Source organism: Myxocyprinus asiaticus, chromosome 5, assembly GCF_019703515.2.
Source record: "Myxocyprinus asiaticus isolate MX2 ecotype Aquarium Trade chromosome 5, UBuf_Myxa_2, whole genome shotgun sequence".
Taxonomy (NCBI): Eukaryota; Metazoa; Chordata; class Actinopteri; order Cypriniformes; family Catostomidae; genus Myxocyprinus; species Myxocyprinus asiaticus.
The window spans coordinates 39193593-39248043 of NC_059348.1; the positions used below are offsets into that span (position 1 = coordinate 39193593).

At 38.0% G+C, this 54451-nt stretch overlaps 3 gene segments (V, D, J or C); all 3 read right to left on the reverse strand.

The window, feature by feature from the left end:
* Positions 1–14667: 14667 nt before the first annotated feature.
* LOC127440366 (T cell receptor alpha variable 18-like) lies at positions 14668–15350 on the reverse strand. The segment is given in 2 exon segments: positions 14668–15150; positions 15246–15350. Coding segments are annotated over 2 exon segments (420 nt in total).
* A 4330-nt stretch (positions 15351–19680) lies between these two features.
* Positions 19681–20291, reverse strand: LOC127441188 (T-cell receptor alpha chain V region CTL-F3-like). The segment is given in 2 exon segments: positions 19681–20084; positions 20249–20291. Coding segments are annotated over 2 exon segments (447 nt in total).
* A 2334-nt stretch (positions 20292–22625) lies between these two features.
* On the reverse strand, positions 22626–35897 carry LOC127441190 (T cell receptor alpha variable 40-like). The segment is given in 4 exon segments: positions 22626–22791; positions 22908–22972; positions 35395–35696; positions 35858–35897. Coding segments are annotated over 4 exon segments (573 nt in total).
* Between the last annotated feature and the right edge of the window lie 18554 nt (positions 35898–54451).

The following is a 54451-nucleotide window of genomic DNA, read 5'->3' on the forward strand; positions in this document are numbered from 1 at the left end:
TAGAAACATGAGGTCGGTCCAAGGTCTGAAGAGATGGTGACAGACCGGCATGATAGCCACGCGATGTGTCCCGCGGCGCCATGCCCATCTCGGGACTCGAGTCTGAAGCCAGTGCTGAATCAGTCTCATATGCATCAGCCCGAGCGGGGTGGCCACCGCTGAGGATGCCATATGCCCCAGGAGCCTCTGAAAGAGTTTCAGTGGAACCGCTGTTTTCTGTTTGAATGCCTTCAAACAGGTCAGCACCGACTGTGCGCGCTCATTCGTGAGGCACGCTGTCAATGAGACTGAGTCCAAATCCAAACTGAGAAAAGAGATGCTCTGAACCGGGAGGAGCTTGCTCTTTTCCCAGTTGACCCGAAGCCCTAATTGGCTGAGGTGTGAGAGCACCAAGTCCCTGTGTGCAAACAACATGTCCCGAGAGTGAGCTAGGATTAGCCAATTGTCGAGACAGTTGAGAATGCGAATGCCACTTCCCTTAACGGTGCAAGAGCTGCCTCTGTGACCTTCTTGAAGATGTGAGGGGACAAGGACAGGCCGAAAGGGAGGACCTTGTACTTATACGCCTGACCCACGAATGCAAACTGCAGGAGTGGTCTGTGTCGAGGTAGAATCGAGACGTGAAAGTACGTATCCTTCAGGTCTACCGCCGTGAACCAATCTTGATGCCGGACGCTCTCCAGAATGCGTTTTTGTGTCAGCATCTTGAAAGAGAGTCTGTGTAAAGCCCGGTTCAGTACTCGGAGGTCCAAGATTGGCCGCAACCCACCGCCTTTTTTCGGTACAATGAAGTAGGGGCTGTAAAACCTCTTCTTCATCTCGGCCGGAGGGACAGGTTCTAGCGCACCCTTCTGTAGGAGGGTGGTGATCTCCGTGCGCAAGGTAGCAGCGTTTTGTCCTTCACCAAGGTGAAGTGGATACGGCTGAACCTGGGCGGATGCCTGGCGAACTGAATCGCATAGCCATGTCGGACGGTCTGGACCAACCATCGTGACGGATTGGAAAGCGCAAGCCACGCATCCAAGTTCCGCATGAGGGGGACCAAAGGGACAATGCCGTTGGACGTACCGGCAGGTGGGGCCTCACGGCGGGGCGGACCTCGAGGTGCCACACCATGTCGTGGCCATGCTGAGACTAGGGACATCGAAGCACTTACCTGGCTCCTTGTGACCACCCCCGGAACAGCCTGGGACAGGGGAGGAAGAGGCCTGTCCTCGCAACCCGTGGAGACTGTCACATCGGGGGCGGATGTGTGCCACAGCTGGGCACGCAGGGGCGGGGAGACCGCTGCTGGAGCGCCAAACCTGCAAGGGAAAAAAGGTGGACGGTGGTCATGATGACGACTGTGCACACCGGGTATGTGACCCAGGGAAGGAGGAAACCGCTCTTTTGCTGAACTGTTGGGTACCGCAGCCATTTAGGCATGCGGAAAAATCAAATGAAAAGGCAACAAAAGATTCTCCAACTGGCCCTTCACCGGGGGATGGAGTGGTCTTACTACCAGCTCCAGTGCGATGGGTTCCGTCGACCCTGGGTTGCCTGTCTCAGGGGCGCTTTGACAACCTTCGTGGGTTCTTGGCGGCCGGCCTTGAGACGGGTGGCATCGGCTTCCTGCAGTGGGCTCCACGCCGGGGCCGGGCTGAAGGGGCGGGCTGCGGTGGAGCCGGTGCAGTCACTGCAGGGGGATGCCCTTTGCGATGAGCAGACGGGGTGCAGGATCTTGAGCCGTGACGGGGCAGGATATGCCGGATAGCCTCCGTCTGCTGCTTCACCGTCGAGAACTGCTGGGCAAAGTCCTCGGCGGTGTCGCCGAATAGGCCAGCCTGGGAGATGGGGGCAGCAATGAACAGTGTCTTGTTGGCCTCACCCATCTCGACCAGGTTGAGCCAAAGGTGGTGCTCCTGGACCACTAATGTGGAAATCGTCCACCCGAGAGACCGCGCCATGACCTTCGTCGCTCGGAGGGTGAGGTCGGTTGCCGAGCGCAGTTCCTGCATCAGATCTGGGGCGGAACTACCCTCATGCAGTTATTTTAGCGCCTTGGCTTGGTGGACCTGCAGGAGAGCCATGGCGTGGAGGGCAGAGGCGGCCACCGGAGGAATCACTGTATAGCCCCTGGCTGCCCCGCCATCAAGGGTAATGAGGGCGGGAGAACTGATAAATTGGGACCGGGCAGTAAAAGGTTCCTCCCACGATTTTGTCAGCTCCTTGTGCACTTCCGGGAAGAAAGGCACTGGAGTGGGCCACGGCTGCTTTGAGCGGTGCCGTGAGCCCAGGAACCAATCATTGAGCTGAAGGGTTCAGGGGAGAGCAGAGGGTTCCACGAACTCGCCATGAGACGAGCCGGCGGACTCATCCAGAAGCCCGATCGGGGCAGATGAGCATGCTGGGGAATGGGAGGTCCACAGGGGGATACCCGGCGAAGGCGGTCCCATTGGGGTCACCAAATCGCCCCCAGTGCTAGCCGCGCTGGCCTCAAACCCGTAAGCAGAAGGACCGAGGCGGGGAGCCGCTGGGGTGGCTTGCTTTCTTATGAAAGCAAGCCACGAACACAACGCTGCCTCCGTGTGGGTCATGCCCAGACACAAAAGACAGCGATCGTGACCTTATAAAGTTGAGAGGTAACGAACGCAACCAGGAATAACACACAATCGGAAAGGCATCTTTAAAAAGACGCGTCTTTAAAAAGACGTTCCCTGTGTGCCGCTCTTTTAGAGAAATATACTCTTTCAGGAAAATATACTCCCTTTCTGCTGAAGGGCCCAGGGGCGTTCTCTGCAGTGCATCAGTGCAGAGGAGGGAGAAGCCGCTGAAATGCGCCATCAGATCCAGCAGAGTTGAATGAACAGTCAGCTCAGTAGACCTCAACCGTTCAGCTCCGAAGAGAAAATCTGAATGAGTGGTTGCATACCAGCTCCTTTTATACCCATATGTCCGGGGGAGTGGCATGCAAATACCACTCGCCAATTTTCATTGGCCTTTTATCAAAGACCAGAGGTGTTTCGGGCTCCCCAAGAGTGACCCCTAGTGTCACTACATCGACACAATGTCGAGAGAGTGACAGATAGGGAATAATATTTTATCAGCTTATTTTTAGAGGTTTTTGGTCCAATAATTATTACCTCTTTTTTTGTCAGAATTGAGTAGAGGGAAATTTCTGGCCATCTAATATTTGATTTAATTGATGCACTCTACTAATTTAGAGAATTGTTAAGTTTCTATCTAATGATCTTAGATCTAATGTTTAGTTGCCCTACCTTTATATGTTGTTTATCTTCATTTTTAAAAAAAAAATTTTTTCAAGTTTGACCGTAATACATTTTTTTCTAAATCATTTAGTGAGGGGTTTGTGTTTGGTAGTTCGGGGAACAGACACAGACTCTATATGATATCTAGGTGATACATAAACTACAACACATAGAGACTGTATCACCTAGATATCATATAGAGTCTGTGTCTGTTCCCCGAACTACTCAATGCAGCTAGCAGACGTTCAGATTAACCAGTATGTCTGCATCCTGACCTGGGCCCCACTTAGTGAAATACTATAACTATTAAAACTATGAACAAATTATTAGAGAGGAGAATGGCACCTTACCTGGAGGGATGGAGTCCGTCTCTCTTTAGCAGGTCAGGTCTACCCCAAAAATTCTTCCAATTGTCTATAAATCCTATGCTATTCTCCGGACACCACTCAGACATCCAGCCATTCAGTGACACTAATCTACTATAAACCTTGTCACCACGACGAGCAGGGAGGGGGCCAGAGCACATCAGAGTTTTTGCAAGTTCACACACCTCTTTAACATTATCTTTAGTGATCTCCAACTGGCGAAGCCGGTCATCGTTATTGCCGACATGCATAACAATTTTAGAAAATCTACATTTAGCATTAGCCAGCACTTGTAAATTTGATCTGATGTCAGATGCCCGAGCTCCCGAAATGCATTTAACAATAGTGGCTGGAGTCTCTATTTCCACTTTCCTTACAATAGAATCACCTATTACTAAGGCAATTTTAACATGATTCTCAGTGGGAGCATCACTGACTGGGGAGAATCGATTGGAAACCCTAACAGGAATGGGAGAGTTGTATCGCTTTACTGAGCGAGTATGCTGCCGAGACGTCACCCAAACGCCCTGCTGCGGGGGCTATACAGCCACAACCAGAGTGTGTGTGTTGCTCGCTGTACTACCTGCATCCAAAACAGTATCTACCGACTTCTCTTTCTCACTGACCTCCACTAGTGTTCGGATGTGTGTCTCTAACTCATTAACCTTCTCTGTCAGCCTGACTAATTCCTTACATTTATCACATGTAAATCCCTCACTGCTGATGGAAGAAGCTATAGGAAACATGTGCCATGCAATTCAGGAAGAAATAACATGAGTGGATGCCACGACTTACCGCAATTGTTTGTTGTTGTTATGGTTGTTCTTGAGTAGCGAGGGTTTTAGATCGATGTGGTTAGATGTTTGACGTTTGACATTGATGCAATAATCCGTGTAAAACATAGAGGAGAAAATTAATGTGCGCAGTCGAAATGTGAGATGTAGACAAGCAGAGAAAAAGCAAAGAAAAAAGACAGAAATATGTGCGTGCAGTAAAATACATGCAGTTGAAACAGCAGAAAAGCGGGAAAAAAACGAAGCGTGCAGTAAAATGGCAAAGGATAAAACAATGAATGTATAAGAATAAGCAATGCTAAGCAGGCTAGCAAGCTACAAACACAGATTTATGCAGCGTGCCCAAAAGGTCTGAATATTTATGTCAATGTGATATTTTAGTTTTTTTATTTTTAATACATTTGCCAAGTTATCAAAAATCTTGTTTTTGCTTTGTCATTATGGGGTGTGGAGTGTAGATTGATGTGAACAAAATTAAATAATTTAAAGCATTTTAACATAAGGCTGCAACATAACAAAATGTGAAAAAAATTAAGAGGTCTGAATACTTTCTGAATGTACTGTATGTTAATTGCCATATAACAGATTTCTGTACGGGAAGGCATATGAAACACCTTTTAACCTACACTGTAAATAAGCATGAAATACGTATATTTTGGATGTTCATATTAATAACTGTTTATTAAATCAAGTCACACCAAAGACTCATCATGTGTATGGCTTCAATTATAATTATTATTTTTACATTGCTTCATACAAGAGTACAGCAACATGCATATTTCATGAACATTTGATCTGTTTGCCTATTATTTTTATAGTCATCATATTTTGGATAATTTGTCATCTACTCCTCTGTAAACACTGCAGGTTTCATGAAGGCACGAACTGCCACATTTAAGAGCAGGTGCTCAAGCAGTTCACTAGCAAACCATTTCATGTTTCAAATAATTTCAAGTTCATTGTGATTTGGACGTGACCAAAAGTGCTGTTTTCCGTGTCGGTTAGTTGTTTACTGTGCAAATAGTTTCTCTACTTACCTCATTTCGTCCCGTTCAGTGTGATCTGTGGAGACCTGCTTGGAGGACGAGCAAGAGAAGCAGGGATTATCGCATTGATTAATTGACAGCATATTGAACGATTCAGCGCTAAAAGGAGCCAATATCTCCCCTCACATGATTTTTGCCTATATTCGCCAGTTACCCCCCAACACACACACACACACACACACGCACACACACACACACATATTCATGCCACGCTTTAGGAGCTCAATGATATTGCAATGAGCTGAAGAGTGGCTTGAGAGATGCTGCCTCCCTCTGAAACTATCAGCTAGTGTTGCTTTTTGACAGATTAACTTTAGAAAGATGACTGCTATACACATTATTTTTGCTCACATTTCGTAATATTTTTGTACAGTCTTTATTTTTCTCACCTGAATTTCCTCTGAGATATCGGTACTGGTATACACAAACAGAATTCAGTAGGCTTACAAATCACAATTGCAACTGTAGGGAGCCTCCAAAAAGGCTGGTGCCCTTGGGCCTTGCAGGTCCATCTGTCCCTGTGCTATGAATACTACAATAAAAGCAGCTCCAGGTTAATCTTGAACTTCAGATTGATTCAGGGTTTAATGCTCTATAATGGTCCTCTGCAAAGAGTTCTTAATTTTTATTTTATTTTATTTTTTATTGCATATAAACAATTTTAATTCAAATAACTTAATGTTTTATTTTTTTGTTGGTACAGTTGCAGGGGTATTGTTTATTTCAGAGTAGCATGTTTTTGTGTGGGTGCATGATGTGTTTAGTCACTGTGGACTTCAGAGCACAGTAGTACACAGCAGAATCAGACACACACAGATCCTGGATTGTCAGTTGAACTGTTCTTAATGTGGAGTCCAGTGTTGCAGAAAATCTCTTCTTAAATTCAGGCTCAGTTGTTCCTTCACCAAAAGCATGTTTGCTCAGCATGAATGTTGGTGATCTGTTCGGTAGCTTTTTGTACCAGAAGAGATATACATTTGTATTAGTGCTGGTATAATTACACGTTAAAGTCACTTGAGCGCCATCATTTCCAGTAATTTCACTTGAAAGCTGTTCAATCAGGTCTTGCCCCCAGCACACTGAAAATATAAATTTAACCATTAATAATTTACATATATTGAGTAACTCAAACACATACTAAAGTGTAAACAATGAAAGAATGTTCTTACCAAAATCATGTGCTGTTAAGATTAGAGCAATGATCACACATTTTGCCATTATTGAGTTAAAGAGGCAGAATATTTTCTAACTTTACTAATATATGTATATTCTTTGTTATCTAACTAACTATTCGGCCATATGTATTCTAACTAATGTGCCTCTCTGTCTTTACTGTAGCTGTCTGTTTTCTTTTCACACTTGTGACCATATTTTCAAGCCCTTAAGTGGTACACCCTGGCATTATGGATTTGGGATATGCTGACACCCTGTGGTGAATTCATGTATTTCGTGACAATGTCATTTTTAAAGATCAGCAAACTTGTTGAGCAGACTGAGCAGTGTCAGTTGAGGGATTGTGTCATCTGTGCCAGATGAATAGCTTATCTTTATGCGACATGGATGACACAGCCAGAGGTGTCACAGTTTACAATCTGAACAGAAGTCACATGTCTGGTCCACAGTCACCATATCAGCAATGAAATTGGTTACTTTTAATTCTTATTGGTGACAGTTATAAGTGAAGTAACTTATGGTTTATTCTTTTACTTTGGTTTTTATCAAATTGTATTGAAACAGTATTGAATGCACATTCACACACACACATTTGGCTGTGAAATATCTATCAAACAGAAGAACTTATTTCACACTGTTATTAATGTGCTGTATATTGAAAAACGTTGGGCTTCTTGGGATTGTTAAACACATTAACACAGTAGTGAATTATTTGTCTAAGGCCAGAACACTTACTTTCCCACTTTCATTACCAACTTTCATTTTATAGCTCTTTTTAACCTAATCGTATCCACACACAGGTGTTGTCACATTAATTGCCTGCCTTTTGTTTTCTCTGTTGTTTTGTTACTTTGTTTTACTATTTACACTGTTATTAGAACTGCATATGGATCTTAACACTCCTGCCGCGGTGTCCTCACTACAGAAGACTTCGCCAGACTTAGATCCAGCAGCTTTCCAACAGTTACACGTGCTTGTTTCAGCACAAGCAGCCATGCTTAATCACCATCAGCAGCTGTGCAAGCTCACCTCAATCACGGAAGAACTCTTTAAATCTGTGCTGCCAAACCCGCAAGTATCTGGAAAGGGGGTTTCCACTAACAACTCTGCCTGCAGCACAATGCACTCTGCAACCGTTGTTTATCCTCGACTCTTGCTACTCTTGTAAGTGTCAAGGATTTCTCTTACAATGTGAGCTTATTCTGTCTCAACTACCTCTAATGTATCCCAATGATGAAGCTCGTGTTTCCTTCATTGTATCATTGCTGTCAGGAAAAGCACTAGACTGGGCTATGGCAGTTTGGAGTCATGAAAGCATTTTAAAGTGTTCCTTGTTTCACTTCCTAACTCGTTTACGGGAGGTTATTGAGCATTCTGAGGGTGGGAAGGACCTGGGTGGACTTCTATTGAGTTTAAAACGGGGGAAGAAGTCTGTTGCTGAATTTGCCTTATCCTTCCGCACGTTAACACTTTGAAGCTGTTGTTCCGTCAGGGGTTAAATCCTGATTCAATCAATCTGAGCTAGCATGTCGTGATGAGGGGAGATCTCTCAATGAATTCATCAAACTAGCCATTCGCCTGGATAATCTGATCAAAGCCTGTCGTCCAGTCAGTTCTCCACAGTCACTTCACTCTAACATTGCTGCAACCAGTCATCACGAGCCCATGCAAGTGGGTCTTTCTTCTCTCTCCTCTGAGGAACGATGACACCATCTCCGAGAGAGATTATGTATCTACTGCAGACAGTCGGGACATTTATTGGCTGCCTGCCCAACTCGCGGCAGTGAGTTCAGAACTTCCAAATTTAATTCTTATTCTCGTTTGAACTTTCTGTCATGTTGCATGTTCAAAACAGTGAACATCAGTTGTCTGCCATTTTAGATTCAGGGGCTGCAGATAACGTCATTGACCTGGCTCTTGCCATGAGTCTTAATGTCTTTTGTCCCATGTGTCCCACCTTTACATGTCTCAGTGCTAGATGGACGACCCCTGGGCTCTGGCAAGATTCAACAAATCAGCCAACCCTTTCATCTTCAAGTTGGACTCTTTCATCATGAGGAAATTCAGTTCCTCGTCACTCATTCTCCTAAGAACCAGATGGTTCTTGGCCTGCCATGGCTGAGACTTCACAACCCTGAGATCTCCTGGAGAGATGGACAAATCACTCATTGGAGTGCTTCCTGTTTCCAGTCTTGCCTCAACCTTCCTGAACCCATCTCTCTCCCTCCTGTTAGCACCATGACAATCCTCCCTGAAAAGGAGAGTTCGATCCTACCACATTGTTATTCGGATCTCCAGGAGGCATTCAGCAAAGCCAAGGCTACTCAGCTTCCTCCTCACCGTTCCTGCGATTGTGCCATTGACCTTCTGCCAGGCTCCTCTCCTCCACGCAGATGGATGTACCCCTTATCTGAACCTGAGACTAAAGCCATGGAGGAGTACATTTTGGAATCTCTTGAAAAAGGATTCATTCAACCATCCACTTCTCCTGTTTCTGCTGCTTTCTTCTTCATAGAAAAGAAGGATGGGGGTCTTCATCCATGCATTGACTATCGAGGCCTGAACTCAGTCACCATCAAATATCGCTATCCTATCCCTCTGGTACCAGCAGCGTTAAGATCTACACCAAATTGGATCTTCGTAATGCCTACAATTTAATCCTCATCTGGGAGGGGGATGAATGGAAGACTGCCTTTTCTACACAAACTGGCCACTATGAATACCAGGTAATGCCTTTTGCACTTTCCAATAGTCCATCTGTCTTCCAAGCCTTTGTAAATGACATATTTTGTGATCTCATTGGCAAATGGGTTATAGTATATATAGATGACATTCTTATATACTCTTCTTCCCTCGACGAGCACATTCAACATGTCAGAGAGGTGCTCAACCGCAACATCAACTCTATGCCAAGATAGAGAAATGTGAGTTTCATCAGCCTACCATCTCTTTTCTGGGATCTGTCATCTCTCCTGAGGGGGTCATCATGGACTCTTAGAAGCTACAAGCCATGCTGCAGTGGCCACTACCTGTGTCAGTCAAAGAACTGCGCTTCCTTTTTTTTGCCAACTTCTACAGATGATTCATTCGAGGTTTCAGCTCAGTGGCTGCTCCACTCACCTCACTGCTCTGTGGTAAAGCCCAGAAACTTAACTGGACACCCCCTGCTCGTCAAGCCTTCGATAACCTCAAACGTTTCTTCACTACTGCCCCCATTCTCCATCATTCAGACCCCACTCGACCCTTTGTGCTGGAAGTGGATGCCTCTGACTCAGGAGTTGGTGCACTACTCTCCCAACGACAAGGATCTCCCACCAAACTTCATCCCTGTGCCTTCTACTCATGCAAGTTATCTGCTGCGGAGAGAAACTACGATGTCGGCAACCGAGAACTTTTAGCCATGAAGGTGGATTTCGAGGAGTGGAGACATTGGCTAGAGGGAGCTCATCATCCTTTTCTGGTAATCACAGATCATCGCAACCTGGAATAAATTCAGTCTGCTAAATGCTTAAATCCTCGTCAGGCTCGATGGTCCCTCTTCATCTCCAGGTTCAATTTCACCATCACCTTTCGACCTGGCACCAAAGCCGAAGCCCTGTCTCGTATTTATGGGTCCACTACTGGCAACAACCCTGTGACTTCCATTATCCCACCTACTCTCATTGTCACTCCCGTACAATGGGACATAATGGCAGACATCACCCAAGCTCAGAACCAAGAACCCACTCCCGCTGACTGCCCTCCAGATAAGGTCTTTGTTCCCAACTCCTTACGCAACAGAGTACTACAGTGGGTTCATGACTCGGCCTGCTCGGGACACTCAAGCTACTTGCAGGTTAGTGCAAAACTGGTTTTGGTGGGAGAACCTAGCGACTGAGGTTGCTGACTATGTAAAAACTGCAATGTGTGTGCCACCTCTAAATCTATTCGACAGCTCCCATCTGGTCTCCTTCAGCCTCTACCTGCCCCTCGACATCCTTGGTCCCATATCGCTGTAGATTTCGTCACAGATCTACCCAACTCTCAAGGTTTTACTACCATCTTAACCGTGGTGGACCGCTTCTCTAAGGCCTGTAGATTCATCCCTCTGCCCAAGCTCCCCTCATCTATGGAATGTGCTGAGAACCTGTTTCAGTACGTCTTCCACTTGTATGGCCTACCCGAAGACATTGTCTCCGACCGTGGTCCCCAATTCACCTCCTGAGTCTGGTCTGCATTCTTCAAATTGCTCAACGTCAATGTGAGTCTAACCTCTGGTTACCATCCTCAATCCAATGGTCAAGCCGAACGTCTAAATCAGGACCTTGGTAAATTCCTCTGGGCCTACTGTCAAGTCAACCAGCATGACTGGAGCCGTTTCCTGCCCTGGGCAGAATATGCTCAGAACTCACTGTTCAAATCAGCTACCGGAACCACGCCTTTCAAGTGCATCCTAGGTTTTCAACCCCCACTCTTTCCCTGGTCCGTGGAGCCATCCGATGTACTGCAGTCGACGACTGGATGCAGCGCAGTGAGGCTATCTGGGATCAAGCTCACATCCACTTACAGCATGCCATTTGCCGACAGAGTGAACAGGCCAATCTCCATCGGCGCCCTGGCCCTAACTATGCTCCTGGACAATGGGTTTGGCTATCTACCTGAGATCTTCGTCTGCGACTCCCGTGCAAGAAACTAAGTCCCAGGTATGTTTGTCCTTTCAAGATTCTTCGTCAAATAAATCCTGTATCATTCAAACACCAGCTCCCTGCTAATTACAATGTTTCCCCCACCTTTCATGTTTCCCGCTCAAACCCACGACGGCTCCGAGAGAGGAGGGCCCTCAAGACCCCCAGAGACCCCTTCCATTCCTCATTGATGGAGAGGAAGCTTTTCGGGTACACAAGCTCCTAGACTCTCAACGCCGTGGTCGGACGCTTCAATACCTGGTTGACTGGGAGGGCTACGGCCCTGAGGAGCATTCCTGGACGAACTCGGAGGACATTCTAGACCCTGCTCTCATCACTGAATTCCATCACAATTTTCCTAATCGTCCCGCTCCCAGAGGTCGAGGTAGACCCCAACGCAGACAACCTCCTCACGTCAGGAGCCGTTCGCGCGCGGGTGGGGGGGGGTGCCTGCTACCTCTCCTGTAAGCCGTCAGAGGTCACCATCCCCGGAGTATTAACATCTCATGAACTACATTTCCCATAATCCTCCGCTCGGACTGATTACTCTCACACTTGTTTCACATTAACTCTGGTTATTTAAGTTCCCTATTTTCTCGCATTCAGTGCGAAGTCTTGTTTGCCTTGTCAACATTTCTGAGCGTTATTTACCCATCCTGTTTTCCCTGTGTTTTAACTCCTGCCTGTTTCTCATATTTCCCAGCCTGCTTGTGAGTTTTGTGGATTTATTGCCTGTTTACTGGATTACCCTTCTGCCTATCGGATTTACTTGGTTTGCCTTTCTGGACTGTTTGCCTGTGTACCGAACCACTGCCTGCCTTTTGTTTTCTCTGTTTTGTTACTTTGTTTTATTATTTATACTGTTATTAAAACTGCATATGGATCTTAACACCCCTGCCTCGGCGTCCTCGCTACAGGATGAATGTCATGTAGTTTATTGAAACCGAGGATCAGAGGGGGTCCCAGTACCACTCCATATCAGGGCATCTTTCCAAATTAAATACTGAGTTTCTACTTTAAGATACTGTCTATACCATGCAGTGAAGTACATAATTAAGTAATACAAACAGCAATTGTTACTTCGTAACATAACTGCTGTTTGTATTATATGAGCAGTTCAGTGTCACAGGCTCTCCTTTTCTACTGATGACATTTGCAGCACTGGTCCACAGCCATCACACCTGCAAACAGTAGTTTTTGGAGCTTCTCCACTAGAACAAATCACATTTTCTCTTGAATGTTTCGCTCAGTAAATTCAAAACCATATCTTCTAATCATTCTGTAAAACATAAAGCATTTTATGATGCAAAATATTTACAAAAGATGTTGGTAGGGTCATACTGCAAGGAGGACATTATTCAAAATGTTGATATTAAGAATCCAAGAAAGTATAATGTCTATAGGCACAATATTTCTGCATATAACAAGTCTCATTTTCTTTTCCTCTGCCACTCCATAAAATATTAGCCTGTTTTTTACTAGCACTATTTTGATCACAAAGGTCTAAAAAAATACTTTTCTTATCTAAAACATGCATTGGCTAAATGTATGCTATACATTGTGTGCAGAAAATATGAAATATTAGTAAACATTTTTAACATCTATGCACTGACACTGCAGACTGACTCATTTTGATGAGCTACCTGCTCGACTCTCTCACACACCCACCTATGTCGTCATAGAAACACACATACTAGATGCATGCCTAAAATTTTCTGCTCACTGTATCTTTATAAACTTTACAGATGAATGCATTAAAATCATATACTGCAAATTAATTTGTATACCGGAAAATATATATATATATATATATATATATATATATCGTGCAGCCCCACTGGCTGTCTGTGCAGTTATACTAGCATTTTAAAATCCTGCTCATCTAATCCACTCTCTTACCTGGCATAGTCACTCAAATTCAAATGTGTCTTCCTCAAGAGGGCACTTACTTCCAGTAAAGCAGAATCTTCCATTAGGCCGCATACAAAACTCAGGCCCTTTTTTGACTTAGTCTTTGAAAGGAAACAATTGTACATTAAAAGTATGCTGGTTTAAATCTACTAGTTCAAAGGATTGGACCAAAGATACAAATGGAAATACACCGTAATCACAAACGACTGTGATTGGTGTATCCTGAACAGGGCTGAGAAAAGTAACAGGTGTCACGTGACTACACCTTTATGCGACAGAAGCTGTCAGACAATAATTTACACATGAATAATGATACTGAGAATTTTTAATAGTCATTAAAATGGAAATAAAAAGCATTTTATAAATTTTAAGTGTTTCCTAAGTGGTAAAACTGCCCAAAAGTTAGTCAAGACATTTTTGATTTTCTGAAAGTTGATAGGAACATGTCCCTATCATCCCTACCTAAATCTATGCCTGTGCTGTTTGGAATTGCTCTTTGTACCAGAATAGATATGCATTTGCTGCACAAAGTGTATAAAAAGTGTATCTGCACAGTAAAGTCATTTGATCTCCCAGAATTATTTCTCTTAAAGGCTGTTCAACACTGTCTTGAACCCTGCACACAGAAAATACATTGAGCAATCAATAAATTAAGTAACTGACACAGATATATAAGAGGAAATTGTTGAGAGGGAATAGTTTAAAGGAAGAGTTCACCCAAACATAATTCTCTTATCGTTTACTTGCCCTTATGCCGCCTCAAACTCACTCACACTTTCTTTCTTCTACAGAACACAAACAAAGATTTTTTGAAATATTTGATTTGTTTCTCACCCAAAGCTATCATTTCGCTCCAGAAGACATTAATTAAGCCACTCAGATCATATGGATTACCTTTATACTTTAAGTTTTGGACCCCATTGATTTACATTGTATGGACTAAAAACACCTCAAACATCCTTCAAAAAATCTTTGTTTGTGTTCAACAGAATATGTGGTGCATCTAACCATCTTCTGGTTTCCTAAAAGCATTACAATTTATATTACATTTAAAAATCATTTTTAGTTTATTTTGTTTTATTTTATATTAACTGTAAGAGTATTGTTTTTTAAATCATCCCTTAAATTAGGATCATTATTTCCTCTAAAAATTAATTTAGAAGGCTATAAGAATGTGCTATTTAATAACTGCTTTTGAAAACAAATAGTTTGAAAAGTGCACTAGAGAGGTAGTTTATTGCATACATATGTATGGGTGTTTGTTGTTAGTGACATAACCATCCTGTCTGTCACATATTCACAAAACAAATTTACACTTAGTCCAATAAATATGATATACAAATGCTGGTTACAAAATTAAAACATTTTAAAGAAGTTTCACACAAGAATACAAAGATAACTTAGTGCACTTAGACATTTATTACAAGAAATTTCAGTCAATCAAATTCACTCTGCATACTGTACCACTACAAGAATTAAGAAAATGTTTTTAATTGCTTAATTTAAAGGTTTCTCTAAATAATATGTATGTTCTTGTCATGTGAGCTAACAGAAGTCAATGGAATGTGGATTTACACCATGTCATAAGATTAGGTGCTTCCTCTGTTTTTGAATGAGTGCTGAATATGCTGTGATCACTGTGGGCTTCATAGCACAGTAGTACACAGCAGAATCAGACACACGCAGATCCTTGATTGTTAGTGGAACTGATTCTGATGACTTTATCGCTTCAGAGTGAAATCTCTCTTGGAACTCTGTGCCATTCTCTCCTGCTCCATATGTATTTCTCATCAGGATGTACTTAGGAAAATCATTTGCTCTCTGGATGTACCAGAAGAACTCTGTTTGTCCAGCAGCTGTTTTGTATTTACATTGTAACGTTACTGATCCTCCTTCAAACTCAGTGATTTGTTTTTCTGGCTGATCAACTTTCTCTTCTCCATGACACTCTGTAAAGGCATAAGAAAACAATTTTAACTTGGCCTCTAATTGTGCTAAGAAACTGTTTAAAATAATTAGGAAATGATACATTTGTCCTACTTACCACAACAGATTGATGCAAAAATGAACAACTTCAACAACCAAAGTGTCATCATTTTTATGTGGTGTCTGAAACAAGAGGAACAGAAAAATAAGACAGTCAGTTCTGTCAGTGAGCAATGGGGTGTTTAAAATCATGGGAGAGGAGTTTGAAGCAATTCCAGAGAGTATTGTCAACGTGTTTACAGTGCCCTCTTCAGGACTTTTTTTTTGTATTTTTTGTATTTTTTTTTTTTTTACTGTCATTTCTTTCTTTCTGTTTCAAAACATACATTATGTCATACAGGGTTGGGAGGGTTACTTTTGAAATGTATTCCACTACAGATTAAAGAATACATGCTGTAAAATGTAATTTGTAACATATTTCGTTAGATTACTCAAGGTCAGTAACGTATTCTAAATACTTTGGATTACTTCTTCAGCAATGGTAGATTTTTTAATTTGTTTTGACTATAAAAACTCTGCCAGTACAGTAAGACAAAATACACATGTTAAAAATACATTCTCTGAAAAACCTAAATATCTTATGCAGTGTTGTTTCTTAAACAAGATAAATCAAATTGATCTTTTTTTTTTTTAAGGACTTTTAGATATTTTTACAGGAAAACAGCACAAAAATTATTATCAAGAATACGATTTTTGCCCTAATATCAAAGGTCTTACTAGAAAGAAAGAAATTATGATCCAACATGAATTTTCTTGATAAAAAATATATTATTGTGCCTGGTAACATGCGCATGTAAAATGGCTAGAAATAGCATTTTAGCTTAGCGTAAAGCTGACAATTTACACAAGGTTTATTTCTACTTCTGCTCCAGACTTACTTCAAACTTACTTCTCTGTCTGCTCGTATGAATGTAACACATCATAAGAAAGTGTTTCAGCGCTGTTCAAATGCACTTTGGATGGCATCATTAATATGTATAAATATTTTCCATCTGAAAGAAATGAAACAAATGACAATAAAATGCAAAGTAATCTCTTCAGTAATCAAAATACGTTTTGAATGTAACTGTATTCTAATTACCAATGATTTAAATTGTAACTGTAGTGGAATACAAATACTAATATTTTGTATTTTAAAATATGTAATCCGTTACATATATTCTGTTACTCCCCAACCCTGGTCATAGATATTCAGTCAGTGTTCCTTATTATAGGCTACCTATCCCTTTTGGGCCTAAGCTGGTCAGCCTATGTTGGTCTACCAGCCTGATCAGACTGGTCTGTTGGCTGGTTTTAGAGAGTTTTGGGGCACTTTTCCGCTGGTCAGTCTGAAAGACCAGCCTTAACCAGCTAAGACCACCAAACCATGTTGGGTTTTTTTTCTGCAGGGATGACAAAACATCCATACCACACTCAGAACAAGATTTAACATGTGTCCAGTGCCAAAAATGTTACATTAGATAGAATACACTTTCAACACTTAAACACAAATGATCATACATACTGGTACCGTACATTCACATTCTATTCATGTGTATACAGTGACAGGAAAATGTTTATTTTACCCTTCAATATTTATGACATACAGTATAGCTGTCCTTCCTTGCTCAAAATATAAGAAACAGAAAGTTTACATATGCCAGATTTAGAGGAATGTTTGAATGTGAACTCCACAGACATCGAGAATCATTCACATTGTATCAGATGACAGAGCAGACTACTAATCCACTGTGAAGCACATATTACATGTAGATTATTTATTTATATAATTAAATCACAGCATTTGCGCTTTAATCTCAACTCAACTTTATTTATATAGCATTTAAAACAACAGAGCTGACAAAAGTGCTTCACAGTTATAAAATGTAAAACAAAACATCATAACAACATTTCAAAATTACCACATACACAAACACCAGTAATCTAAAATTAATTTGTCAGACTCAAAGGCCAGTGTAAAGAGATGAGCTTTCAGACGTGACTTAAAATTCACTGATCACACTGTGGTGACGTGAACTGTTTATCTGGAAAAGTGAAGCTTCCGGCAAAAAAACACACATCATTATAAAAGCACGATTTATAATAATGGTGCATTCACGTCATGTAGGAATTACTGTAATTACAAGATGGGAACTCAGAGGTTCTACTCGGAGCCGTTCACGTCCTCAGATCTTGTAAGTTATTAGTTTCCATAGAAACACTTATAACGGCAACACGGCTTTGTATTTGATAACAGTAAAATGTTTATCACGTCAGTTATTCACCTCTATATGCTTTAAGAACAAAAAGAAATGCTCCAGGCATCAACGGCACAATAATATAATAGCATATTAAACAGAAATATATTCACTACCTTTAATTGTTTCAGCCATTGCATTTTACCACTTTTCAACCATAGGGCCGAATGGTTCTGAATATGGAACGTAACGGTTACAGTAGCATTTCCACTGGAGCACGGTTTGGCACAGCACGATTATAAACCCTTCTTGGCCCGGAATTCTCAGCACGGTTAGCTAACTGAACTCAACCGTGCTGGTAGAGTGGGTTTAGTACTTGGCGACTCGTTTAGTGTATCTTCATAATTTTATTACGATGGTTTAACTAGTATTGTAGCCTACATTTATTTTTCTACATATCTTTTTCATCAGGGAAGTAGATTACTAGCTCATTTAAACTTAAAATACATCAATATATTCTCATATACTATGTTCATATAATACTTATATAATACTTTGTCAATAAACATCCTTTAAGCTAGTCTGGGAACTTTTACACTTCTGCATGTTTGTTTACAGTGGCAAACACAAGCCCTGCACAAATAATGGTAAACCTCAATTTACTTTACTTTTTGCGACATGGTCCGTGTCTTTGTTGTTTGTTAGCAGAGTAAAACCAGGGAAAAAACAGTCCTAAAAACTGGAATATGCGATCATCCTCCATAGTGCGCAGCACTCGCTCCAATGTTTACCTCTTACGCAGATCTGTTACGTACATTCTACTGATTTCATGGCACCACAGTGGAAAAAGAAAGCGTAACCAAGCCAACTGGCCCGAATCGGCACAGAACGGTACAGTTTTGTGACAAGAACTGTTCGGCCCTATGGTGGAAAAGTGGCTATTGGTTCTTTTCACATGACATCATGACTGTCAAGTTGGAGCTTTCATAAGCCGCTTTCCACCATCCAGCCGAAAAGTTCTTGTTGCAAAACCGTACCTTTCCATGCAGATCTGGGCTCTTGTTGAGTACAGTTAACTAATGGTGCAGAGAATTCCGGGCCAAGAACTATAATCATGCCGTGCCGAACCGTGCTCCAGTGGAAATGCTGGTGTTACCGTTCTGTACCGCGCTTAGAACCATTCAGCCTGATTGTGGAAAAGTGGCTATACAATTCCGAGTTTACAACTTGTAATTTTAAATAATAATACTTAAGCAATATATCACAAGCAAGACTACTAAATGAAAATGTAAAATATGGAGTTCTGGAAAATAATAATTATTAAACTATAATTATTAAAATAACTATTAAATGATTAAAAATAACTAAACTGGTGTGTTCAATAGCACATTATCATATTAGCATATTTTTGCTGTGGTATCGAAATTGGTATTGAGAACTGTGAAATTTCACTGGTATTGGTACCGACTACTGAAATTTTGGTACCCTGACAAAACTAACCATATAAATACACTTTAATATCCTGATGTGAATATTTTTTTTTATGTTCTGAATAACATTTTATTTTATCTCCACATTTATGATTTAATTTTATTTTTATTGATGAGTACAGACGAAGTACTTGATGTAGTCAAATGAAAATGAGGATCAAAGGGGTCTTAATTCCAATCCTTGATCATTCAGATTTATATTAAATTGTGAGTTTTTTATTAGTTTGCTGCCTGTACTAATAAAGCCAAACAAAATCACTATTTGCCTCATGTGAGCAATTCAGTTTTACATGGTCTCCTTCATTATTAATGAGAGTGATTTCTTTGTCTGGTCTAATCTTGTCCAAAGATAACACACCTAAAAAAAATAGCATAAAAACTGTCAGTGGAACAAATTAAGACAAATATCTCTGATCTGAAATTGAGACATGGCCAAATGTGGCATTATGATTTTTGAACAATCTTTGAGGTAAAAATAAATAAACACACACAGTGTCATAATGAGAATCAGCAGCAGATAACTGTCCATGCTGGGTCAGTACCAGATCAGTGCTGTGTTAATGTTTTCAGCACTCTAATCTGTTAGTATTCTCCATCTCTGTGTGCTAATGCAGGAAATCATTGAAGGATTTCCTGTTCTCTGTTGTATGCTTGTTGGATGTCTTCTGTTCTAATGACAATTATTTCTTACACTCTTGGTCTGATTCTATCACTGTTAAATATAACTGCAGTTTGTAATATATTGCTAAATAAACTTCTCTTTGATTGTCAACCTCCAATATTGATTAACCTGGTGTAATTTAATTACATCAAGTGGTTTATAGCACTAAAGAAAAAGAACTTGAAGAAGGGGGTTTGGGTGTTTCCATAAACTTGTATGAGGAGTTTTATTGCTCAGGAGGTTTTTGTACAGTGTAGATGAGATTTCTGTCATTGTGGGCTTCAGTGCGCAGTAGTACAGTGCAGAGTCTTTTACTTCAGCAGGAAAGATCTCCAGGTGCACAAGATTGTTGCCTTTATCAACTTTCGGCTGAAGACGGGGAACAGGGTCACTTGTGCTTCCCTGTAGATAAATCCAAACCAGGAATTCAGGTTTGGATCTCGGATAATGGCGGTACCATTGCAGGTTATTTACAACTCCTTCATATTTACATGAAAGAGTGACCTTTTCTCCCTCATATGCAATTGCCTTGTTCTCCAGTGGTGTTATTGTCTCTGCAAATGTGTCCCCTGCAAATCATAATAGAAAAGAATTTAAAACAACCTGTTCTTAAACAATGTACAGCAAAAGTAAATTAAAATATACAGTAAAAGTATATATCCAGACATAATGCAAAACTACTTCTTGGACATTGTTTGTCCGAATAACTAAAAGACAAATTTCACTGACTTACTTTGAATCAACAATAGCAGAAGCAGAGCACAAAGAATCCTCATGTTTGCGCTTTGAGAGGTAAATTAATTTGAGTGAGTAGTTTGCTCTTTTTCAAATCTCAGCAGACTCCTCCTCTCTGTCAGTGCAACTGCAGTGAATGAGAATCCAGCATTCAAATCATTACAGCTCTGGATGATCAACATCTTCTTAATATGATAAAAAGAAAGCTGTAGCAGTACATTTCTTTTCTTGTGGCATTTTATTAAGCATGATATAAAGCCCATAAAATATCCATTATGTTGGTAATTGGGCTACTGTATTATCCCATGTCAGAATCATCTAAATTCGAAGGGGATTATTTATAACTGTCAATAGCTGTAATCAGTGTGTAATATAAACTTAGTGATTTACCAGTTTTCATATTCATGTTTATACAGTATATTCATGCTAGTTATTAGTTGTTCCATAATTGGTAATGTGTCTCCATGAGCTCCACTTTATTTGTATGAGTGTTGAAGGTGCTTTGATCACTGTGGGCTTCAGAGCACAGTAGTACACAGCAGAATCAGACAGATATTGATCCTGGATTGCCAGTGGAACTGTTCTTAATGTGGAGTCCAGTGTTGCAGAAAATCTCTCTTAAAATCAGGCTCAGTTGTTCCTTTACTAAAAGTATATTCACTCAAAATAATTATTGGTGATCGGTTTGGCAGCTATTTGTACCAGAAGAGATATGCATCTTTTGTAGTGCTAGTATAATTACACTTTAGAAAAACGTGATCTACTTCACTTGCAGTCATTTCCCTTGTAGGTTGCTCAACCATTCTGTCCCCAGCACACTGGAAAAAATATTGTAAAAATTAATCATTAACATTAATTATTTGGAAAGTAAATCTAAACAGGCATTAACAGAAACAGAAAATGCTCTTACCATAAAAATGTGTTGTGAAAAACAGAAATCAAAGCCCATCTAAACATAGTTACTCTGTGGGGTAACAGAACAGAAGATTTCATTCATCTGTGCTTATCTCACAGAGCTCTACTTTAAACATTCAAATACTTGAAACATTTAAATCATCTTACTTACACAACCTACTCTTACATGAAGAGATCAATGCTGTCACCTTGCGGATGAAGTGTGAAAGTTCCAAACTGGTGTTATTTTGGAAACCCTGAGCAATTCTTTACTAAATTAATGTTAGCCTAAAATGTTTCTTTGTTTTTAAAGTTAATGCTTTCTTCTTTCTAAACTAAACATCTCTCTCTCTCTCTCTCTCTCTCTCTCTCTCTCTCTCTCTCTCTCTCTCTCTCTCTCTCTCTCTCTCTCTCTCTCTCTCTCTCTGTTTGTGTGTACATGGGGAACCCATTTACTCTGAATATACCAAAAGAGGTCTGGGTATAATTTAACAGGTAGCCTGATTCAGTTTCTCTGAGATTTCGATTCAGTTTCTCTGATTCTTTTAACAGGTATGTGTAGTTATCGGTCATCACTCCACTATTAATGATCATATTTTTGATTTATATACATTTTCTCCTGCACTGGTCTCTTTAACATGCTTACCTAATTCAAGTAGAAATGGCAATTGTAGTTTTAAGACTGTGAAATAATGAAGATTATGATATCTATACAGAATGAATACAATAAAGCTTTACATTCTTCAAAAGGAGACAATAATATTAGAAGTGCTGCAAAAAGTTATATAGTTGGCCAGAAAGTACAATACGAGATAGCTCAGAGATGAACAACAGTATACAGTAGGGCAGGGGTTTACAAACTGGGGTTTGGGGACCCTCAGGGGGCCTCAAGGGGGTCTGCGTAAAATTTTAGAGAAAAAAACAATAAAAATGAAAAAGTTTGACATTACTGTTTCATTCTGGTTTCTATGGACTACAAATAGATTTCAGTTTAACTGAAAATATATTTATTTATGTTTATAAATGTAACATTCTCTAAAAACAAAAAACAAAACAAAATTTAATACAAAGTACATTTCCAAATAGCCTAATATTTTAATCCTTCATTTTGTCTTTACTACAATGACAATATGAAAGCCAATTATAATTTTTTTGCAGATAACATCTCTTATAATAACAGTAATATCACACTTTCTATTTTTCTAGCACGTACATAAATGGCCCTTTAAAAATATACAGCTGCCTTTATATTTTTGGAAGGGGGTCCTTGCAAAAATTATCATATTTGGAGGTCCTTTGAATCAAAAAAGTTTGAACAGCCCTGCAGTACGGTGTAGAATGGAATTTTGTATATGGGATCAGTTTAAGGGAGGACTATTAAACGTTTCTCAATGTAGATGGTTTTGGATTAAGTATTCAAGTGTTCATGAAAGAGTTAAGTCTTCAGATGTTTTGTAAAGAAAATTTACTCTGAAACATTTTCAGGGTTTTTGTATGAGTGCTGAATGTGGTTTAGTCACAGTGGGCTGCAGAGCGCAGTAGTACACAGCAGAGTCAGACACACGCAGGTCCTGGATTGTCAGTGGAACCGACAATGAAGATGCATTGAGTTCAGCATTAAATCTCCCCTTGAATGCTTCATCATCGCTGCGAGATCCAGAAAATCTTATCAGCATGTATTTGGGGATTCCATTTACTTTTTGCTGGTACCATAATAGAGTTGGGTTTGAATAAGAAGTTTTGTATGTGCAGTTGATAGTTACAGCTTCACCTTCAAGAGCTGTTTGAACTCTGATATTCTGATCAACTTTGTCCTCAGAATTACATCCTGGAATAGAAATAAAAAATGTCAATAAACATATTACTTGTTGGATGGGGAAAAATATAATCATTCACAAGGACATATTCATTTTAAATATATCTAAAAAAGACATGTGATAGTGCTACTTACCCCAAAAATATGTGACTAGGATGAAAACAACTCTTTTCCAGTGTGTCATTATACATATATGTTGAGCTTTGCAACTGAAAATCAAAAAGTCAAATGTTGGCTACAGTTGAAAATTGAACATTCTACTTTACACATCTCTGTGATACAACAGCTGTAACATCAAATCACTTTGTCTGACATCTGGGAGGAGCCTGTGCTATTGTTAGAGTCATAAAATTCTGTTGCATTGTTTTCAACCTACATACTGTATTTTATTTAACTGTTTTATATTTAATGTTGGGCTTAATGTATATTTAAGTACAGTATGTATGTTTTTCCTTATTAGCATATAACTTATTTGCTATTTTCTTAAACTATTTTATGCTGGAATGATTATATATTGCGTTATTACTTCTGTTGTGTGGTAACACTTCCAGTAGATAAGAGACTACACAGTAATCATTCCAATGAATAACTACATAACATTCCTCTGAAGCCTATCAAACATTCAAACTCTTTATGAACCTTCTCTTTTATTCTCTGAATTTATGCAATTGTATCACTTCTTTAGAGTTGCATTTCAAATTCAGATCTGAAAACAATTTATAAGATGCAGTTTAAGATTATTATTGTCCGAATTATACTGTATACTATTACAGTGTCAAATTTATACATTAAGGCAATACACATTTTTCTTTGGTTTTTGTACAGTTTAGTTGGATTTCCTGTCACTGTGGGCTGCAGGGCGCAGTAGTACACAGCAGAGTCTGTTAGAGCAGCAGAATAGAGCTACAGATCCAAACGTTTGTCTCCATTTGCAGCTTTTGATGACAGATGAAGAGCAGGCTCAAATTTGCCTTCATATTCTAAGCTATACTCCAGAATAAATTACACCAAATCTCTGTTCCCATGTCTATCTGTCAGTGGATTACCAGCTTTCTGACGGACAGGCAGCAGCTTGTGAGACAGGGGAAACTCACTTCCAGCACCTGTACAATCAGCACTGGTGCCCCCAGGGATATATGCTTTCCCCACTACTTCTTCTCCCACTTCACCAATGACCGCATCGCCAAGGACCCCTCTGTCAATCTCCTGAAGTTTGCAGATGACATCACTGTCATCGGCCTCATCCGAGATGACGATGAGTCTGCATACAGAAGGGAGGTTGAACAGCTGGCTGTCTGGTGCAGTCAAAACAACCTTGAGCTGAACACGCTCAAAACGGTGGAGATGATTGTGGACTTTAGGAGGAACACCCCAACACTGACCCCCCTCACCATTCTAAACAGCACTGTGACAGCAGTGGAGCCATTCAGGTTCCTGGGCACTACCATCTCACAGGACCTGAAGTGGGAGACACACATTGACTCCACTGTGAAAAAGTCCCAGCAGAGGTTGTACTTCCTTCGCCAGCTGAGGATATTCAACCTGCCACAGGTGCTGCTGATACAGTTTTACTCAGCAGTCATTGAGTCTGTCCTCTGCACTTGAATAACTGTCTGGTTTGGTTCAGCGACGAAATCAGACATCAGAAGACTACAAAGGACAGTTCGGACTGCTGAGAGGATTATTAGTTGCCCCCTGCTCCCCCCCCCCCCCCCCCTTCAAGAACTGTACACTTCCAGAGTGAGGAAAAAGTCACTCTGGACCCCACTCACCCTGCCCACTATCTTTTTGAACTGTTGCCATCTGGCCGACGCTTCTGAGCTCTGAGCAACAGAACTATCAGGCACAGGAACAGTTTTTCCCTCAGGCTATCCATCTCATGAACAGTTAATTGCGCCATTGAGCAATAACTATGTGCAATACACAGTTTAGTCTTATATTTATTCAACACATCCAACCTCTTCTGCCATTTCATTCCTCTAAAAAAAAAAAAGAAAAAAATACAAAAAAAAAAAAAAAAAAAACATTTGCACTGTACATAACAGATTGTATTAGATTTGCTCTACCTATGTGTATGTGTGTATGTACGTATGTGTCTGTACGTATGTGTATAATTAGTTTTATTTTTTATTTTTTATTATTATCTATTGCTGCTGTTTTTGTATTGTTTTTGTATTGTTGTACACTGGAAGCTCCTGTCACCAAGACAAATTCCTGATTCTGATTCTGATTCTGATTCTGATATTCAGTGACAAGGAACAGAAACTTTGGAGCTGATCTGAGATACTGTCGATACCACTGGAGTGAGGTCACAGAAACAGTTTCAGTGTAGTTACAAGAAAGATTCACACTTTCATCCTTGAAAACATATTACTCGGAATATGATGGCTGTATCATATTTGATTTTGACTGTGCAGAAGTGTCCCCTGCAAATCAGATAAAAACTTTGTGTCAGTTTAAAACTTCACAGCATTTTGATTAAAGCAAGTTTTACACAAGAGTACAAAAAGTAATGATGCATCCAGATATTAAAAAAATATTCTACAAATGCTACATTAAAAAAAAAAAAAAAAAAATCTGGATTATCTGAATAAGTACCAAAAAGTTGAATTTCAGTAACTTTCACTTTTTTTAGTCACCAAAAACAGAAGAAGAGAGAAAACAATAGTCATATTTTCAGGTGACAAGCAATATAAAAAATGGTTAGTCTGTTCTTTGTAAAATGCCAACGGGCTCCCTCCCTTCTGTCAGAGAAAGACAGCTTTCATCTTCTGCGAATGTTGAAATGTTGAATGATTAGAAGTTAACTTTGATTAGAGATTGATGTAGTAGCAGATGATGATTTCTAAAGAAAATTAATTCCAGATTGAAACAGAAACAGTGCTGAGCATGTCAAAAATTTAACCCACTAAATTATCACAATGAAATTAAAAATCTCTATGTAAACAAAAGTAAATTTTCATTTGAATCCATTCAGACAATGTACTAAAAAGAATGTAGGTGGAACTTAACAATAATAAAACAAAGATTAAAATAAAATAATCTTTAAAATATATTTTGTTTATAGATGTGTATTTGCAGATTTTGTACCGTTGTGCAGTACAACATAGTGGTGAAATCACTCTGCTCCCATCTTGTGGTGGGAATCATCTTGTGTTGGGAATTTGACATTGCTAATCATTATTCAAGTCAAACTTAAAGTCTTCTGGATAATTGATTTCCTCCAAATTCATTCTGTAAAAACATTATGGTTGTTGGTTTTGTTGTCGTTTATATATATATATATATATATATATATATATATATATATATATATATATATATATAATTATTATTATTATTATTATTATTATTATTATTATTATTATTACTGGTCATGGGTTACGGTGGCATAGTGGTTAAAAATCTGTCAGTGAAAGGTTGTAGGTTTAAACCCCAAAATGCACTTTCCAGTAATGAGTGGAAAGAACCATATGCTAAATAATAAATAAAAATAATCTTAGGTATTTTGTTAATTCAAGTTCTCAAGAATAAATAAATGCTTTTTAACAATTCCATTATTTATGCTTTTTCCTCCTGATTTGTAGGAGTTCATTGTTTTCTCATTCTGAGCAGAATCAGGTTTTTGTACATTTTAGTTGGATTTCCTCTCTTTGGGCTCCAGGGCACAGTATTACAGAGCGCAATCTGTTACAGCAGAAGAGGAGATCTCCAAATCCACATGATTTTTCTCTTTGGTGAGTTTTGCACTGAATCTGGTATTCACAATAGACTTTTGAACTTCTTTTGCACCGTCTGAGATGAGAACAAGGAATTCAAGATCACACGCAGAAGAATAACTGCAGGATAATGTAACATTTGAATCCTCTACAGCAAACACCTCAGTTTTGTTTGGTGTGATAGTATTTCCATTACTAGCACCTGCACAAGAAAAGCAGTATGTAACTTTTCACAGTTTCAGTCTAAAATTTAATTCTGATTAAATGTGATAATTTCAATAGTGCATAGACTTATTTGTGGTTCCCCCATTAAGACTCAATGATAAATTAATTAAATAAATGTGACATACATTAAACTTGACAGTACTCACATGCTGTGGCAAAGAGCAGAATAACTGAATAGAGCATCATTGTACACATTCACAGTGGCAGGACTGATCTTAAATAATCTCATGCCACAGTCTCTGCCAGTGTCAAAATACCCTCAGATATACCCCACTTTTAGCCCCTCCTTCATCAGCCACCTAGGAATGCAAATGCATTTAAATAATTTAGTGTTTGTCACCTTTTTTGAATGTGTGTCTTTTATAAGTTGATTATGAAGAACCAGAGTAGCATCTTTTAACCCTGTAAAGCCTGACATATGAAAGAATTGTCATAAAATGCAATATTTTTTTTTATTTTTTTTTTTTACATTAAACTGTTTTTAGGACCATTAGACAAACTATAAAAATAAATCATACAAAAAATGTGCACGTTTTTTTTTTTTTTTTTTATGCATCAAATTTGATACATTAGGCTTTAAAGGTCATTATCCTCCTGAGGCCCAGCAATTTGTGTGTGTAGGACATTTGTTATTTAAGTTTTTCTCAGCCCATACATGCTACAGTGGTAAATCTTGGGGTATTATCAGAGGACTCCCTGGGCTTTTCAGAGATGCCAAATATTTGAGAGTTTGGCCATGACATCTTCCTCTCCTTGGTCTATAAATATGGATTGAAATGTATCACAGTTCAGTTCAGCACATCAAATACAATATGAATAAAAAAACAAAAGATTCAATAAACAATTTTTATCATATGTTTTTTATGCACCAAACACTATATTGACATTTAAAAAAGGGAAATAGTCAAACTTTTTTCGCTGGGTCTCAAGTACTTATGGTAAGATTTAATTATAATAGCTTGTAATGTAATATAATGAGATCTTTATAATGACAGACACACTTTAAATACATCTTATAAAAAGTATATGTCAACATTTTCAAAGTTCTTTGATTTTTTATTCTATTGTTTGTTTGTTTTTTTTTTATATATTGGGCATGAATGTTGTATCAGATTTTAGACAAGTAATTTTAACATGCCTTTTCAATAAAATAATATACAAAATGTAAACTAATACTTATTTTTTAAATATAAGTAACAATATAATAATTACTTTTAATTTACTAAAATAAGCTTTCATTTATACCAACATAAGAGTAAGTCTGCCGCCATTTTAAATAGATCAGTATAAATATTGAAAGCACTTTTTTTCATAAATAACCATTAGATAGTGCAATAAACTTTTGAAACTTACATACAATACATGCTTTGGCTTTTCAGCTTGAACAGAGATTGAAACAGGAGCCGTCAAACGTGCATCATATTTGATACATACAGCATTATGTATCAAATGAGTTCAATGAGTATTCTTGTTACAATCCTCTTAACCACAATTAGGTGTTACCGTGTATAACATAATTATTTTGCACTGAACAGAGGGGTGTACTCTTGTGTTAAAGGAATAGTTTACCAAAAAATTACAATTATGGCTTAAAGTTTTTTTACTCACCTTGATGTTATTCCAAACCTCTCTCTCTCTATCTCTCTCTCTCTCTCTCTCTCTCTCTCTCTCTCTCTCTCTATCTATCTATCTATATATCTGTCTGTCTGTCTGTCTCTCTGTCTCTCTATCTTCATCTCTCTCTGTCTCTCTCTCTCTCTCTCTGATTATTGTGGCCGTCAGCTTTCTGATGAGACTTCTCTGTATTTATTTAGTCAGTGTTGTAATAAACAGATGACTCAAAAGACAGCCGTCTTGTTAGTGTATGAGTGTTAAATAACTTTTTTTCTTGTGTCACTGCAGTATTTTCGGTTTATGTAAAAAATAGTAAAAGGTACTGTACATGCCGGACATTTAAGTAAGTCAGTAACAAATACATTGAACATATGATGTACAACTTGAATAAGAATATAGTTAATTTGACAAGCAGTTAAGGGGGTTGGATATATGTGATATTAGAGATAATATCAGGTTTTTGTACAGTCTAGTTGGGTTTTCTGTCACTGTGGACACCAGTTTCTTACCCATGAAAAGTATTATGCAGGTAAAGAGAAACATGATGTCGTCAGAGAGACAGTGATGGCAAAAGTAGAATTAGAATAACTGTTTCACTCTGTCAGCTTCTCACACTAAACATTTTGTGAAAAAGCTCCACCCACTGCCTGAGTGTTATTCTGTAATGATGGGGAGGAAAATGCTTTTATGCAAGAAGATTAATCAGATAACGAACATACAAACATTGTAATATATTGACATTGTGTATGAATGATTAATGTATGTAATGAATGCATGTCAAAACCTGTTGTGTAGTGTTTAATGTTGTTACTGTATGTGCAATGTCCATGAGCATGAACTGTATGTTGGGAATCCATTTGTTTATTGTTGGTACCAACAAAGATAAGGATATTGGTCACTTGACTGTATGTATATTAAAGTGTAACCACTTCATGATCAAAAGCAGTTTAACTCTTGTTGGTTGATCAACGGAAGAAATATTATATAATATATTATATTATATCATATGATAATTTATAGGAATCATTCAACTGAATAGTAGTTACTTACCTAGAACAGCAGCCAATATAAAGATATTCATCAGCTATGTTAACATGGTTTATACATAAAGCATGCAATATTTGTCAAATAGTATGATGATGTAAATAAACCAGGTTGAGTTTACATGTCACAGACTGTTTTTTTCACAAGCAACAAACACACATAGTATGAGCTAGCATGCACAGTAAGCTACTTTCACTCAACATCACCATTGCCACAAGGTGGCCAGGTTGTGAAATGACATCACTTTCACCACTAAAATTCAAAGAGTTCTTCCCATAGGCAAAATGTGATTATAAAAGAAAGTCCTGAAGTTTTTCTCTATTTGATTTATATATTCGACATACACATGTAAAGTATTTTCTACAGTAACTTTAACTTTTAAAATTGAATCTATTCATGTACCACTTACTGTTTACAAAAGAGAGTTGGTTTGTATAAGTAGATTTGTGCACACTAGCTGTGTGTGCAGTTTTGTGTACTGTATATACAGTTGATCAAAGTTTGTATGTACAGTTATGTACATTTTTGTTAAAGCTTCTCTTTCAAACCCAGGTATTCTTGTATATATCAGCCAAACTTGCTTTTAATGCATTAAAAATACTTCACTTTTATGCCTTCAGCCTCACACAGGTGTTACTACATATTTTATTACATTCTGGGCTTAGATTGTGGTTTTGATTGAGGTTTTCACTTGATAGTTTCAATGTTAAAAAAACATTCAGGTTTTTGTATGACATGTTTCATGTTTTGCATCACTGGGCTCCTACTCTTAGAGCACAGTAATAGAGAGCTGAATCTGACAGAATTAAACCATTAATAATGAGTTCTGTCGATGTATCAGATGCAGTTGCCTGAAACCGAGGATCAGAGGTGTCAGCAGCACTCAGTGATCGAGCACCTTTATATGCTAAATACAAAGGTTCTCCATGAGAAAATGTTCTGTACCAGTAGAGTCGAACATTACTGCTACTTGTACTATATGAGCAGCTCAGTTTTACAGTTTCTCTTTCTTTTATATTTTCTATCTCTTTATCTGGCTCAATATTGTCCCCAGCTGCCATGCCTGCAAACAATAAGCACAAAATAAAATAATTTATGAATTGTGATAGCAAGGTTGACAAAATAATATTGCAAACACAGGACTCAATGCAAGCAGTTAAAAAAGCTGAAATAAATCATTAAAACTTTAGGGTTTTCAGGTTTTCAAAACAAATTATAATCATTTGTGTACTCCACTTCATCAATGACCCAATAAATAACTTTGGCTACCTGTTCCAATAATGAGAATAAGTAGAAAGCATCTGTCCATATTAAATAAGATAATCTCACAACTCTCTGTTGAGGCTTTCAGTGCTCTGAGCTGTGTATCAAAATCACTGCAGCTCAGAAAGACACCTAAGAACTTCTTGCACTCTGTCACATGATGCTGTTAAGTCATCATTGAGTTCCTGTTGGATAGTAAAATTGATTGATTTGTCAACATTAGTAGCCATGATACAAGTTTTTTGTCAACCCAGTATATCTAATACATATATATGTATATTGAAGGCATAAATTATTGGCAGATGCTATTTGCACCCTGATGCAAATAATGGTATATGCTGTTTACACCCCAGTGCAAATAGTGGCAGATATTATTTGCACCCAACCCTGGTGCAAATAATGGTATACTAATTGCACCCTGATGTAAACTGTGTCAGATAATAACATACAGTATATGGGCATCACTGCAGTGTGTTTTTTGTGTTTAGAGTCCCACAGACACAGTTAATTAACTTCTACGCCTAAACCTAACCTTACAAAAAATAACCTTGGTTAATTTTTTGTACGTTTACAGTAACCACAAAAATAACCATGGTTACTATATTACCATCGTATTCCTGTACTAACACCAAGTCTGTGTATTTATAGCCCTCATGTTCTCTAGTCCTTTGTCAAGTATTGTTGATGTCAAGTCAAGTCAAGTCAAGTCGTTTGTTTTGTTTTGGATTCACCTTTTTTGGATTTATTGCACTTTCTAAAATAAAACTGCACTTGGGTTCTCACTTTATCGTCTCGTCCGTTCTTGTCTTCAGCCTGTTCTGCCTTGCCTTAACATTACATTTTATATATATATATATATATATATATATATATATATATATATATATATATATATATATATATATATATAAAAATAAAGAAATAAATTACAAGAGAAAATATAGGTTGTGTTAAGAATAATCGATTTCTTGATCATCGTGGCAATATTCTTAGTTTTCAGAATGAAAATGTTCTTGAGAATGGATTTACAAAACAAAACAACTTTCTCTCATAGACATAGATTCAGCCTATGATGTAAAAAAAGTACAAGATCCCTAATATTTTAAGTTTATGATTTGAGATTTTACAATGAGATGTAGATTAGAATATATTACAATTTTATTACAATTGTTGATGTGCAAGTACAAGTGCAGAGCAAGTGAAATGCAGTTAGCATCTTACCAGAAGTGCACATAGTGATTCAGTATATTAATACATTATAATAAACTGCAAATTGGCAAGATACTAATGTCAGAATAATGTAAGTGATCATTGTTGTATGGTATAGAATGTGGTCAGAGAATATTTAAATGTGCACAATATGCAAACACTTAACGTAACATGAAATTAATTCCTAAATATATACACAAATATATAAGTTATAATATTTTGATAAGTGTTACACAAGTAAAGGCTTGATTTTCAAATGTATGCACATTCTTAAAAATGTATTTACAGTCTTGATTATTATACTTAAAAAGACTTAATACATATAAACGGAGGGTTACTTTTGAAATGTGTGTCCACTACAGATTACAGAACACATGCTGTAAAATGTAATTTGTAACGTATTTCGGTAGATTACTCAAGGTCAGTAACGTATTCTAAATACGTTGGATTACTTCTTCAGCACTGGTAGATTTTTCACTTGTTTTGACTATAAAAACTCTGCCAGTACAGTAAGACAAAATACACATGTTAAAAAAATATTCTCTGAAAAACCTAAATATCTTATGCAGTGTTGCTTCTAAAACAAGGTCAATCAAATTGATCTTGTTTGAAAGATTTTTAGATATTTTTACAGGAAAACAATACAAAAATTATTAACAAGAATATGATTTTTGCCCTAATATCAAAGGCCTTAATAGAAAAAAATTAATTATCCAACGTGAATTTTCTTGAAAAATACAATAAAAATGTGAATGTGCCTGGTAACATGCGCATGTAAAATGGCTAGAAATAGCATTTTAGCTTGGTGTAAAGCTGACAATTTACACAAGGTTTATTTCTGTTTCTTCTGCTCCAAATTTTCTTCAAACTTACTTCTCTGTCTGCTCGTATGAATGTAACACATCATAAGAAAGTGTTTCACCGCTGTTCAAATGCACTTTGGATCGCATCATTTTTATGTATAAATGTTTTCCATCTGAAAGGACTAAATATTAAATGAAACAAATGACAATAAAATGCAAAGTAATCTCTTCAGTAATCAAAATACTTTTTGAATGTAACTGTATTCTAATTACCAATGATTTATATTGTAACTATAGTGGAATACAGTTACTTATATTTAGTATTTTAAATACCTAATCCCGCTACATGTACTCTGTTACTCCCCAATCCTGCATATAAATTACCATAATTCTATGGCAACAAATAGCCAAGCCATTTTTTTTTTTTTCTGTTGTTCTCCAGGTGTCACTGCTTCCCATTGTTAACAACCCTTGCAATTTCTAAAGAGGCACAAATGTGGTTTCAAATGTTCAAATACGGACTGTTTAGGGCACCAATGGTTTGATCAAGCTTTTGTAAAACTTCAGAGAGACTTTGTATCAGTGGAGTACTGCTCTAATAGCACATAATAGACAGCCGTGTCTGAAAGATCCATGTTTTCAGTAGTTACTGATGTGGATGTGAAATGTGTAAATATCTCCTTGTGTTCTGCTGAAAAAAATAAGAGCATACAGGTTTGGAACAATATGAGTGTGAGTAGACTTAGTGGGACTATTCCTAAAGATATTATTCATGTTTTATGGTGCATATAGCACCCTCTTCTGTTCAATTACATGTACATTCCTCCTGACTTTTAATTATATTGTATTTCACTCTCTACCATGGATGCGCAATAGTCCTAACTATATGGCAGTAAACAAAATTGTATTTATTTTAGAATTTTCTTAATACAGTTTTACATTTTTGGATCTTTTGGTACTTTCTACCTCATTAACCTTTGGACATTCCCATTACCACTAGAGAGTCAGTTGTTCATGTGTAATTGTATGCATCCACACAGCATGAAAGTAGGCATGCAGTTTATTCTTGGTGGTAAAACAGATATTGTATTAATAGGTGGTTCTGCACAATTGGAAAGGACAGCTGAACCACATAAAAATGGTTGAATTCTTGTATTTGAATAATTTACATCATAGAAAACAAATAAAATAAGAAAATTAATGATCCTAATCTATTGTTACCACTACTATATATATATATATATATAGACTGTGCAGTAGAATAACTGCAGGATAGTTTAACAATAGAACCTACTACAGCAAACTCCTCAGTGTTATCTGGTGTGATTTCATTTCCAAAACTAGCACCTGAAAATGAAAACATACCTTTCATTTATCATCAAACAGTGTTGACATGTACAGTACAAACCTAATTAGGCTTGTAACAATAAACAGATACATTAAGGGTTTTAATGTTGTGCATCATGTAGTGAGATTCTAAAGTCTACAAACTGCTTCACAAAATAGCACGTGACCAATTTAAGGATGTAGTAGATGTATTAAAGTGTTGAAAAAAGTCCAGAAATCTTACTGTGCAACTAAGACAATTATTTAGAATAAAAATTAAAGAAAACTACAAGTACATTAGCTTTTTGCAATAAAACGAAGACTAAATTAATAAAATAAATTTTTATAGAGTAAAAAAATTACTTACATGCAAAGGCAGAAAGAAGAATAAATGAATAAAGTATCATTGTGCAGGCACTCACAGTAAAGGAGATTCAATCACCTCTGCTATAGACAGATTACAGTCAAATTTAAAAAGATGTCAGATCTAAGTAGGCCTGCTGTAAGCCCCTCCTCCCTCAAATAAAGAATAAGTCATATTTCAAGAGTCACAGGAAAGCATTATGTGATTCTGCTCAGAGACACTGTCATGTATTTAGAGCAAATTATACAAAATCCTGCAAAATATGTTTCTTCATTTTCATTATCAACATGCTTATGTATTATTCATGAGAGTTTTTCCCAAGATGTAACATCTGTTAAAGACACTGAGAAATTCTGACTGCATATTCTATTCATGATGTGCCCTGAATATTAGAACAAAAGCTATTTAAATAATAATAATAATAATAATAATAATAATAATAATAATAATAATAATACATTTTGTAATGATGTTGAGAAGAGCTGGTTGGTAACTGTACCAGATGAGATGTGCAAATTTAATAGTGTGGCTACACATTAGAGCCATTTCTATCTCTGTTTAGTGGTGATTTCTCTTGTAGGTTGGTAACTGTCCTGCATAGTATTTATTTAACACATCTTGGCAGTCTAAATTACACTGTCACGGGCCAAAATTCAGGTATGGGCCAACATTTTATAGAGAACATAAATATATATACACATACAGTATATATACACGTATATCACATAGGATCCAATATATAGTATTTCATTTTGTGGTATTGCAATTTCACAGTTAAGTCAAAATGAGTGTGTTACATCATTTATTTGTGGCATTAGGCCTGAACTGAAGTCTGTTTTTGTACAGTATTGTTAAGTGTTCTGTCACTGTGGGCTGCATGGTGCAGTAGTATACAGCAGAGTCTGTTACAGCAGCAGAGATCTTCAGATCCACAATACTGGCTTCTTTTCTGTCTTTGATGGATATTACAGGAACTGAGGGATCTGCATGAAAAGTTATGCCATAATTGTCCAGTATGAGGAACTGTGGTGGTGAATCTGCATACTTCCAGTACCATTGAAGACTATTGACCACAGAAGCACTGTAGTTACAAGAGAGTGTAACACTGTCACCCTCAATAGCAAATTCAGTTTCACTAAGTGGGGTGATGAAATCACTGGCTTTGCTACCTGTAAATGAAAGACAGTTGTGTTAATTCATTTGAATATACGGTATCTAATACAAAACTAATATACAGTCATTTCTGTTTTTTTTTTTTTTCGAACATCTTGGCATTGTTCAAATTCAAATAAAAGGTTTCTTTGTAAGTTATTTCTGTGCATTCCCTCACCGTTATTTGATGAGAGTAAAATTATTAAACAGATTAACATAATGAAACACTCTTAACAGGCTTGAACAGGTTAAATACAGATAATCTGGTCTTCAGAGTGTTGTGTAATGTTTAATCAGTACTCCATTCTGTGTTATATAACTTTGCTAAGCTCCTCCTCCTTCACACTGTAATACAAAGTCTGTGCACATTATAAACACTATGAAGTAAAAGCATAATTGTGTCACTAATGATCAGCAACAAGATACTTTAGATGATGCATTATTGTTTACATTTTATTTCAGTTATTACGTACAATGTGTATATTATTGCAGTTTCATAGATGCCGCATTTCAAGAAATATAAACACACAATAGCACTTGATACAATACAATAACTTATTTTTAAAATAAGTAAAAGGTACTTATAAAAATAATAAAAAGCGTAAAAGAAACAGACTGGGAAGGGAAAGGAAATGTGTAGGGTAAATTACGTTTTGTAACAAGGCGTGTAATGCTGCATAACTTTGTGGTTGTCTGCTTGCCTTTATCTTTTAAATTTGATGATGTATGCATTGTATTTTGCGTATTGCATATAACATTACAGTCTCAACTCTTTTGCTTTCCCAAAACTGTTTTTTTTTTTTAATGACAGCAGATCATCTTGTAAAAGAGTGGGCCTCAGGGTACAGTAAGGCAAGGCAAGGCAAGTTTATTTATATAGCACATTTCATACACAATGGCAATTCAAAGTGCTTTACATAAAAAGGATAAAGAAAATACAAGATGTATAAAATGTTTTATTTAATACCAATTAAGAACAAGAAATAAGAATATAAATAAATAAAATGAATGTAAAGAAAAAATGATTATAATCAAATAAAACTGAAAAAGAATACAGAAATAAAATGATGCAGTGCAATCAGTGAGTGCAGCACAGAACTCAGTGAAGAAATGCACAGATAAACAGATGTGTTTTCAGTCTGGATTTGAATGTGCCTACTGCTGGAGCACATCTGACCTCTTCTGGAAGCTGGTTCCTGCTGTGGGTGGTATAATAGCTAAACGCTGTCTCACCTTGTTTTACCTGAACCATCTGTATTTCAAACTGACTTGATCCTAATAATCTGAGAGATCTGTTAGGTTTATATTCAACAAGCATATCTGCAATGTATTTAGGTCCTAGGCTATTGAGCGATTTATAAACGAGTAATAGCCTAGTACTTTAAAATCAATTCTAAATGTAACTGAAAGCCAATGTAAAGACCTGAGGACTGGAGTAATATGCTCAGATTTCTTTGGTTCGGGTGAGAATACTGACAGCAGCATTCTGAATGAGCTGCAGGTGTCTAATGGTTTTTGGGGAAGGCCGTTGAGGAGTCCATTGCTGTAGTCCATCCTACTGGTGATGAATGCATGAACAAGTTTCTCTAAGTCTTGACTTGATACAAAACATCTTATTCTGGTAGGGGTGTAACGGTGTATCGTGGCACAATACATCGCGGTTAAAAATGTGGCGATACGCACCGTGGAGATTGGACTTTCTTTTTTTTTCTTTTTTTTTTTTTTACAAGCATCTGTATCCAATATGCGCGACGTCCTACGCCTACATAACGAGGCCATACACATGGAAATCGCTTCAATGCACACAGGGAGCTCTAAAATGCGATTACTAGTTGAATCTGCAAGAACTGAAAGTGAAACCATGTAAGTGAATGTAATAGAGGGTGAGGGAGAGAGAAGCGCCTTTTTAACCTGGAGAGATCTGATGTCCGTCTGATGCACGAGAGACAATTAAGCTATGTTCACACAGTCAGTATTTGGGATTGACAACCGTATTAACTTAGAGGTAATGTCCTGTTCATACAACAGTTTACAGTAGCAGTTCGAATACTGTCTACATGAACAAACAACCGAAGTGCAGCCCACTTCTAACTGCTGTAACCACAGTGACATTGACTAAAGTACATATAAAAGATGGCGACATCCATAACACTGGCATATCTAATTACAATTGACTCACGTAATAAAATAAACAAAGGTGCGCTTTCATCCATCAGATCATAATTAACTGACAACAACTTTGAATGCTTTTTAACTGTGTGCAGAGCAGCTTTTGTGTTTGGAGGCTCGTGCCCGTTGGAAAACAGCGGCTGAAACTTCAGATGACAAGCAGCTAATATCTCCGTTTCCATGAGTTAACGAAACCCCACATGAAACACATTTAGTACTTTTAATTACAGTGCTAAATTGTAAATGTTTTTCATATGTCTTTAAAATAATAATAATAGTAATAATAATAAAACGTTCAGTTTTAACTTTTCTTGATTCAGGCTGTTTAAAGAATCGTAAACTGAACCGAACCGAACCGTGAAATCAGTATCGTGACCAGAACTGAATCGTGAGATGAGTGAACTGTTAACACCCCTATATTCTGGCTATATTTTTTTTAGATGAAAGTAGGCTGATTTTGTTATTGCTTTGATGTGACTTTGAAGGACTGACTCCAAAATGACACCAAGATTCCTCACTTGATTTTTTTGTCTTTAGACCCCTGGAGTCAAGGTATGTGTTCACCTTGGGAATTTGGCCTTTGTTGCCAAATGCAATGACCTCTGTCTTGTCTTTATTTAACTGAAGGAGTTTTGGCACATCTAACTGTTAATTTTGTCAATGCACTGGCACAGAGATTCTATGGGGCTGTAGTCATTTGGCAATAGGGCTAGGTAGATCTGGGTGTTGTCTGCATAGCTATGGCACGCAATTTGGTTCTTTTTCATAATTTGGCCTAGTGGGAGCATATACAGGTTGAACAGGAGCGGTGAAAGAATTGAGCCTTCTGGGACTCCACATGTCATGTCCAATCAGATTCATAGTTACCTATGTTCACATAGTAACCCCTCCCAATGAGGAAAGTACTCCCCCAAATACAGTAGTACACACAGTAGTACACAGCAGAGTCAGACACATGAAGGTTTTGAATTGTCAAAAGGAAAGGTATTTATTGCATATGTAGTGATAAGACTGACATTAAATCTATCTGAGAACTCCTTGCTGTTCTCTTAACTATACTTGTCCTTTCTCAGTATGTATTTGGGGGAGTCCTTTCCTCGTTGGATGAACCAGAAGAGATACGGTTTAACATCAGTAGGAATATATGTGCAGTTAAGGGTCACCATTCCACCATCAGAGCTTATCATGCTTTCTGACTGATGGACAGTGTATTTTGCACTGATCACTGAAAACACAAAATGACACAAAATAACTCAAGTAAATAATTCACAAGCAGCTGTATTACAGCTAAAGTGTTACTAGATTCAACTGTTTTAAGTGGAGTAATACACATTATCATACATAAGCAGAACACAATACAGATGAGTAAAGCCTTGTGCCAGTGAATCATCATCAATGAGCTGCTCAGCTATGAGAAAAGTTATGTCACAGACTTTCACTCTTCTTTCTTTCTCTCATGGTATGAAGGTTCATGATGGAGAAATGTAAGCTCCGCACAAAAATGTAGGTGGCTAGGTTGTCACATACATCTGTAAACCCCTCCAGGTCAACAAACTATCACCCTCTAGTGGAAAAGGAGAAGCATCACATTCAATCTCCTTCAGAGGATGTTGATGTTTGATCCTATCTAGTAATGCAAAATATGTAGAAATTCACTTTGCAAAAGTTTTACCTCCATTGTAAGGAAGAAAAGGATGTACGAGTCAAAAATATTTTTTGTGGTAATCAACATTATGCCACAAATGCTGTCAATTGAGTTTAACTTGTATTGAACCCAGAATATTCATTTAATCAAAACAATTTGGCAGTTTTTTTGGCAGGGGATTTAATTTCCAAAGTGAATTTTGGATATACAGAGTTCTTAGTCTCTTTCACACCATCCAATATAAGCAAAAGGAATCCAGGAGTTTATTTTGTGATACTGACAATACAAACATAATTTCCAACATTCAATTCTAAAACTGGCACCTGCAAAAGATGAGTAACATTAAGTGATCACAGAAATTTTTAATTATATCTACTGTGCATGCTCCCACTGCATTTAAAACTATTGGATTGTTTCTAATGAAATCTTTCTTGTTGGCTTTCCATTTTGAAATAGAATTAAGTGATGCAATGCTTACAGACTAAGACTAAGCAAAACAATACTCAAGTTTTGATTATTATTTAAGAAGTAAATAATTAGTAATGGTTAGTTAGTTCTGTGTGAGTATTGCCCTCTTTTGGTCTACAGCAGCTTTTATTTAGGGGGCTCATATAGGCTCATGCATTTTCAGAGTTTTTGTATAAGAGTTGAATGTGTTTTAGTCACAGTGGGCCTCAGAGCGCAGTAGTACACAGCAGAGTCAGACACGCGCAGATTCTGGATTGTCAATGGAACTGATTTTGAAGAGGTGTCAAGAACAGCATCAAATCTCTCTTTGAATTGTTCATCTTTCTCAACAGATCCAGGATATTTCTTTAGCATATATTTAGGGAATCCTTTTTTCTCTTGTTGGTACCAGAACAGGTATGGAAATGAATCAGTTGTTGAATATAAACAGTTGATTGTTACAGATTCACCTTCAAAAGCAGTTTGAACTCTTGTATTCTGATCAACACTATCCGAATCACATCCTGCAATAGAATTAGAAAAAGAAAAAAAAATTCAATAAACATATTTTCCGCTGAACATAGAAATACACACATACTCATGGAAATCCATTTTAGTGAAAAAAGAACCACTTATTTAATGATACCACTTACCACACAAATATGTGAATAAAAAGATAAGCACCCTTTGCCAGAATGTCATTATATCTGATGTGATTTCCATTTGAAATCACCAACTCAAAAAATACTGAGGAGTTCTGAGACATTTCTTGTTTCTGCGTCGGCATTTGATACATCTGAACTTAAACAGGAGGAGCTTATTCTAGAGGTCAGCCTCAATAGATTTATAATTAGAAATGACTCTTATGAATTACACCTGTGTATTGTTATCATACAAATGTTTTAATGTTTGTCTCTCTGTGGCATTTAGATATGTTATTTATTGTTTATTGACTTAATGTAAAGGAATTTGCTCATGTATCCCCCTTCCATTTTTATATCTGCATCATTACAGGTGTTTATAGTTCTACATTTAGAGAGAATAGATCTAAAGAAATTACAATAGTAAATAATTACTGTATTGTGATTACTATCAAGGTATGTGTTTGTTGTCAATATACAGTCTTAAATTTACTTTTGTCATGATCTTTTCAAAATATCTGTGGGTGTCAACAAATTAGCTGTAGCGCTATTTGTTTTACCCATTTATTCATCTAAATCCATATGCTCTATTTCTTTATTACTTCTTTGTTGTTTATTTCAAACAACACTATCTGCTGGTGCCCCCTTTTATAAGTGTAAGTGTTCTGCGTTTGCATGCCTTGGCCCTTTATTGAAACTTATACTGTTTATGAGACTAAAGTTTTATTGTTCAGGAGGTTTTTGTACAGTGTAAACATGTTTTCTGTCATTGTGGGAGTCAGTGCACAGTAGTACAGTGCAGAGTCTGTTACTTCAGCAGGAAAGATCTCCAGGTGCACAAGACTGTTGCCTTTATCAACTTTAGGTAAAAGCCGATGAGGCAGAGGTTGACTTGTGGCTCCTTGTGGATATATGAAAACGAGAAACTCTGGTTTGGATCTTGGATACTGCCGATACCATTGCAGATTGGTTACAGCTCCTTCATATTTACAGGACAGAGTGACATTTTCCCCCTCAGATATAAATATCTTGCTTTCCAATGGTGTTACTGACTGTGCATATGTGTCCCCTGTGAATCAACCATAAACTTTTATATCAAACATACCTATAGAAATTGTACACGTTACTGCATTTTTTTGTAAATTAGTCAAACAATATCAAAGACAAAAAGAAGAGGCATATAAACATTATACAATGCTCCAACTTTACATTGTTTGTGCACCTAAAAGCCAAATACCAGTAAACTAAACTTACTTTGAATCAGCAATAGCAGAAGCAGAGCACACAAAATCATCATGTTTGCACTGTGATAGGCAAATTAAGTTGATTGAGTAGTTTGCTCTTTCTCAAATCTCAGAAAACTCCTCCCATCTGTCAGTGAAACTGCAATGAATGAGAACACATCATTCAGCTACACTTCAAGTTGATGAAGATTTAAGTTTACATATAAAATCAGTCTAGTAGTCATTGACAGCAGAACTGGTCCATCCTTCTCTTCTGATACTTTATTGAACATGCTGTACAAGTGACACAATTTCAGTTTATGAAAGTCAGTTGTTCTTATTCAGTGGGAATTATTGCCTTCAACAACTGATAAATTAATCTAAAAGGTGACTGAAGAAGGTGAAACTGATCAAATTGAGAGTATGTCTAACTTTTAAGAAACTGTTGAACCCAATATTTTTTGTTAGCTGTAATAACTGCTATTAAACTCTGTATTTCACTTTCAGCAGATTTCACCATTGCATGCTTCATTATAATAGTGAAATAGAAATGTCAGCTTATGAATGTTTTATGTACCGCTAAATAGCCTCACAGTACCATCATTTTATTCACATCACCAGCCTCAGGATTCTCATAACTGAACTGTTAATGTTAAGTGTAAATCGCCCTCTTGTGGTCCCCCAACAATTTTTCAAAGTGCCTAGTTTAGCTACTTTAAGAAGTTCTATTTTTCACCATATGAAAATCAGTTTTGATGGTATTAACCAGATGTGTTAAATATACTGTTTTACTAGCACAATAATTAATGTAAATTGCTCATATGAAAATAATTGTCAAGGACTTGAGCATATAGCTCATGTAAATATTTTATGTTCTAAATAAATTAACCCTACCAAGATACAGTAAGCTGGTGATGGTGAAATAGACTGAAGTTGTAGACAATTGTTTTTATTCCAAACTAAAATGCATACTGTTTTAGTTTATGCTGAAGTATTGTCAGGTTTTTGCATGAGTGTTGAATGTGTTTTAGTCACTGTGGGCTGCAGAGCGCAGTAGTACACAGCAGAGTCAGACACACGCAGATCTTGGATTGTCAGTGGAACTGAAGATGTGCTGATATTCGCATGAAATCGTTCCTTAAATTCTTCTTCATTATATCCAGATCCAGATAATTTATTCAGCATGTGCTTGGGGGATCTATTTTCTTTTTTCTGGTACCAGAAGAGTGTTGGGTTTGTATAAGTACTTGTATATGTACAGTTGATTGTAACATCTTCACCTTCAAATGCTGTTTGAACTCTTATATGCTGGTCAACTCTGTCCTCAGAATTACATCCTGGAGTAGAATAAAAGACAATATCAATAGACATATTACCCATTGGACAGGAAAACAGCACAAGGAAAATACATTTTAAATACAGTATATTTTAAAGGAATTACACATTTGATAGTGCTACTTACCCCAAATATATATAACAAGGTGCACAATGACCCTTTGCCAGAGTGACATTATATCTGCTATGCTTTGCAATTGAAATCACAAACTCTTAAAAACAGAGACAGTATGAATCACCTCTTCTTTCTTCAACTCTTTGAAATAGCTGTTGTGAACTCATATCACTTGGTCAGACACCTGGGAGGAGCTTGTGCTACAGTAAGTAAAGTGGCAATGAATTCTGTTGATTTCAGCTCATCAAATTCTGTGTAAATGACTCGGAACTATACAGTATTTTATTTTGTTTTGTGGTAATATTTCCAGCAAATGAGAAGCTAAATAACCTATTAATATCTTTCATGAATAAGTCTTTCACACATTCAAACTCATTATAAATGGGTTCCACCTCTGGCTCCTTTTTATTCACTGATGAATGATTTTTTTTTTTTTTTTTTTTTTTTTTTTTTTTGATGATGATGTTGATGATAAATAATTTTTTTAATAACTAAATAATTAATTTAGACTTTAAAAGATTTTAATATCTCAAAGTCTTTTTTTACATGATAAGGTGAAGTTATTGTCATATTTTATGTGACTCTTACAAGTCAGTTGCCTTAAGAACAGCATTATAAACAACAATTTTAATATCCTCTAATATAATTTAGCTGCTGCATCTTCCTGTTCACTCTAAACACCCCTCACCCTCAATATTTTTTGTTCAGAGCAAATGAGTTCTCTGTCACTGAGGGCTCCAGGGCACAGTAGTATCATGCAGAGTCTGTGACTGCAGTAGAAGAGATCACCAAATCTACACTGTTGTCTTCTTTTCTGTGTGTGATAGAGACTCGTGGGACTGTAGGAATAGCTTCAGTAATCACCCCTTGGTAGTCCATTATGAGGAAATTTGGAGGAGAACTTGAGTATTGATGATACCAATAAAGGCCATAAGCAGTGCCACTGTATTTACAACTGAGAGTAGCTCTCTCTCCTTCCCTAACATCAAGCACATCACTTACTGGAGTTATTTTGTCTTCAACACCTGAAAGAAAGAAAAAAATCCAAGTATGTAGCACTTATCTGCTTCACAAAACTATATATTCACATTTATGTACTCAACTATAATCAGAAGCTATGCAGTTATATTCATATATTCACATTTATGTTCTCAGCTTTACATTCATATTCTCCATATACTACTATCACTGTACTAATGCTCAATGTATTCCTTATATGCCCAACCTTTTACTCCTGGGTTTATACATTCATGTTACCAGAAGTAAGCCTTATATGTTCAACCTGTATGCTAGAAGATTACTTCATTCTCTTTCTCTGCCCTTGTATATGGGTTTGTGGTAGTTCATGACCTTATGAGGCTTCAGAGCTGGATGCAGAGAGAGAGCTTAGTTTATAGTTGTTATTGTTCCAAGTAATGTACAGACACAAGTCTGCGAACACAGGATGTCTATGTCTAAGACACCTGTATTCGTATCTTGCCGAGATCAGGAAATTTATAAGTGCTTGGCAAAGATATATGCACGAGCTATTCTGCAGCATATTCCTTCCACTCAACCACAGTTTTCACACTTCAATAGGTCACAACAATATGACCTGACAACATGAGTTACAACTTAACCTCGTGCAGAACTCTCTGTACCTAAAAATGGAGGCTTTCTGGCACAGTCTCAAGAGGGTTAAAGACCTTAACGAATCTTTGGGTGTCAGACTAACACCTCAACTCTCTAGCTCTTCGCATCTGATCTCCAACATTGAGGCCTCAACTTGAATCTCTGTACATTTGCTAACTTAGTTCATTAGAGAAGGACAAGACTTTGTGCTATTAGGTTTATTCAAGGACTTAGTCCTTGGATATATCCTTAAGATATATCTACTTGACATTTATAATCAAACATTTATTTTCTGTATTATCGCATTTATTCAGTATTCATTATTTTATTTTTATTCATTTATTAATTTCTACAAATTAAAGTTGTTATTCCTTCTACAAATCATCTGATTTATTGAAGTCATTTCCATCTGCTTGATCTCACTGCATCAATTTGGAGGTTCCGGAACGAGATAAAGTTGAAAACGGATCAACTTTGATTCCTCTCCTGCAAGGCTCAAAGATTAGGAAGGTAAGTTATCATCTTCCATTCTTTTCCAAATTCTCTGTTGACTGGTTGTTGGTAAAGTCTTGAGATATATTCCTGCCGCCGGTTCTCTCAATTTCGGTTGCAGACGTGCAGACGAAGAGAGAACAAAGGCGAAGAGCAATAATCTCCTAATCCGAGGACTGATTCTGAGTGCTCAGTCCCATTCATTTGACGCAGTGGAGTAAGTATAGAATCTTTGAGATCCCGAGCGGCAGAAAAGATGATAAGTGAGTAGCAGCTTTGAATGGTGTGCACCACTTTTGAGTTATCGATTAGTTAGCAATAGTTTTATAGTTGTGCTCAAAAGTTTGCATACCCTTGGAGAATTGGTAATATATGTACCATTTTTAAAGAAAACATTAGTGAGCAGGCAAAACACATTTCTTTGATTTCTTATGGGATTCATATTCAACTGTAGGTTATAACAGAATGGCACAATCATAAAACAAAACATGGCAACAACGAAAAAAATGAAATGACCCCTGTTCAAAAGTCTGCATACCCTTAGTTCTTAATACTGTGTATTGCCCCCTTTAGCATCAATGACAGTGTGCAGTCTTTTGTAATAGTTGTCTATGAGGCCCCAAATTCTTGCAGGTGGTGTAGCTGCCCATTCGTCTTGGAAAAATGCCTCCAGGTCCTGCAAAGTCTTTGGTTGTCTTGCATGAACTGCACGTTTGAGATCTCCCCAGAGTGGCTCAATTATATTAAGGTCAGGAGACTGTGATGGCCACTCCAGAAACTTCACCTTTTTCTGCTGTAACCACTGGAGGGTCAACTTGGCCTTGTGCTTAGGGTCATTGTCATGCTGGAAAGTCCAAGAGCATCCCATGTGCAGCTTTCATGAAAAAGAATGCAAATTGTCTGCCAGTATTTTCTGATAACATGCTGCATTCATCTTGCAATCAATTTTCAAAAGAGTCCCCGTGCCTTTAGAGCTCACACACCCCCAAAACATCAGTGAGCCACCACCATGACTCACAGTGGGGATGATATTCTTTTCACTATAGGCCTTGTTGACCCCTCTCCAAACATAGTGCTTATGGTTGTGACCATAAAGTTCTATTTTGGTCTCATCACTCCAAATTACAGTGTGCCAGAAGCTGTGAGGCATGTCAAGGTGTTGTTGGGCATATTGTAACCGGGCTTTTTTGTGGCATTGGCACAGTAAAGGCTTCTTTCTGGCAACTCGACCATGCGGCTCATTTTTGTTCAAGTATCGTCGTATTGTGCTCCTTGAAACAACCACACTGTCTTTTTCCAGAGCAGCCTGTATTTCTCCTGAGGTTACCTGTGGGTTTTTCTTTGTATCCTGAACAATTCTTCTGGCAGTTGTGGCTGAAATCTTTCTTGGTCTATCTGACCTTGGCTATCAAGAGATCCCTGAATTTTCCACTTCTTAATAAGTGAAAGTGGCAGTTTCAAGGCTTTAGATATCTTTTTATATCCTTTTCCATCTTTATAAAGTTCCATTACCTTCTTACGCAGGTCTTTTGACAGTTCTTTTCTGCTCCCCAGGGCTCAGTATCTAGCCTGCTCAGTGCATCCACGTGAGAGCTAACAAACTCATTGACTATTTATACACAGACACTAATTGCAATTTAAAAAGCCCTAGGTGTGGGAAATTAACATTTAATTGCCATTTAAACCTATGTGTGTAACCTTGTGTGTCTGTACCAAGGCCAAACATTCAAGGGTGTGTAAACTTTTGATCAGGGCCATTTGGGTGATTTATGTTATCATTATGATTTAAAAAAGGAGCCAAACAACTATGTGATAATAAATGGCTTCATATGATCACTATCCTTAAATAAAATATTTTTTTTGCATGATCAGTCATATTTTCAAAATCAAAGCCAAAATTTCACAATTTCTGCCAGGGTCTGCAAACTTTTGAGCACAACTGTATATTTCGTGGCTAATAAATTGGGGAACCTGACTGATAGGTTCATCAGGATATATCTCCATTTATGAGACACCACCACAACCAAGTAACAGAGAACCTTGCAGTGTGAATTTATGTGTAAATGCAGAATTCATTTCTGATCCAGAAAAGCAGATGAGATAAATTGTAACAGCTGTCGAATTGTACAACTGAATTAATAATACTTGTGATTTAAGAACACAGTGAAAGTAATAATAATAGGGTGGATTAGTGTAATGTGGGACACTTTTTGCAATTCTGACTTGTGTACCATATTTCCATATGAAGCCAAAACAATATATCAACACCTTTTATCATTATGAAATACCCAAGATATTCCCTTATTAAATCAGAAGACCATTTTCAGATATTGTCCTCAAAGGGAAAATGGCACATATATTAGTGTTCCTCATGCCAAATCGTTTAAGAATTTGTGGATTTTCTAATCTGGGACAGCTCGCGCTGAAATCTGGGACGCCATTGTAATCTGTAATACATTGCATTTAGGAATCTATTTATAGATGGATAAGAAAATATATTTGTTATATGCATGGAATTAAAAAAATGTGCCATGTTATATTTCCTGATCTTAAAACAAATAATATTGCTGCATTATAAGCCCCAAAATTGAACAACGTAGTATATATGACTGTCCCACATTAGTCAAAACATGCTGTCCCACTTTCAAAACAACCTTTTCTAAAGTGGGACGACAAAGATTGCTTCAAATAGAAAATACTTTAACACATTTTCATAATATTATTGCATCATCTGATGTACAAATACATCACAAACATAATTTGATAACAATTTATAACATTGTTTTATTTATGACAGATTTATATCCTTAACATTAATTTTGTCTAAATCCTATGTCACTGACCTTTGAGTGGACTTCACAAGGGGTACTTCCTGGTTTACGATTTTTTCCACCCACATTTATGACATCACTTCCACAAAGTCACATAATTTCACTTGACACCCCTGCTTGAATTCAGCACCAATCATGTTAACTTTAATGTTGTAAAAGAAGAGACAAATGCACTGGAGTTTAGGTGTCCCACATTAGTCAGTGTCCCACATTACCATAATCCACCCTATTACTATATCAGAGAAGGAATAACATAATAAGAGATATAATTCTAAATCTAGAATTATAACTTGAAATAATCTTTGTCTTGTCTAGTGAACAAAGTTTATTCTTTTGTTGGAATTGTCACAACACAGAAAATGGCTTTCATAATGGAAAGGGGGAAACCTAATGAATATATGACAGCACAAATTGTTGAGTTATTTTTAGATGGTAGAATGAAAGTGAAACAGAAAATGCTTAAAGGTGGTTTTCAGGAAAAGTGGGGTCCGTGAAGGCAAAGTGAATGGATTTTGAAAGAGATTAAGGATGTTTAGAAACAGTGGAAATATGCCGCCATACTTTGTGGTATGTGGATAGAACAGTCTAAGGGAGTTTTGACAGATCGTAGTGGTAGAGTTTTAAAACTTGATGAAGTCACTAAAGTTGCAAAAGAAGCCACTGCTGATATGTGGGAATTGCTAGATCTGGTTACCGATGACCCAAAATTGGCTCCGGGTACAGTTCCAATGGCTGAATATATTTTAGATTGGCAAATGTATGCATCTAAATTAAAGCATGCCGTTACTAAATCTGGCCGGGATGTTATTCGACTTTCCGACAACGGAAAGATACAAATTGCCATCTTTTCAGGAACGAAACAAAAAACATTCCCGAAAACGATGAAAATGTTGAATATGATGAATGTGGCGAATATGTGAAATTATTTTTGAGATATAAACGTACTGCGCCACCGCCTCCTTACTATGAGGATACAAAAATGTTGTAACTCCTGCTGTGCCGTCAGCACCAGCGACTATGGCACCAGTGTTTGTCCCTATGGCTGGGCAGCTGGTACCCGGCAACCCGGAGGCTACAGCCACGGGTGATGTAGGCGTTTACAGACCCATGTCCTTACGAGATTTAAGTGGTATGATTTCATCTCTCCCCACAATGAAAGCTAATGACCCTAATTCTGATTTTTGGGACAGGTTATGGGTAAATGCACGAGCATATTGTCTCGCAATCAAAGATCTGTACCACATTTGTGAACAAATGTCCCCTCCGAATTATGCGTAATTCACCCAGCTAATGCGGCCAATAATGGGAATGAATTTTAGTGATGGGTCATTCATGAACGATTCTAATCTTTTATGTGACTCAGAAGAACGAGTAGTCTCAGAGAGTGATTCGTTCATTTTGTGTTGGCCACACATGTGCATTGAGCAATCTCCGTTCGTCAGCGCATAGGCGCTGTACAGGAAACAGAAATGATTAGTTCACCTTTCAACTCTTCTGGTCCAAGTCGTTCATTCTTTTGTCACGTGACAGCCGTATACGCTATGCACATACGGCTGTCATGTGACAAAAGAACAAACGACTCAGACAAGAAGATTCCAGAGGTGAACTAATCATTTCTGTTTCTCATAATTTATCCTTGGCTGCATTATCAGTTTTTCCTTATTGGGACTATAATCAAAGTTTGCGTAAGTAGATGTGTTGGGGGGGATTTGGCTATTGAAAATGTAACATTTTAATTTCATTCTGCTCAAATGAATGAAATGAACGAAATGACTTGAATTAAGATTCATTCATTTTGCTGAATGAGACTCAAAGATTCAAGTCAGTAAAATGGTCCGATCTTCCCATCACTAATGAATTTGCAGTACAATTTAATAACATGCATAATGACCTCCAACAAATTATTGGAACAGGCATACAGACGTTCTCTAACGTTACTACCAGTAAGCAGGGCCCAAATGAGACTTTTATCTCATATACAGAATGCTTCGCAAAGGCGCTCAAAGAATTTGTGGCTGCTCGCGGGGATCCGGATTTAGATTCATTCGTAGTTCTGCACACCGCACAAAGCAATTTGAATGTGAAATTTTCTCCATTGTTGCGCTCTTCGATTCCCACAATTGCAAATTGGGCTGAATTCATTGAATGGGGATTGAGCATGCAAGACGTGGTTGATTCACAGAGGAAGCCACGCAACGCCCTCTACTGATAATAACATGAATGATTTACTCAAAAGGGTGGATGCCCTAACCAAAGCCCTTGAGGGACAGTCAGATTGACGGGTCATGGCCTCCATTGAAGATGACCACACAGACTCTCGCCCATTTATATCAGCTAACCTTGGATTCCAGGATAGCATTATTTTGATAGATACTGGTGCGACAGTCTCGGTTACGGACATCTCACATCCAAAAACAGAAAGCAAATTAACTCTTCATAGATTGACTGGCTCTTGTACTGTGACTCTTTCACAACCTGTCATGTTACAAATATATCCACACAATCAAACGTTTTCAATTCAAATTTGGGTTGGGGCAAACCAAGTCAGAACTATATTGGGCATGGACATTTTGAATCAGATTGAAGCAGACATTTTACTAACTCAAGGTAAAATTACTGGACGCCCGTTTGCCACACCTATTGCCCTTTGTGACAAATGTGGTGTTTCAAATCTAACCGTCACTGCTGTTTCATCAAAAGAAACAGATCAATCTGATTCAACAACAATTCAATATTTTTCCAAGCTTTTTCCTAAATTGTGGTCAAAAACAAAACTTGATGTGGGTTTATGCAAAACTGAACCTTTGAATGTTTCAGGCCCACACCATCCTCCTGTGTTTCAATATCCTCTCAGATGTGACGCTGAGGAAGCTGCACAGGAATTTGTCAGCCAACTGCACACTAATGGCATTGTCGAAAAATGCTCTTCACCGACAAATTCACCTATGTGGCCTGTACGAAAACCTGATGGCAGCTATCGATTGACTATCGATTCTGTAACGCAAAAAATGACTCCTATTGTTGCAAATCCAACAACTATTTTGAATAACATTTCTCCCAATCATTTATATTTCAGTACAATCGACATAACCAGTGGTTTCTGGTCATGTCCAATTAGATGAGAAGATATCATATAGATTTTCATTCACCTGCAACAGACAACAATACACCATCTCTGTTTCATGGTGTTGTTGCAAACTTTATCAAACCCACTGTCAAATCCTGCTCACCATCGGTAATCATTCAGTATTGCAATGACATTCTTCTCGCTTCGCCTGATAGGGGACATCATTTGGATACCTTAACATCATTGTTGACATTGCTTTATGAAGCAGGATTTCTGCTAAACAAAAAGAAAGCGCATCTTTTTCTCACTGAGGTGACATTTTTGGGACAACGCATTGGTTCTGATGGTAGAAAACCGCTTCCAGACAGAGTTACTGCGATTGCCAATTTGACAAACCACTATGTGCTCGATGAGTACTGTAGTACTGTAGAGAGATCTCTGCAACATTAGTGCACTTTTCTTGATATTTTCTGCTCTCACATCCTTACACAACAATTAAGGGTGTGCTTCCCCTTGTGGAAGGAATAATTTGTGATTGTTAAACATTTAAACCATTAAGTACAATTCCTTTAACAAATTAGGCATATGAAATTGTTGTTTAAAATAATATTATAATCAACATGTATAATATGTTTACTATAACAAATGAATTCTCTTTTTCTACTTTTATGCAGCTACACTTCTCTGGTTTACTTTCAAACCAAGATTTTGCAGTATACTGCTAATATATTTGGATCCTGTATGATAAATTGCTCGTGCTTTTCCTCATTTCTAAGTCACTTTTAGATAAAAGTGTCTGCAAAATGATTACAGTAAATGTATAATACAATATTTTGATTGATTCAGACAATTGAGATGAGTGGCCAGATGAAAATACAATAGAATAGAGTAATAGAATAGAGTAAAATAGTCAGACTGCTCAAACTGGTTAGAAACTTAAGGATTGAATTTGAATATCTTTAAATATAAATAAATATATTTTAATATATTCCAAAATTAATTGTACCAGTCTTCTGATTTGCAAGAGCTATTACATGATAGCATAGTCTTGAACAATTATTTTTTCAAAGCAATATAAAAGTGCTTTTGTGAAGGCAGGTTGCTCCACTCACAGGTAAGGATTTTAATGACCACACTTCAGCGCTCACAGCTTCACACACTAATCTTTTCAGCTTCACAATAATAAATTCTTAGCTTCACAATAATACATTTCTGGACCCAGGCTCTCTCTCTCGTCTACTGGTTGTGTGGCTGCTTTTATGCTGCGCGGTCTGAGGATTCGGTCCATGAGATGCTGAAACGTAGCCGTGGCCCCAAACAAACCGAAAGGAAGCGTCACCAGAGTGGTAGTGGCGTAGTGGGCTGAAGCACATAACTTGTTCGATCCCCACAGCCACCACCATTGTGTCCTTGAGCAAGGCACTTAACTCCAGGTTGCTCCAGGGGGATTGTCCCTGTAATAAGTAAACTGTAAGTCGCTTTGGATAAAAGCGTCTGACAAATGCATAAATGTCACAAATTGGTGCAATCCAAACGGCATGGAGAAGGCTGTTTTTTGCGGGAAATTGGTGTCAAGGGGATCTGTCAATAACCCTTTGTCAAATCCAATGTCGAATAAAATCGAGTAGTACCTAACCAATCGAGCAACTCATCAACGCGGGGCATCAGGTACGCATCAAATTTAGACACCACATTGACTTTTCTATTATCCACACAGAACCGTACCGACCCGTCGCTCTTGGGAACTAGAACAACCGGGCTGGACCAGTCGCTGTGGGATTCCTCTATTATCCCCATATCAAGCAATGCATTGCAATGACCCAGTAGAGGGGAGAACATGTCTGCAAATTCTTGTTGCAACTTGGCAACCCCTGCGAGCTGGTATGGTGAGAGGTGATCTCTGCAAGTGACTGGAGTATTCTGATACGAGCTCCATCCTCTCCGGTACTACCGTAGCCAATGTCACAGGGACCGCCTCCCTCCACAATTTCAGGAGTCTGAGGTGATAAATTTGACGTGCGCCCCCTCTATCGGTTTGCTTTACCTCATAATCGAGATCCCCCACTCGTCGTGTGAACTCAAAGGGTCCTTGCCACTTGGCGAGTAATTTGGAGCTCGATGTGGGGAGTAATACGAGTACCTTATCTCCCGGTGCAAATTCACACAGCCGAGCTCCCCTGTTATACAGTTGGCTCTGTCGTTCTTGAGCTTGGAACAAATTCTCCTGTGTTAGTTGCCCCAAGGTGTGGAGTTTTGCTCTAAGATCAAGAACGTACTGGATTTCATTTTTGCTATCTGATGGTCCCTCCTCCCAAGCTTCGCGGATGACGTCAAGCACCCCGCGCGGGCGCCGTCCATACAGCAGCTCGAATGAGGGAAACCCCGTGGAGGACCTCTCGTATTGCAAATAACAGGGGGTCGAGCCATTTATCCCAATTTCTGGCATCCCGAATCATGTTCTTAAGGGTTTTATTAAATCGCTCGACCAGGCCATCTGTTGACTTAATGCCCAATAATTCGTACAGCTCGCGTAGTGTCCGTGACATAAAAGTTGTGCCCTGATTGGTAAGGATTTCTTTCGGAATCCCCACCCGGGAGATTATTTAGAAGAGTGCCTCCGCAACACTGCATGCTGAGATGTTGCGCAAAGGCACTGCTTCTGGATACTGCATTGCATAATCCACTAGGACTAATACAAAGTGATGTCTGCATACTGTCCGCGTGCTGTCCGCTCTAATGGCCCGATGAGGTCCATGCCAATTCTCTCGAAGGAGACCTCGATCAGTGGAAGGGGGTGCAACGGTGCTTTTGGTGTGGCCGGTGGATTCACCAGCTGACATTCACCAATGCCCAGCCAATAAAAACGGGCTATTAAGCGGTTCAGTGTCTTTCTTTCCCCTAGGTGACCTGCCATCGGATTATAGTGAGCCGCCTAGTGGCTCCGTGGTATTAAGAGCTGGGTTGTATCTTCCTTTGTTTGAGCGTCCTGCATCACTCTATACAACCGCTCATTTATAATCGAAAAATAGGGATATGAAAGTGCGATGCTCGGTCGGAGTTGTTGACCATCAACCACTCTCACTTGGTCGAAGGCGTGCCTGAGGGTTTCGTCTCATGACTGCTCAAAAGGGAAATCCCCTTCGGGAAATCCCCTGAGGATGGGAGGGGCCGTAGCCTCTCCCCCACTCATGTCATC